This window comes from Coregonus lavaretus (genome assembly GCF_964263955.1).
Source record: "Coregonus lavaretus genome assembly, chromosome: 25".
Taxonomy (NCBI): domain Eukaryota; kingdom Metazoa; phylum Chordata; class Actinopteri; order Salmoniformes; family Salmonidae; genus Coregonus; species Coregonus lavaretus.
In genome coordinates this window covers 24,607,536-24,665,581 of record NC_140012.1, presented here as the reverse complement: position 1 = coordinate 24,665,581, position 58,046 = coordinate 24,607,536, and the positions used below count along the sequence as shown (strand labels likewise).

At 42.5% G+C, this 58,046-nt stretch overlaps 1 protein-coding gene across 1 annotated transcript; it reads right to left on the bottom strand.

The window, feature by feature from the left end:
• Positions 1–20,409: 20,409 nt before the first annotated feature.
• Positions 20,410–55,356, bottom strand: mrtfba (myocardin related transcription factor Ba; the record flags this gene model as incomplete). The annotated part of the gene is made up of 12 exons (XM_084142291.1): positions 20,410–26,747; positions 26,943–27,003; positions 31,350–31,496; positions 33,769–33,927; positions 34,113–35,235; positions 42,329–42,576; positions 42,898–43,038; positions 44,415–44,581; positions 44,848–45,085; positions 45,183–45,238; positions 45,340–45,405; positions 55,302–55,356. The coding sequence occupies 12 exons, from the start codon at positions 55,354–55,356 to the stop codon at positions 26,248–26,250; spliced, it is 2,961 nt and encodes a 986-aa protein (XP_083998417.1). The 3' UTR covers positions 20,410–26,247.
• Between the last annotated feature and the right edge of the window lie 2,690 nt (positions 55,357–58,046).

The following is a 58,046-nucleotide window of genomic DNA, read 5'->3' as shown; positions in this document are numbered from 1 at the left end:
TGACAGACTGGTAATGGGTAAGATTAGGTTCTGGGTTCCGAGATTCCTTTGTGTGAGTTTTTCTTCCTCACTACCACCTTATTAGAAAGAGCAACATTACACACCTTCTGTAGCAACGCTGAGCTGTACGTGTTGGATGAGATACAACTGATCCAACAGAGGAAAAGAATGACACATAAAGAAGAAGGTGTGGAGTTTGACAGAGAATAGATTAAAGGAGAGTAAGAGAGAGAGAGCGAAAGTGGCATTTGATTTGATAGAGGGTTGGATCAAGAAGGCAGCCATCCCTCCTAAACACAAACACCAGCTGTTTCCAACACACACACACACACACACACACACACACACACACACACAACGAGACACACACAAACACACCCGTCCTATCGTCATAGTAACGGTGAGGTCACTGAGTTTTGAGTGTGTCCTCAGCTCACCGCTGCCTGCCTTACACTCCTCAGCAGGAAATGAGAGAGAGAGCCTTTGATTCCTGTGTGCCCTGCCCTTCCAAACCCAGCAGTGTGTGTGTGAGGGATTCAAAGCATTGCCAACTTGGCACTGGGCCCCAGCCTGACTAACAGTACCCAGAGTATTCCGTCTTACACACACACACACACTCTGTTGTGTTTAGAGCACCACAGAACAGCACAGCCTGGTACAGTATGGTGCAGTGGAGGCAGCTGGCCAAAATACACTCACATGACAATGAGACCTGAAGACTTACATCAAAGCTTTAGCTCAGTGTGCTAACACGGTACTGAGTCACGCAGACCAGACCACCCAGGTTGGATACCTGTTTAGTTGGTTGCTATAGAAGAGTAGGCTATGGTGTAGACTTTCCATGACACAGCCAACCACATTACACAGGACAGTAGCAGTAGCACTGCTCACAGAAACTCAATACAGCATATCGAATGTTAGACTAAAACCTTATAGCAACTCTTATAGGAAAACTGCATATAATCTAATAATGACAAAGTCAAAGTTTCATGCATAGGCTTCTGTTATTCAGCAGGCACACCATTTGCAAGACCACCAATATTAGAAAGCAGCCTTCGAGTCCAACCACTCTAGTCAGGAATGCTGGACTTTAGTGTACGCTTTCACTGGAACTGGCAGCTGGCACTGGACCACACTGAGATAGCCGCTTCAGGAGCAAGTTGCCCATCACCACAGATCTAGGATCAGCCTACCCTCCCCTAATCCTAGGGTGGGAAACGCAAAACTGACCTTCGTGTCAAGGGGTAATTTCATCATATGCTGAGTAGGCCAGCCAGGCAGGAGAGAGAAAATGAGATAAGAGGAGAGCAGGGGAGAGAATCAATCAAATGTATTTTATAAAGCCATTTTTATATCAGTAGTTATACAGACACTCAGCCTTAAACCCCAAAGAGCAAGCAACGCAAATGTAGAAGCACAATGGATTGAAAAAACTCCCTAAAATGGCAGGAACCTAGGAAGAAACCTAGAGAGGACCCAGGCTCGAAGGGGTGGCCAGTCCTCTTCTGGCTGTTCCAGGTGGAGATTATAAGAGTACATGTCTATTAAGGCCAGATCGTTCTTCAAGATGTTCAAACGTTCATAGAATACCAGCAGGGTCAAATAATAATCACAGTGTTTATAGAGGGTGCAATCAGTCAGCACCTCAGGAGTAAATGTCAGTTGGCTTTTCATAACTGAGCATTTAGAGGTTGAGACAACAGGTGCGGTAGAGACAGAGAGAGACAGAGAGACTAAGACAGAGAGAGAGAGAGAGAGAGAGAGAGAGAGAGAGAGAGAGAGAGAGAGAGAGAGAGAGAGAGAGAAAGAATTGAGTAGAGGAGAGTAAAGGAGAGCAGGGGAGAGTAGAGGGCATGGTGGCATTGGGTGCATTGGTAACCTGGCCCCTGTGTCTCTCCGGGTGAGGTTGAGGACGATTGGTTCCTTAATAAATATGGAGTTAGCAGGAAGTGGGACAAAGGTAACACGCTGGGAGGGAGGGGCAGGAGGGAAGGAGGGAAAGAGAGAAATAAGACGAAATAAAGATTGTGAGTGTGTAAATAAAAGAGAGAGATAGACTGCACGAGAGAGGGAGAGAGAGAGAGATGAAGATAGATGGATCCATTAATATCCATTACAACTCTCCACTGGTCCATTCAAGTGTTTTATAGTGTTGATACTCAGCCATAGAGAAGGCTAGAGGGAGGCATCTCTACTCACCTCACTGCCCTCACACTCACAGCAATTCAGTTACAAACACTAGCCAGGATACCATTCAAATGTACTTATATACTCTCATGAACAGATATATAACTTATACACATAATAAGATAGTACAATATGTACAGTGTTTTATTGTCCATGTTTGTAAGAGAGAGGGACCTGTACATTTCACAGTGTAATGGCTATGTGCAATGTACTGTATGTAGCCTACCACATGTATGAGATGTTCCATTTATTCTATACAGCAGCTGTATCAGTAGCTACAGTCAGCAGTAGCCTGTACTAACTGGCCTTGACATGCACCCTGTGAACCTACAGTAGCATGACAATGCCCCATGCAGCTTCAGCCCTTCCATGGTCCACTTCCTAAGTGGGGCACAAAAGGCTGGTTTATTGTGCCTCTGTTCTGTGGCGTGTCAGTACTGCCTGAGTGAACACATTAGCACGCCTCTTCACACTGCAGATATAGGCTGGAAAGGGCTGGACATGGACACACACACACCGAACACACACGCACACACAGTGAAGGCCTAGACTTGTCTGAAGAAAATCAGCTTGGCTCCTAAGACCCTCACGAACTTCCACAGATGCACCATCGAGAGCATTCTGTCAGGCTGTATCACTGCCTGGTATAGCAACTGCATCACCCGCAGCCGCAGGGCTCCCCAGAGGGTGGTGCGGTCAGCCCAAAGCATTATCGGAGGCACACTGCCTGCCCTCCAGGACATCTACAGCACCCGGTGTCACAGGAAGGCCAAGAAGATCATCAAAGACCTTAGCCACCCGACCCACGGCCTGTTCACCCCGCTACTATCTAGAAGGCAGAGACAGTACAGGTGCATCAAAGCTGGGACCGAGAGACTGATAAACAGCTTCTATCTCTAGGCCATCAGACTGTTAAACAGTAATCACTAGCCGGCCACCGCCCGGTACCCTGCCCTGAACCTTAGAGACTGCTGCTCTATGTACATAGAGTCATTGAACACTGGTCACTTTAATAATGTTTACATACTGTTCTACCCACTTTATTCATATGTATATACTGTATTCTAGTCATGGCTCATCCTATATAACTACTGCTGTACACACCTTTTCTATTCACATACTGTCCATGCTGTCTATGCACACCATTATATACAGTTGAAGTCAGAAGTTTACATACACTTAGGTTGGAGTCATTAAAACTCGTTTTCCAACCACTCCACAAATTTCTTGTTAACAAACTATAGTTTTGGCAAGTCGGTTAGGACATCTACTTTGTGCATGACACAAGTAATTTTTCCAACAATTGTTTACAGACAGATTTTTTCACTGTATCACAATTCCAGTGGGTCAGAAGTGTACATACACTAAGTTGACTGTGCCTTTAAACAGCTTGGGAAATTCCAGAAAATTATGTGATGGCTTTAGAAGCTTCTGATAGGCTAATTGACATTATTTGAGTCAATTGGAGGTGTACCTGTGGATGTATTTCAAGGCCTACCTTCAAATTGAGTGCCTCTTTGCTTGACATCATGGGAAAATCAAAATAAATTAGCAAAGACCTCAGATAAAAATGTGTAGACTTCCACAAGTCTGGTTCATCCTTGGGAGCAATTTCCAAACGCCTGAAGGTACCACCTTCATCTGTACAAACAATAGTACGCCAGTATAAACACCATGGGACCACGCAGCTGTCATATCGCTCAGGAAGGAGACGCGTTCTGTCTCCTAGAGATGAACGTACTTTGGTGCGAAAAGTGCAAATCAATCCCAGAACAACAGCAAAGGACCTTGTGAAGATGCTGGAGGAAACAGGTACAAAAGTATCTATGTCCACAGTAAAACGAGTCCTATATCGACATAACCTGAAAGGCCGCTCTGCAAGGAAGAAGCCACTGCTCCAAAACCGCCTTAAAAAAGCCAGACTACAGTTTGCAACTGCACATGGGGACAAAGATCGTACTTTTTGGAGAAATGTCCTCTGGTCTGATTAAACAAAAATAGAACTGTTTGGCCATAATGACCATTGTTATGTTTGGAGGAAAAAGGTGGGCTTGCAAGCTGAAGAACACCATCCCAACCGTGAAGCACAGGGGTGGCAGCATCATGCTGTGGCGGTGCTTTGCTGCAGGAGGGACTGGTGCACTTCACAAAATAGATGACATCATGAGGAAGGAAAATTATGTGGATATATTGAAGCAACATCTCAAGACATCAGTCAGGAAGTTAAAGCTTGGTCGCAAATGGGTCTACCGAATGGACATGACCCCAAGCATACTTCCAAAGTTGTGGCAAAATGGCTTAAGGACAACAAAGTCAAGGTATTGGAGTGGCCATCACGAAGCCCTGACCTTAATCCTATAGAACATTTGTGGGCAGAACTGAAAAAGCGTGTGCAAGCAAGGAGGCCTACAAACCTGACTCAGTTACACCAGCTCTGTCAGGAGGAATGGGCAAATATTCACCCAACTTATTGTATTAAGGCTACCCGAAACGTTTGACCCAAGTTAAACAATTTAAAGGCAATGCTACCAAATACTAATTGAGTGTATGTAAACTTCTGACCCACTGGGAATGTGATGAAAGAAATAAAAGCTGAAATAAATCACACTCTACTGTTATTCTGACATTTCACATTCTTAAAATAAAGTGGTGATCCTAACTGACCTAAGACAGGGAATTTTTACTAGGATTAAATGTCAGGAATTGTGAAAAACTGAGTTTAAATGTATTTGGCTAAGGTGTATGTAAACTTCCGACTTCAACTGTATATATTTATATTCCGGACCCTGACATTGCTCATTCTGATATTGCTCGTTCTGATATTAAATTTCTTGATTTTTGTGTGTGTGTCTGTGGTGCAGTGGACTAATCCGACACCAAGTATGTCCTACTGTGATGATATGTGTCGTAGGGGAGACAGCTGCTCTTCTGTGTCCTGAATATGCTGCAGCAGGAGGGGAAAAGGAAAGAAAGAAAGAAAGAAAGAAAGAAAGAAAGAAAGAAAGAAAGAAAGAAAGAAAGAAAGAAAGAAAGAAAGAAAGAAAGAAAGAAAGAAAGAAAGAAAGAAAGAAAGAAAGAAAGAAAGAAAGAAAGAAAGAAAGAAAGAAAGAAAGAAAGAAAGAAAGAAAGAAAGAAAGAAAGAAAGAAAGAAGAAAGAAAGAAAGAAAGAAAGAAAGAAAGAAAGAAAGAAAGAAAGAAAGAAAGAAAGAAAGAAAGAAAGAAAGAAAGAAAGAAAGAAAGAAAGAAAGAAAGAAAGAAAGAAAGAAAGAAAGAAAGAAAGAAAGAAAGAAAGAAAGAAAGAAAGAAAGAAAGAAAGAAAGAAAGAAAGAAAGAAAGAAAGAAAGAAAGAAAGAAAGAAAGAAAGAAAGAAAGAAAGAAAGAAAGAAAGAAAGAAAGAAAGAAAGAAAGAAAGAAAGAAAGAAAGAAAGAAAGAAAGAAAGAAAGAAAGAAAGAAAGAAAGAAAGAAAGAAAGAAAGAAAGAAAGAAAGAAAGAAAGAAAGAAAGAAAGAAAGAAAGAAAGAAAGAAAGAAAGAAAGAAAGAAAGAAGAAAGAAAGAAAGAAAGAAAGAAAGAAAGAAAGAAAGAAAGAAAGAAAGAAAGAAAGAAAGAAAGAAAGAAAGAAAGAAAGAAAGAAAGAAAGAAAGAAAGAAAGAAAGAAAGAAAGAAAGAAAGAAAGAAAGAAAGAAAGAAAGAAAGAAAGAAAGAAAGAAAGAAAGAAAGAAAGAAAGAAAGAAAGAAAGAAAGAAAGAAAGAAAGAAAGAAAGAAAGAAAGGAAAGCAGAAGAGTGACTAGTGGCTGTGAGAGTCTCTTATGTTGTGTCAGTTCTTTCATTCTCATGGCATTACTCACATCCAGAGGCCAGCTGCTCAGTGCTACATGGGAAGTAGCCTCAATGTTTTAATTCAGACAAATATTGAGAACACACACACACACTGCGTACAGAGGAGTTTATTGATGAGAACTCAAAGGCTGAAGAGGAACAGAATTCTGTGGCGTAATCCAACCATGATGCAATCTTCCCGATGACTGTATTACATCATTACCATCTCCTTTGAGAGGGAATGACCCAATGCAACATCTGCAGTCTAATGGGTTAGAGTTGGGGTTATTAGTCGTCCTAACCCTAGCTTCATGTCCACATCCTAGCCTCAACCCTAACCCTAACTTCATGTCCAAATCCTGACTCAACACTAACCCTAACTTCATGTCCACATCCTAGCCTCAATTCTAACCCTAGCTTCATGTCCAAAACCTGACTCAACACTAACTCTACCCTCAACCCTAACCCTAGCTTCATGTCCACATCCCAGCTCAACCCTAACCTCAACACTAACCCTATCATACTGGTATACATTCTATTTATATACTGCTTGTGTACTATTTCTCCATGTGTTTAGTGTGTCCCTCCCTGGTGCGTGAGTAAAATCACTGGGGAAGCCAAGCCAAGCCAGTAAAAAAGCCATATTATAACCTGTTGTGATAATTGCGTTGTTTGCTCTATAACCCATTAGTTCATATGCCACCGTGATATAGCCTACAATAAGCCAAAGAAAACAAAAAGACAACAGACACATAGTGGCGGAATACATTAATCTACACGTTTGTTTCATCACAAAACCGGAAAGCAACATCTGTCCAGTGAAGTCCAGAAAGCAAATATTGCATGTAACAAACAGTTATATCACCTGCAGCATGGTCAAGCAAGTTAATTTTTGACAGTTTACTAAACAACTACTGATTTAGAACCACGGAGTTACCGCAAGTCAGCACAAAGACAACAGGAGCACTGCCTCCACTATTCCAGCACCATTTCAATGTAAACATTTACATATCATCAAATCAACAAAGCTATAGTGCCTTTGGAAAGTATTCAGACCCCTTGACTTTTTCCAGATTTTGTTACATTACAGCCTTATTCTAAAATGGATATAAAAATAATAATCCTCAGCAATCTACACACAAAACCCCATAATGACAAAGCAAAAACAGGTTTTTAGAAATGTTTGCAAATAAATAAATAAAATTAAACTGAAATGCCTTTTTTACATTAGTATTCAGACCCTTTGCTATGAGACTCGAAACTGAGCTCAGGTGCATCCTGTTTCCATTGATCATCCTTGAGATGTTTCTACAACTTGATTGGAGTCCACCTGTGGTAAATTCAATTGATTGGACATGATTTGGAAAGGCACACGCCTGTCTTTATAAAAGGTCACACAGTTGACAGTGCATGTCGGAGCAAAAACCAAGCCACAAGGTCAAAGGAATTGTCCGTAGAGCTCAGAGACAAGATTGTGACGAGGCACAGATCTGGGTAAGCGTACCAAAACATTTTCAGCATTGATGTTCTCCAAGAACACAGTGGCCTCCATCATTCTTCAATGGAAGAAGTTTGGAACCACCAAGACTCTTCCTAGAGCTGGCCGCCCGGCCAAACTGAGAAATCTGGGGAGAGGGCCTTGGTCAGGGAGGTGACCAAGAACCCAATGGTGACTCTGACAGAGCTCTAGAGTTCCTCTGTGGAGATGGGAGAACCTTCCAGAAGGACCACCATCTCTGCAGCACTCCACCAATCAGGCCTTTATGGTAGAGTGGCCAAATGGAAGCCTCTCCTCAGTAAAAGGCACATGACAGCCTGCTTGGAGTTTTGCAAAAGGCACCAAAAGACTCACAGACCATGAGAAACAAGATTCTCTGGTCTGATGAAACCAAGTTTGAACTCTTTGGCCTGAATGCCAAGTGTCACATCTGGAGGAAACCTGGCACCATCCCTACGGTGAAGCATGGTGGTGGCAGCATCATGCTGTGGGGATGTTTTTCAGCAGCAGGGACTGGGAGACTAGTCATGATCGAGGCAAAGATGAACGGAGCAAAGTACAGAGAGATCCTTGATGAAATCCTGCTCCAGAGCACTCAGGACCTCAGACTGGGGCCAAGGTTCACCTTTCAACAGGACAACGACCCTAAGCACACAGCCAAGACAACGCAGGAGTGGCTTCGGGACAAGTATCTGAATGTCCTTGAGTGGCCCAGCCAGAGCCCGGACTTGCACCCGATCTCTGGAGAGACCTGAAAATAGCTGTGCAGCGACGCTCCCCATCCAATCTGACAGAGCTTGAGAGGATCTGCAGAGAAGAATGGGAGAAACTCCCCAAATACAGGTGTGCCAAGATTGTAGCGTCATACCCAAGAAGACCAGAGGCTGTAATCGCTGCCAAAGGTGCTTCAAAGTACTGAGTAAAGGGTCTGAATACTTATGTAAATGTGATTTCAGTTGTGCAAAAATGTATAAAAACAAGTTTTTGCTTTGTCATTATGGGATATTGTGTGTTGATTGATGAGGGGAAAAAAACAATTGAATCCATTTTAGAATAAGGCTGTCACGTAACAAAATGTGGAACAATTCAAGGGGTCTGAATATTTTCCAAATGCGCTGTGTATATTCTTAGTTTAATACACTGAAAACATACGTAAAGACACCTAAAATAATGTTGTCCAATCAATGTTGCTAAATATCATGTGGCTGTCCATGGGACTGTTTTCTGTCTGTGTGTGTGTGCGTGCAAGTAAAAACAATTTGGGGGACTCCAATGCCGTTCTCCTCTCTTCCATGTCGGCAAAACAGTCTATGGCTCTGTACGCTTTTAGTTTTCGTTTTCGTTGGCTACCTAGCTAAAATGCTTGCTAGCCTAACTTCCTCGCATGGGCAACAATGAAACAGACATGTTCTTCTGACAATGATTATGTTTTTCTCAGGATGTGATTTGATTGGTGTGAAGCCGAATCCAAACTGGCCGCGCCAGGACAACCCACAGTTGAGCTCAGTCCAATGCTGATTGGCTAATTATTTCATTTAAACAATTATTAAGGGAGGCCAAATACTTTCTGGCATCAATCAAATGATACAGAAGCAACATGTCATACTCTTTTGTTCAAGACAGCATCAGATACATGGGCTACACATACTGAGACAGAGGGGCGCTGTTTCTTTCGCTCTGATGATTTCTCCGGTGAGATTCAGCCACTTGCGAATTGAGGAAAATTATGAAAACACACAGAGACTAAATACAAATTATTTTCTAATTGTATTTGTTATTGGTCACATTTTTGGGGAAGCCTGGATTCCCTTGGCATCCATGAATACATGCCACTGTCCATGGGTGGTAACACTGAGACAGCTGGCACCACTGACATGGATGCTCTCTGTCTGTCACTCGATCTGTGTCACATCTCACAGGAGAGTATAGCAAGCAGCAGTACATATCACCCATGAAGAGATGTTTTGTGTGTGTGTGCGCGTGTATGCATGCGTGTGTAATTGTTGGTAATGAATGGCGATTAGTAGACACCCTGTGGGAGGATACCTGAACTAGGATCCCTCATGACACCTGGGAGAGAGAAAGAGAATGGAGAGAGAATGAAGTCAGAGGAGGAGAGAGAATGGAGGAAGAATTGGAAAGAGAGGGAGAGTGAGCAAGAGAGAGAGGGAGGAATGAGGAGGATTAGTTGAGAGTAGGTGTGGGGGAGGAGAGAAAAGGAGGAAGTAGAGAAGTGGAACAGACCTCTTTGTCTGGTAGTTAATATTCCATCTCTGTATGATGCAGCAAGGCAGAGGGAAGGAGGCATGGTAACGCAGATATCTGTTCTACTGAAGACGTCATACCAGAGAACTCTTCAATATGACAGGCCGCAGGCTACATGGGCATCTATGAGAGGCTGCCCTCTAGTGGTGGCAATAATAACCACAGCATATACAGTCTCATAAGGCACCAACTCTACAGTCTTGGTCAAAAGTTTTGAGAATGACACAAATACTAATTTTCACAAAGTCTGCTGCCTCAGTTTTGATGATGGCAATTTGCATATACTTCAGAATGTCATGAAGAGTGATCAGATGAATTGCAATTAATTGCAAAGTCCCTCTTTGCCATGAAAATGAACTTAATCCCCAAAAAACATTTCCACTGCATTTCAGCCCTGCCACAAAAGGACCAGCTGCCATCATGTCAGTGATTATTTCGTTAACACAGGTGAGAGTGTTGACAAGGACAAGGCTGGAGATCACTCTGTCATGCTGATTGAGTTAGAATAACAGACTGGAAGCTTTAAAAGGAGGGTGGTGCTTGAAATCATTGTTCTTCCTCTGTTAACCATGGTTACCTGCAAGGAAACACGTGCCATCATCATTGCTTTGCACAAAAAGGGCTTCACAGGCAAGGATATTGCTGCTAGTAAGATTGCACCTAAATCAACCATTTATTGAATCATCAAGAACTTCAAGGAGAGAGGTTCAATTGTTGTGAAGAAGGCGTCAGGGCGCACAAGAAAGTCCAGCAAGCGTCAGGACCGTCTCCTAAAGTTGATTCAGCTGCGGGATCGGGGCACCACCAGTGCAGAGCTTGCTCAGGAATGGCAGCAGGCAGGTGTGAGTGCATCTGCACGCACAGTGAGGCAAAGACTTTTGGAGGATGGCCTGGTGTCAAGAAGGGCAGCAAAGAAGACACGTCTCTCCAGGAAAAACATCAGGGACAGACTGATATTCTGCAAAAGGTACAGGGATTGGACTGCTGAGGACTGGGGTAAAGTCATTTCCTCTGATGAATCCCCTTTCCGATTGTTTGGAGCATCCGGAAAACACCTTGTCCAGAGAAGACAAGATGAGCGCTACCATCAGTCCTGTGTCATGCCAACAGTAAAGCATCCTGAGACCATTCATGTGTGGGGTTGCTTCTCAGCCAAGGGAGTGGGCTCACTCAAAATTCTGCTTAAGAACACAGCCATGAATAAAGAATGGTACCAACACATCCTCCGAGAGCAACTTCTCCCAACCATCCAAGAACAGTTTGGTGACGACTAATGCCTTTTCCAGCATGATGGATAATTTAGTGGCTCGGGGAACAAAACATCGAAATGTTGGTTCCATGGCCAGGAAACTCCCCAGACCTTAATCCCATTGAGAACTTGTGGTCGATCCTCAAGAGGCGGGTGGACAAACAAAAACCCACAAATTCTGACAAACTCCAAGCATTGATTATGCAAGAATGGGCTGCCATCATTCAGGATGTGGCCCAGAAGTTAATTGACAGCATGCCAGGGCGGATTGCAGAGGTCTTGAAAAAGAAGGGTCAACACTGCAAATATTGACTCTTTGCATAAACTTAATGTAATTGTCAATAAAAGCCTTTGACACTTATGGAATGCTTGTAATTATACTTCAGTATACCATAGTAACATCTGACAAAAATATCTCATAACACTGAAGCAGCGAACTTTGTGAAGACCAATATTTGTGTCATTCTCAAAACTTTTGACCACGACTGTATACCACTATGAAAGAGGCTTCAATAAAAATAAATTTGGCCAACACGATAAGGTTACAGCAACTGCTATTCTTATCTGCATAAACTGATTACAGTTACAATGATTTATATGATTAAAGCAGCTGGTGATTGTGTTGCAATGTGATGTGAATGGGAGGTTGCGTACAGTAGTTATTATTGTGAATATAGGTCAAGATGGAATTAGCTCACTTCCTGTTCTATTCTGATAAAGTGGCTGCATGTTTTATTGACTTGATTATGATTATGGTGGCTGGCTGGGGTCAAACAGAGCCAGTCTCACTGGGTACAGTATGATGTTTATTGTTTACTCTACATTAGGGGTATTTGAGACCTAGGTTCAAATACATATCTATTTGAGTATTTGTTATTTAAAATACTTATTCTGTGTATTTGAGTATTTTCAAATACACAGCCCAAAACAAGCACTTTAATTTGAGTATTTGAATGGCTATTTGTAAAAACCAAAGTATTTTCAAACACTTTAAAATAACATTTTCAAATACCTGGGTTAAAGGTATGGGAGTGTACACTGAGTGTACAAAACATTAGGAACACCTGCTCTTTTCATGACAGACTGACCAGGTGAATCCAGTTGATTTTCTATGGGATTAAGGTCTGGAGACTGGCTAGGCCACTCCAGGACCTTAATGTGCTTCTTCTTGAGCCACTCCTTTGTTGCCTTGGCCGTGTGTTTCGGGTCATTGTCATGCTGGAATACCCATCCACTACCCATTTTCAATGCCCTGGCTGAGGGAAGGAGGTTTTCACCCAAGATTTGACGGTACATGGCCCCGTCCATCGTCCCTTTGATGTGGTGAAGTTGTCCTGACCCCTTAGCAGAAAAACACCCCCAAAGCATAATGTTTCCACCTCCATGTTTGACGGTGGGGATGGTGTTCTTGGGGTCATAGGCAGCATTCCTCCTCCTCCAAACACGGCGAGTTGAGTTGATGCCAAAGACCTTGATTTTGGACTCATCTGACCACAACACTTTCACCCAGTTCTCCTCTGAATCATTTAGATGTTCATTGGCAAACTTCAGACGGGCCTGTATATGTACTTTCTTGAGCAGGGGGACCTTGCGGGCGCTGTAGGATTTCAGTCCTTCATGGCGTAGTGTGTTACCAATTGTTTTCTTGGTGACTATGGTCCCAGCTGCCTTGAGATCATTGACAAGATCCTCCCGTGTAGTTCTGGGCTGATTCCTCACCGTTCTCATGATCATTGCAACTCCACGAGGTGAGATCTTGCATGGAGCCCCAGGCTGAGGGAGATTGACAGTTCTTTTGTGTTTCTTCCATTTGCGAATAATCGCACCAACTGTTGTCACCTTCTCACCAAACTGCTTGGCGATGGTCTTGTAGCCCATTCCAGCCTTGTGTAGGTCTAAAATCTTGTCCATGACAATAAGCTCTTTGGTCTTGGCCATGGTGGAGAGTTTGGAATCTGATTTATTGATTGCTTCTGTGGACAGGTGTCTTTTATACAGGTAACAAACTGAGATTAGGAGCACTCCCTTTAAGAGTGTGCTCCTAATCTCAGCTCATTACCTGTATAAAAGACACCTGTGAGCCAGAAATCTTTCTGATTGAGAGGGGGTAAAATACTTATTTCCCTCATTAAAATGCAAATCAATTTATAATGTGTTTTTCTGGATGTTTTTGTTGTTATTCTGTCTCTCACTGTTCAAATAAACCTACTATTAAAATTATAGACTGATCATTTCTTTGTCAGTGGGCAAACGTACAAAATCAGCAGGGGATCAAATACTTTTTTCCCCTCACTGTATACACACACACACACACACACACACACATATATATATATATATATATATCCATATCCACACACACACACTGTATATATAACCTTTTCTAAATGACAAAATATTACATCGTAGCTCAATCGTTTTGTTGGAGTGACTTAAAAAATGTAAATGAGAGATTAAATTGTAAATTCAGCAAGACTAGTGGCATCCAGGGAAAGCGTAAAATTTTGGGGGGGTGACATAAAGTGGTTTCTGTGACGACGCTTGTCTCATTTGGTTGTGTGCATGCAGCTATTCAAAACAGGTGCCCATGCACCATCTGCACTGGAACGGTTTGTTGTCATCAGGGGTACTAAAACATGCAAATGCATGAAAGCCTATGTTTAGCCCTTCATAAGCTGATAGGTGACGCCCCAGAGAAGTAAAAGAACCAGCTAACAGAGGTCAGTTCAATCTGTTAGTTAGAAGAACCTCAGGTCTTTTTCCATCTTGGAGCAGCCAAGCATTCTCTTCTTAAATCAATGGAGCAACAGTGAAACTTCTTTAAAGAATGGAAATGGAGGAGAGTTTTTCTACTCAGGACCCAGAGTTCCTTTCATCAGCTGGATCAGGGGTAGACTGGCAGCCTGACACAGAGCAGGTAGAGACAATCTCTGAAGACCCAGAGAAGCTCTCCATAGAAGCTGAGAGCATCTCCTCCGAGCCCAACCAGGTCTCCGCAGACCTGGGTAGGGTGTCCTCTGAGCTGGCCTTCATCACCTTCCGGAGGCAGCTGCTCCACAACCGGCGGATCATGCTGCTGAAGATGCAGCAGTTCAGAAACAAGAGAAAAGAAAGAGAAGGTGAGTGGTCTGGTCAAGGCAATCATAATAGTGGGGCTATGGGGGAATCAAACACAGACAGACAGACAGCACACACATGCATGTGTGCATACACAAAAATAATAACCATACAAGGAAACCGGGGTTGGTTGTCAGACTTTTTACTTGTGTATTTCTCAGGACCAGTATATCTTACAAGACAATTTTCAATATTAGGACAAAGACCAAGGTATTGGGTTTAAATGGGGACATATTTCATCCTCATATCTTATTCCAACATGGAGTTAAAAGCCATCAAACACACTCTGTCCACTTGTGACAACCAGCCCTGTTGTGGGGTTGGATTTCACACAGTATGTTGTTGGTTGTCACTAGTAGCTTATTCATTTGTAACAGGAAATTAAGCAATATATACTTAACAAAAATATAAACGCAACTTGTAAAGAGTTCGTCCGATGTTTCATGAGCTGAAATAAAAGATCCCAGAAATTTTCCAAACGCACAAAACCATTCTTTCTCTCAAATGTTGTGCACAAATATGTTTACATCCATGTTCTTGAGCATTTCTCCTTTGCCAAGATAATCCATCCACCTGACAGGTGTGGCATATCAAGAAGCTGATTAAACAGCATGATCATTACACAGGTGCACCTTGTGCTGGGGACAATAATAGGCCACTAAAATGTGCAGTTGTGTCACACAATACAATGCCACAGATGTCTCAAGTTGAGGGAGCATGCAATTGGCATAATGACTGCAGGAATGTCCACCAGAGCCGTTGCAAGATAATTGAATGTTCATTCCTCTACCATAAGCCACCTCCAATGTTGTTTTAGAGAAATAGGCAGTATGTCCAACCGGCCTCACAACCGCAGACCACGCAAGCCCAGGACCTCCACATCCGGCTTCTTCACCTGCGGGATCGTCAGAGACCAGCCACCCGAACAGCTGATGAAAGTATTTTTGTCTGTAATAATGCCCTTTCGTGGAGAAAAACTCATTCTGATTGGCTGGGCCTGGCTCCCCAGTGGGTGGGCCTATGCCTTCCCAGGCCCAACAATGGCAGCGCCCCTGCCCATTCATGTGAAATCCATAGATTAGGGCCTAATTTATTTATTTAAATTGACTGATTTCCTTATCTGAACTGTAACTCAGTAAAATCGTTAATTGTTGCATGTTGTGTTTATATTTTTGTTCAATATATACACACACACACACACACACACACACACACACACACACACACACACACACACACACACACACATGACCAAAAGTATGTGGACACCTGCTCTGTCAAACATGTCATTCCAAAATCATGGACATTAATATGAAGTTGGTCCCCCCTTTGCTGATATAACAGCCTCCACTCTTCTGGGAAGGCTTTCCACTAGATGTTGGAACATTGCTGCGGGGACTTGCTTCCATTCAGCCACAAGAGCATTAGTGAGGTCGAGCACTGGTGTTGGGCGATTAGCCCTGGCTCGCAGTCGGCGTTCCAATTCATCCCAAAGGTGTTCGATAGGTTTGAGGTCAGGGCTCTGTGCAGGCCAGTCTAGTTCTTCCACACAGACCTCATCAAACCATTTCTGTATGGACATCGCTTTGCGCACGGGGGCATTGTCATGCTGAAACAGGAAAGGGCCTTCCCCAAACTGTTGGCACAAAGTTGGAAGCACAGAATTGTCTAGAATGTCATTGTATGCTGTAGCATTAAGATTTCCCTTCACTGGAACTAAGGGGCCTAGCCCAAACCATGAAAAACAGCCCCAGACCATTATTCCTCCTCTACCAAACTTTACAGTTGGCACAATGTATTGGGGCAGGTAGCGTTCTCCTGGCATCCGCCAAACCCAGATTTGTCCGTCGGACTGCCAGATGGTGAAGCGTGATTCTTCACTCAAGAGATCGCGTTTCCACTGCTCCAGAGTCCAATGGCGGCGAGCTTTACACCACTCCAGCCGACACTTGGCATTGTGCATGGTGATCTTACGCTTGTGTGGCTGCTCAGCCATGGAAACCCATTTGATGAAGCTTCTGACGTACAGTACTTGTGCTGATGTTGCTTCCAGAGGCAGTTTGGAACTCGGTAGTGTGTTTTGCAACCGAGGACAGACGATTTTTACGTGCTAAGCGCTTCAGCACTCGGAGGTCCCATTCACATCGCTGCTGAGCCGTTGTTGCTCCTAGACGTTTCCACTTCACTTACAGTTGACCGGGGCAGCTCTAGCAGGGCAGAAATTTGATGAACTGACTTGTTGGGAAGGTGGCGTCCTATGACGGTGCCACGTTGAAAGTCACTGAGCTCTTCAGTAAGGCCATTCTACTGCCAATGTTTGTCTATGGAGATTGCATGGCTGTGTGCTCGATTTTATACACCTGTCAGCGACGGGTGTGGCTGAAATAGCCGAATCCACTTTTTGAAGGGGTGTCCACATATTTTGTATATATAGTGTACTGTATATATATATATATTGCTTTAACCTATGCGAAACACATACATTCTTCTCACCTCAGTGTTTTGTCATGCTGACATGAATTGACCAAGTGGATGAGTTCTTTCAAAGAAAAGTTTGTGGTCATAGGTGAAGAATAATAGTATAGAACAAGAAGGCCCACACACTGTTAAAGCTTCGAATTCACCGCTTTATTGACAATGTTTCGAACCAAAATGGATCTTCGTCAGGTCAAACAAACAAACAGTGCTCACATCCCAAAATATACACATTTCACCTCACGCCCATTGCAGACATGACGCATTCTTTCAAAGAATTCACACATTTTAACCTTAAAAATATTCGGCCTGGTCTCATAGACCAGACGTAACATAGTAAAGATAAATCCGGGCACTCAAATTAGTATGATATGTTACATTTGGTATGGTTACATAAGACAGAAGGTACTTTAGGCAAATATGAAAGTAGGGCGGTTGGTTGGTTGGTTAGAACGTCTAGCAACCCAAAGGTTGCGTGTTCGATTCTCATCACGGACAGCTTTAGCTCATTTGCAACTTTGCATTTTAGCTTACCTTAACCCTTTAACTAACCCCTGACCCTAACCTTAACCCTAACCCCTAGCCTAACTAACGTTAGCCACCTTGTAAACGTTTGCGACAACATATTGAAATTCGTAACATAAGTTTAGCAAATTTGTAACATATTGTACGAATTGAAATTCGTAACATATACAAAATTGATGATGGACATCCACTTAATTAATACATACCATACGAAACATAACATATCATACTAATTGGAGTGTCACGGATTTACATTTACTATGTTACGTGTACCCTTGAGTCCAGGTTGAAATACTAGACAGTGCCATTTCGATTGTGAGTAACTAGCACTGTGACAACCATCCCCTGGAGACAACCAATCCCAGTCTCCCCTACTTATTGAGGCATTGAAAAGCAGTGTTGGTTTCTTGTGTTCTGAAGCAATCCCAAAGCTTTTCAACCATATCTTCCTCTGTCTCCCAGCTCTGTCCCCTACAGTCTCTTTCCCAGAGGAGTCTGAGCCTAAAGAGCTGGAGGCCATAGAACAGGAGCTACATGATTTGGTGGAAAGAGAACAGGAGCTACTACAGATACAGACAGACAACACTGGGCCTGAACACAAGCCACTGTCAGGTAGACACCTGCTCACTATACCTGTCCTGTACACAGCAAATACATTTTGAAACAAGCTGCCTTATCCTAGATATTTTAAGCTTGATTGATTGTTTGTTTGAGCCTACAGTGCAGCAGAGATATTTGTCCTGTCCGTAAAAACTAATCTAACAACTATTGATTTTTGCTTTCCATTCATGTTTGGATAGAAGTCAATAGGATGCTTCATACCTTTATTTCCTCATCACTGAGCACACATTTGTTTTTACATGCCTTTCATCTTTACAGACTATACAGAGGAACTCATGGCCCCCTATAATGGAGTGTATGTCCTACCTTGTAACACACCAAAGGACATGACACAATATACACTACAGGCTACACCTCCTGCTGCGCCAGGTATGTGTGTGTGAGCATTGGTAGGATAAACATTTAGGTAGAGTAGATACATGAGATACTCCGATAATGTGTCAAGCTCTGACATAAGCTCTACAGTACTTGTCATTTCTCCATCTACAGTATGTCCAGATGAGCATAGATGGAGACGACAATGCCTGTTTTCTCCTCTCCTCCAGAAGCCATAGTGGAGGTGGAGAAACTCAATAGTGACCCAGCGATCGTCCAATGCCCTTTCTGCGAGCAGGTCATCACCACGGAAACGTATCGCAAAATAGGCGGGGCAGCCTATATGCTATGCTTTGTGTCCAGCATGTTAGGGTGAGTCCTGTCAGACAAGTTCTAGTATCAAACGTCACAGAGTAGGAGTGCTGATTTAGGAACTGCTGCCCCCTATTCATGTAGTCTTATTCATTGTGATCTAAAAAGGCAAAACTGATCCTAAGTCAGCACTCCTACTCTAAAACATCTGACCTTGGATCAAAGTCTAGGGGCAACTTTATCCTACACCCAGATAAGTAGAAACCAGATGTGTTCTTACTTTTGTCTGTCATAATTAAGTAATAAGGCCCGAGGTGCCTTATTGCTATTATAAACTGGTTACCAACATAATTAGAACAGTAAAAATAAATGTTTTGTCATATCCGTGGTATAGCTCGAACCACCCAGAGCTCGAACCACCCAGTTTACAATACTGTATAAACCCTCTCTGCCAGGTGTGTGGCTGGGTGCTGTCTCATCCCCTTCTGCTTGGACAACCTAAAGGACGTCAGACATCGATGCCCTGAGTGTCACAGCAACATCTACACAGCAGAACGGATGTGAGGACAGAATGGTACTTCTACAGATACTGTATCACTGGCTACAGTTTCTCTGGTGTTGGATAGAGAGGGACAGTGAATGGAGTGGTTGGATGGGCGTTATTTTACATTTTAGTCATTTAGCAGACGCTCTTATCCAGAGCGACTTACAGTTAGTGAGTGTATACATTATTTTTGTATATATATATTTTTTTCATACTGGCCCCCCGTGGGAATCGAACTCACAACCCTGGCGTTGCAAACGCCATGCTCTACCAACTGAGCTACATCCCTAGACTGGACTGTGGGACATGAGAAAGCGAAAGACTGGACAACGCACTAATGACACCTGGTGGCCGATGCCGTACAGTACTGCGTTATGATCACAGTTTGAGGGTGATTGGAGATTGACTGTTGTTGGGATGATAGTTTCTCTCTGTGAATAAATTGGAGGAAGATGCTTAAAATCACTGGGAATCTCTAGCAGTGTCCAGCTGTGACAGCATTTTGGTTCTATCAACAGTGCAGATACCAACAGAACCTGAGAAGACTTTCTGACCAAAATGATGGACTGGAATAGCACTCATACTGAAAGAAAATACCACATTCCTTTACATTCCTTGCTTCCTTATCTTTAGAACATATTTTTGTGTATTCTTAAGAGAGAAAATGTTTATACTCACCAGATACCTTATAAGAACGAGATCATTGAAGCTTAAGCAATGCATTGGTCATGCAAATGTCAAAGGGAAAGCAGGTGATGCACTGATGGTAAGCCATTTACCACAAAACAACCTAGGACTCTACAACACATGCAAACATTTACCAGAAAGCAACAATGGCCTGTATATTCTACTTCCCTCTTTCTTTACAGTGGCAAAGGTCAACGTAACTGAATTAACCTGGCAAATGCTGTGGACTCAATTTTCTATTTTCCTTTCAAGTGTTTTGATTGATCATGTGGAACTACATAACATCAAATCTAAATGTAATAATGCCTCAAATGTGTACTACTTTTACATAGTACAATTATACAATGGAGTATGATGCTGTGTTTGTTTTGACAGATTAACATAATTTCAAAGATATTCACAGTAAAACTTTACTTTCACAATAATCTCAGCAACCCAGGACCAAACCCCACGTGAGCGTAATCTCAGCAACCCAGGACCAAACCCCACGTGAGCGTAATCTCAGCAACCCAGGACCAAACCCCACGTGAGCGTAATCTCAGCAACCCAGGACCAAACCCCACGTGAGCGTAATCTCAGCAACCCAGGACCAAACCCCACGTGAGCGTAATCTCAGCAACCCAGGACCAAACCCCACGTGAGCGTAATCTCAGCAACCCAGGACCAAACCCCACGTGAGCGTAATCTCAGCAACCCAGGACCAAACCCCACGTGAGCGTAATCTCAGCAACCCAGGACCAAACCCCACGTGAACGCTGGTCTCCAGCTGCAGATGTTAGGAGAGACTTTCACAATGCACCACATTTTATTGACACAAAGCCATACAGTACATATATACATATTTTTTTGTATTATTTACAAAATAGATATTATGGATGTGCTACACATTTATAAAAATATGCATGACATATATATATATAAATGTGTACACAATGTGCAAAACATATGTATGGCGTACAGACGATGACAGAGACTTGACAGTGTGTGTGGGGAGGTTGAGTGGCAGATGTCTTACTACACTGAACAAAAATATAAACGCAACATATAAAGTGTTGGTCCCATGATTCATGAGCTGAAATAAAATATCCCAGAAATATTCCATACGCACAAAAAGCTTATCTCTTTCATTTTGTGTTAGTGAGCATTTCTCCTTTGCTTGATAATGAATCCATCTGTCAGGTGTGGCATATCAAGAAGCTGATTAAAAAGCATGTTTACACAGGTGCATCTTGTGCTGGGGGACAATAAAAGGCCACTCTGAAATTTGCAGTCAAGTTTTGAGGGAGTGTGCAATTGGCATGCTGACTGCAGGAATGTCCACCAGGGCTGTTGTCAGAGAATGGAATGTTAATTTCTCTGCCATAAGCCACCTAAATGTTGTTTTAGAGAATTTGGCAGTATGTCCAACCGGCCTCACAAGCGCAGACCACGTGTAACCACGCCAGCACAGGACCTTCACATCCAGCCAACCAGACAGCTGATGAAATTGTGGATCTGCACAACCAAAGAATTTCTGAACAAACTGTCATAAATCGTCTCAGGGAAGCTCATCTGCGTGCTCGTCGTCCTCACCAGAGTCTTGACCTGACTGCAGTTCGGCGTCGTAAAAGACTTCAGTGGGCAAATGCTCACCCTCGATGGCCACTGGCACGCTGGAGAAGTGTGCTTTTCACGGAGGAATCCCGGTTTCAACTGTACCCTGTTTGGCGTCAACGGTATCTGTGTGCAATTTGAATGCACACAGATACCGTGACTAGATCCTGAGGCCCATTGTCGTGCCATTCATCCGCCGCCATCACCTTATGTTTCAGCATGATAATGCATGGCCCCATGTCGGAAAGATCTGTACACAATTCCTGGAAGCTGAAAATGTCCCAGTTCCTCCATGGCCTGCATCCTCAGACATGTCACCCTTTGAGCATGTTTGGGATGCTCTGGATCGACGTGTATGACAGCGTGTTCCAGTTCCCGCCAATATCCAGCAACTTTGCACAGCCATTGAAGAAGAGTGGGACAACATTCCACAGGCCACAATCAACAGCCTGATCAACTCTATGTGAAGGAGATGTGTCGCGCTGCCTGAGGCAAATGGTGGTCACACCAGATACTGACTGGTTTTCTGATCCATACTTTAATTTTTTTTAAGTATATGTGACCAACAGATGCATATCTGTATTCCCAGTCATGTGAAATCCATAGATTAGGGACTAATTTATTTATTTCAATTGACTGATTTCCTTATATGAACTGTTACTCAGTAAAATCTTTGAAAATGTTGCATGTTACGTTTATACTTTAGTTCAGTGTAGTTACATTTCAGACAAAGAACCAGGGTTGAGCGTGAGACAGTACCGTACAGAAGTCACTGAATTAGGTAGGCCCAAATCAATATTATTTGCTTGCAATGATCAACATGATGAAGTGCTGAAGTTGAATCTGCTGTACTGTGACATCTTGTTATAAGGTACTGACAATACAAATGCACCAGTCCTGTAAGTGTAAGGCTATGGTCTTATTGCTTCACTAACATCCTATTAACAGTAGCTGTACACAGGTTTGACATGATTCAGAATCAAAATGTTTTAGAATCCAACTGTCACATTTACAGCATAGCCATGTATATTGATGCATTTGGCCATATATTTCTGGCATGAGTGGTAAAAAACATATACAGTAATCTTCCTCTTGCGTATATATAGAAAAGACGATTGATTTTGTAACACAACAATTTGATAAATACAATTTTTAGTGTCAACAATAGATATTCACCAATGTTTCACTGCCTTTTTTGGTAACAATTGAAAAACAAATAATTCCTTGATAGCCCTAAACCACAGTTACAAGCATTTGGTTCCTAATGATACAGTATTTGGCAATATTACCTGCCTATAGGTTTTCCTTAGTGTTTGACTTGTTGGATAAGAATGATTGTTCAAACATAAAAATAAAGCCATGATATTCTATAAAGTATGACCGTATTAGTTCTATACAATATTGATCAGAATAATATTTGGATTGAGATGCTGAATATTACAAACTCGTTTGACATGATATGCCAGGTAGAACTACACAATGCACATTTAAAAAGGTATTATACAGTTGAAGTCGGAAGTTTACATACACCTTAGCCAAATACATTGAAACTCAGTTTTTCACAATTCCTGACATTTAATCCTAGTAAAAATTCCCTGTCTTAGGTCAGTTAGGATCACCACTTTATTTTAAGAATGTGAAATGTCAGAATAATAGTAGAGAGAATGATTTATTTCAGCTTTTCTTTCTTTTATCACATTCCCAGTGGTTCAGAAGTGTCACGCCCTGGCTCTGGGGACACTGTTATGTTGAGCCAGGGTGTGTAGATCTATGTTCCCTATTTCTATGTTGGCCTGAGTGACTCCCAATCAGAGGCAACGAGTGTCAGCTGTTTGCTGGTTGTCTCTGATTGGGAGCCATATTTAAACTGTCGGTTTTTCCTTTGTTTTTGTGGGTTCTTGTTTCAAGTTGGTTGTGTTTGACCGTGTACTGTCACGTTACCGTCTTTGTTGTTTTGATCGCGTTTCGCTCTATAAAAGAGTATGTTTGCCTGCAACGCTGCGCCTTGGTCCTCATCTGTTCCTGACGATCGTGACAAGAAGTTTACATACACTCAATTAGTATTTGGTAGCATTGCCTTTAAATTGTTTAACTTGGGTCAAACGTTTCGGGTAGCCTTCCACAAGCTTCCCACAATAAGTTGGGTGAATTTTGGCCCATTCCTCCTGACAGAGCTGGTGTAACGGAGTCAAATGTTCTATAGGATTGAGGTCAGGGCTTCGTGATGGTCACTCCAACACCTTGACTTTGTTGTCCTTAAGCCATTTTGCAACAACTTTGGAAGTATGCTTGGGGTCATTGTCCATTTGGAAGACCCATTTGCGACCAAGCTTTAACTTCCTGACTGATGTCTTGAGATGTTGTTTCAATATATCCACATAATTTTCCTTCCTCATGATGCCATCTATTTTGTGAAGTGCACCAGTCCCTCCTGCAGCAAAGCACCCCCACAGCATGATGCTGCCACCCCGTGCTTAACGGTTGGAATGGTGTTCTTCAGCTTGCAAGCCCCCCATTTTTCCTCCAAACATAACGAAGGTCATTATGGCAAACAGTTATATTTGTGTTTCATCAGACAAGAGGACATTTCTCCAAAAAGTACGATCTTTGTCCCCATGTGAAGTTGCAAACCGTAGTCCGGCTTTTTTATGGCGGTTTTGGAGCAGTGGCTTCTTCCTTGCTGAGCGGCCATTCAGGTTATGTCGATATAGGACTTGTTTTACTGTGTATATAGTTACTTTTGTACCTGTTTTCTCCAGCATCTTCACAAGGCCCTTTGCTGTTGTTCTGGGATTGATTTGCACATTTCGCACCAAAGTACGTTCATCTCTAGGAGACAGAACGCGTCTCCTTCCTGAGCGGTATGATAGCTGCGTGGTCCCATGGTGTTTATACTTGCGTACTATTGTTTGTACAGATGAACGTGGTACCTTCGGGCGTTTGGAAATTGCTCCCAAGGGTGAACCAGACTTGTATAGGCCTTGAAATACATCCACAGGTACACCTCCGATTGACTCAAATGATGTCAATTAGCCTATCAGAAGCTTCTAAAGCCATGACATCATTTTCTGGAATTTTCCAAGTTGTTTAAAGGCACAGTCAACTTAATCTATGTAAACTTCTGACCCACTGGAATTGTGATACAGTGTATTATAAGTGAAATAATCTGTCTGTAAACAATAGTTGGAAAAATTACTTGTGTCATGCACAAAGTAGATGTCCTAACCGGCTTGCCAAAACTATAGTTTGTTAACAAGACATTTGTGGAGTGGTTCAAAAACTTGTTTTAATGACTTCAACCTAAGTGTATGCAAACATCCGACTTCAACTGTACCTATAATCATCATCTTCACCATCAAATTCATCCACCAAATGGAATGGCAATACCAGCATCTACATTTAGTCCCTCTTAGTTTAACTCTGTTGGTCACACCACTGTGGGTGTTTACTGTGCGTTTTGACCACATAACACAAACCAAACAGGACAGATGGAACAGTCATACAAAGCTTTTCTGTGAGACAATCCTTTTGAAAACTCAGCCTGTAAAAGTTGATCATTTGTCTTATAAAAATAAAGATGACTCAAAGTAACAGACAAATATAGCCCGATATCACACATTAAAACCTGCATTCAACAAGACAGAGACACACAGAAAGGACACACACAGACACACGTACTAACAGACACATGCATACTTTCTCACAGAGAAAGAACCACAGATATACAGTGACAGACACACAGAGACAAATGCAGAGAATTGACAGACAGATTTCAGGACAGACAGTATAGCACCTCTTTCCGCCAGAGGTCATGCAGCCACATTAAAACATGTCAAACACCATAGCATACAGTTAGTACAAAACAACTGGCACTCAGGCTATCATGCCAACTCCTTGTCACTCAATGTCATGTCAAACATGTTTGGCTTGACAATGAGCACAAACAGACTTGGGACCAGGCTAGCATACAGTAAGTATACACACATTAACCTCTATGTAGTGTACCTGTGTGATACCATATTTGTTCCCTTGCCACAGATACGTCAGTTGTCTTTCAGAAGATAAAGCTGCCAACAATGTAAAGTCTCCATTTTCATTCAGATGGATCAACTTGGGACTTACTTGAACTGAAAGTACACAAAGATAACCAACACGTGGATCGACATCATTTCAATAAACGGTTCATTAAAATCTTTATCCGTGATTCAGATTTCCTTGTGTGAGGTGCAGGTGTAAGGCCCGCCTCCTTAGTGCATAGCTCAGAGTGGGAGGAGTCCACCCCTCCTCATCCAATAGGAGTGAGTCTTTGTTCTCAGCGTCAGTTCAGTTAATTGCTTAAATAGTCAAACTGACCATAGTGTCTGTTTTGTTCAGGAAAAAACAGTCTCATCCAATACAATATGTAGCTATGTCCCAATACCAAATATAGCTATGTCGCAACAAAACAAAAACAGCCTTGTACTCTGTCAGTTTTACTTCTGTCAGTTATGCTGTTTGTCGTGGCTTATGCACAACAGATCTGTAATAAACAAACCACATTCTCATACTGACTGTATGGCACAGCAGCATGCAATGGCTGTAGATCCAGACCCTGTAGTATGACTGATGTGAAACGCATGCTAAGTTAACACATCCTCGTGTTCACTGCAAGGAAAGCGGAACACCATAAGACTGACTACCATGTGTCGTATAGGGAAAGCTTTGCCCAACCCAATAAAAACTCCAGCAGGGCTGAGGGAACACCTAACCTTGTTCTGGTTCCAATAACTGTCATTTACAGGATATTTACATACCGTCTGCCTCCTTGTTCATTTGGCTCTGGTCCCAGTACTCTATTATGAAACATCCAATGCCCCCATCACCAGCTGGCTAATCTTATAATATGGCATAGAAAAAATACAATTATTTGTTAAAACTTTCAACTACACAAGGAGGACTAACCTTACTTACAAGGTCTGCATTTGTTACCTTGAGTCCCTCTATCCCTACATCACTCCTCCTCTTCCTTCCTCACTCCATCCATCTCCTTGTCCTTCTCCCTCAGTCCCAGTGCAGCTGCAGGTCGTGTGTATCCAGGAAGTCTGAAGGAATCTCCAGGGGCGTGAGCCCCCCCGCGGGGTCGGGCGGCATGCTTAGGTCCAGCCACTCCATGTTGTCCAGGACTGTGTCGGACAGGCCCATGTTGAGGGAGGAAAGGGGAGATGTGGAGTCGCAGAAGGACAGCGCCGAGGTGTCCATGGGGGAGTAGGGTTGATCCAGGAGCTGGGACTGCAGCTCCTCGATCAGACCTAGAGTGCGGGGGTCCGTGGTTGGGGACGGGTAGTTCAGAGTCCCCTCCAGGAAAGCCTCCAGCTGGTTGTCGGAGGCCAGGCTGGGGAGGGGCAGGGGGTCGAAGGGAGGGATGTGAGGGGGAGCTACCTGGATCTGTGGAGGGGGTCTGGACAGGGCGGTGTTGACAGGGAGGGTAGAGATGTTGGCTGTGACAGGGACAGTCTTAGTACTTAGAGAAGGCAGGTCCTGCTGGATGAACGGAGTGATCTCTGGAGGAGAGAAGAGGCAGGAATAGGATAGCAAAGATTATTCACCTGTATTATAACACAGGCTGAAAAGAAACTCCAACCTTATCATTGCTTGCAGATATGAAAAAGACCAGATCGTCGTAACTCAGTCAGTCCCTTCAGGGTTAGGACAAGGAGCTAAAGGTGTAAACGTTTCTTTATGCTATGAGTTCTCACCTCCACTCTGAATCAGGATGTCAAACAGGTCATCCATCTGCTGGCTGGTTGCCATGGAAACCTGAGAAAGAGCCAATAAGAGGGTGGAGATGCATAACCAATAACATGACAGTCTCTCGGGTGTGACCAATAGCATTACAGTCCTTCAGGACTTGGGAGAGCGCACATCATACATTTGTGAATGTGTGTGTTACTGTGTGTGTCTGTCTGTGTGTGTCGGTGTGTGTGTCTGTCTGTCTGTCTGTGTGTGTGTGTGTGTGTCTGTCTGTCTATGGTCACTAGGGTTGAATATTTTCCAGGATATAAAAAATGTTTAATCCCGAGAATAAATACCTTTTCTCCCAGGTAACCTGGTATTTCCAGCCAAAACCAGAAGTGTCATTCAAAAGCAATATAGAACATATAAATAGGCCTATGTCTGCATTTGATTAGAGCTTTGATTGAAAATTCAAACCTTATGCAACCTGAGCCTGATTAAATACATTTAATGAGCCCAAGCCCCCAAAAAAACAAATGATTGTGCCGTTATCCAATACATAGCTACTGCACATTACGCACGACAGAAAAACATAAAAGCACATAGATGTAGCTAGCTATATGCTCTCTCGGGTAAATAAATGAAACAAGACTAATCTTTTTGAGTGTGAACTGTATTACTGTACTGTATTGTATTATCCTGTATTATATGGAATGGAATTACGCACATTGTTCAAACCATTATGAAGCAGAAGAGAACATGCAATTCTGGTGCAGCACATGCGGCCTATGAAGTCACATGTATAGGCTAGCAAATTTGATTTACAATTTTCATAATATTTCCACAAATATTATTAGCCTACCTCCTCTTTGTCTCTTTAGTGTTGCTTCATTCCTTCATCGCTTTCAACAGTTAAATTAAATAAAGTTTAATTGTCCTTATCTTAATCATTCTAATGACATCCTTGAATAATATAGGACTAGAATTAGATGTAGAAGGCTTTCACTTCTTTTCACGAAGACTGAATGGTTATGGGTCTGAATATATAACTGCTATAGCCTACCGCCATCACACGTTCGCTCTTCTTTCAAACTACCAGTGAGTTCTATTAGCTGCTGTATTTAACATTCAGCAAACAAGAGCTTGCGTCCCTCTTCGAATAGTCTATTGGTATAAGAAATTCAAAAAAAATTATTGTCTAGCTTTTCCTGCATGGGACTCCAAGAGCTAAGGAGCCTTTTTTACAGAGAGGCCAGCGGATCACAGGTCCATGTAAATTAGTAGCTTATTATGCATAACCCATCATTAATTACCTAAATATACGGCTAATCCTGCATTGAATGTATTACCTGAAAGAGGTAGGCTAGGACATATATATATATATATATATATATATATACACACAGTGAGGAGAACAAGTATTTGATACACTGCCGATTTTGCAGGTTTTCTTACTTACAAAGCATGTAGAGGTCTGTAATTTTTATCATAGGTACACTTCAACTGTGAGCGACAGAATCTAAAACAAAAATCCAGAAAATCACATTGTATGATTTTTAAATAATTAATTTGTATTTTATTGCGTGACATACAGTGGGGAAAAAAAGTATTTAGTCAGCCACCAATTGTGCAAGTTCTCCCACTTAAAAAGATGAGAGAGGCCTGTAAATTTCATCATAGGTACACGTCAACTATGAAAGACAAATTAAGATTTTTTTTCTCCAGAAAATCACATTGTAGGATTTTTAATGAATTTATTTGCAAATTATGGTGGAAAATAAGGAATTTGGTCACCTACAAACAAGCAAGATTTCTGGCTCTCACAGACCTGTAACTTCTTCTTTAAGAGGCTCCTCTGTCCTCCACTCGTTACCTGTATTAATGGCACCTGTTTGAACTTGTTATCAGTATAAAAGACACCTGTCCACAACCTCAAACAGTCACACTCCAAACTCCACTACAGCCAAGACCAAAGAGCTGTCAAAGGACACCAGAAACAAAATTGTAGACCTGCACCAGTGGCCTAGCCAGTCTCCAGATCTCAACCCCATAGAAAATCTTTGGAGGGAGTTGAAAGTCTGTGTTGCCCAGCGACAGCCCCAAAACATCACTGCTCTAGAGGAGATCTGCATGGAGGAATGGGCCAAAATACCAGCAACAGTGTGTGAAAACCTTGTGAAGACTTACAGAAAACGTTTGACCTGTGTGATTGCCAACAAAGGGTATATAACAAAGTATTGAGAAACTTTTGTTATTGACCAAATACTTATTTTCCACCATAATTTGCAAATAAATTCATTAAAAATCCTACAATGTGATTTTCTGGATTTTTTTTCTCATTTTGTCTGTCATAGTTGACGTGTACCTATGATGAAAATTACAGGCCTCTCTCATCTTTTTAAGTGGGAGAACTTGCACAATTGGTGGCTGACTAAATACTTTTTTCCCCCACTGTAAGTCTTTGATCACCTACCAACCAGTAAGAATTCCGGCTCTCACAGACCTGTTAGTTTTTCTTTAAGAAGCCCTCCTGTTCTCCACTCATTACCTTTATTAACTGCCCCTGTTTGAACTCATTACCTGTATAAAAGACACCTGTCCACACACTCAATCAAACAGACTCCAACCTCTCCACAATGGCCAAGACCAGAGAGCTGTGTAAGGACATCAGGGATAAAATTGTAGACCTGCACAAGGCTGGGATGGGCTACAGGACAATAGGCAAGCAGCTTGGTGAGAAGGCAACAACTGTTGGCGCAATTATTAGAAAATGGAAGAAGTTCAAGATGGCGGTCAATCACCCTCGGTCTGGGGCTCCATGCAAGATCTCACCTCGTGGGGCATCAATGATCATGAGGAAGGTGAGGGATCAGCCCAGAACTACACGGCAGGACCTGGTCAATGACCTGAAGAGAGCTGGGACCACAGTCTCAAAGAAAACCATTAGTAACACACTACGCCGTCATGGATTAAAATCCTGCAGCACACGCAAGGTCCCCCTGCTCAAGCCAGCGCATGTCCAGGCCCGTCTGAAGTTTGCCAATGACCATCTGGATGATCCAGAGGAGGAATGGGAGAAGGTCATGTGGTCTGATGAGACCAAAATATAGCTTTTTGGTCTAAACTCCACTCGCCGTGTTTGGAGGAAGAAGAAGGATGAGTACAACCCCAAGAACACCATCCCAACCGTGAAGCATGGAGGTGAAAACATAATTCTTTGGGGATGCTTTTCTGCAAAGGGGACAGGACGACTGCACCGCATTGAGGGGAGGATGGATGGGGCCATGTATCGCGAGATCTTGGCCAACAACCTCCTTCCCTCAGTAAGAGCATTGAAGATGGGTCGTGGCTGGGCCTTCCAGCATGACAACGACCCGAAACACACAGCCAGGGCAACTAAGGAGTGGCTCCGTAAGAAGCATCTCAAGGTCCTGGAGTGGCCTAGCCAGTCTCCAGATCTGAACCCAATAGAAAATCTTTGGAGGGAGCTGAAAGTCCATATTGCCCAGCGACAGCCCCGAAACCTGAAGGATCTGGAGAAGGTCTGTATGGAGGAGTGGGCCAAAATCCCTGCTGCAGTGTGTGCAAACCTGGTCAAGACTTACAGGAAACGTATGATCTCTGTAATTGCAAACAAAGGTTTCTGTACCAAATATTAAGTTCTGCTTTTCTGATGTATCAAATACTTATGTCATGCAATAAAATGCAAATTAATTACTTAAAAATCATACAATGTGATTTTCTGGATTTTTGTTTTAGATTCCGTCTCTCACAGTTGAAGTGTACCTATGATAAAAATTACAGACCTCTACATGCTTTGTAAGTAGGAAAACCTGCTAAATCAGCAGTGTATCAAATACTTGTTCTCCCCACTGTATATAGGCCTATATATCAATCTTGAACAGGATTATCTATTTTGGATGCAATTTAAATGGAGTTGATGTAGAGAGAGAAAGACTTCGAGAGAGTGTTCGCTTGTACACTGACTAAAAGCAACGATATAGGAGTGTTTTAAAACTCTGCAGCTACAATAAAAAATTTAGTTGACCCCCGAAAGCCAGATGGAGATGTGTCAATTAGATGGGCATTCTGTCTTTATATAACTGTAGCATAGGCTATATGCTGCAGCAAATGAAGGTCTACCTGTCACAATTAAAAAAGTTACCATGATGAGATGATAGGTCTATACTGAGATGGGCGGTCTGTCCCCACCCTAAGATTTGATGATTCATCATGCATTGACCAGAGAGAAGGCCGTAGAGAATCCAGATGTAGACATCGCATATAATTTAACAGTTCCATTTCACGTCATGCTGTTCATATAAATAATTTATTATAATTTACCGGTTTCTCACAGTTATTTATCCCTGGAAAAGGGAGTGGTTTTGGGCGGTAAATCATGGATATTGCCATTCAACCCTAGTGTTCACCTGTGTGAGGTTGTTGGCTTGCTGCAGGTTGCGGGTCTGTTTAAGTGCATCCTCATAGCGGGGGGGCTCCCTGGTCTTGGGGGGCTGGGTAACGAGGGAGGAGGGGTGGAGGATGAAGGCAGGCTGGGATGGAGATGGAGAGGGGGACTGGAGGAATTGAGAGAAGAGGAAAATATTTAACAAACACAACCTACCTTGTCTGTAACAAAGACTTATACAGTGCATTTGGAAAGTATTCAGACCCCTTGATGTTTTCCACATTTTGTTATGTTACAGCCTTATTCTAAAATGGATTATTTATTTTTTATTCCCCCCCACATCAATCTACACACAATACCCCATAATGACTAAGCAAAAACAGGTTTTTCAAGTTTTTGCTAATTTATTAAAAATAAAAAACGTAAATATATTACATTTACATAAGTATTCTGACCCTTTAACTCAGTACTTTGTTGAAACACCTTTGGCAGCGATTACAGCATCAAGTCTTCTTGGGGACGCTACAAGTTCTGTCAGGTTGGATGGGGAGCGTTGCTGCACAGCTATTTTCAGGTCTCTCCAGAGATGTTCGATCGGGTTCAAGTCTGGGCTCTGGCTGGGCCACTCAAGGACATTCAGAGACTTGTCCTGAAGCCACTCCTGCGTTGTCTTGGTTATGTGCTTAGGGTCATTGTCCTGTTGGAAGGTGAACCTTGGCCCCAGTCTGAGGTCCGGAGCGCTCTGGATCAGGTTTTCATCAAGGATCTCTCTGTACTTTGCTCCGTTCATCTTTGCCTTCATCCAGACCAGTCTCCCAGTCCCTGCCGCTGAAAAACATCCCCACAGCATGCTGCCACCACCATGCTTCACCGTAGGGATGGTGGCAGGTTTCCTCCAGATGTGACGCTTGGCATTCAGGCCAAAGAGTTCAATCTTGGTTTCATCAGACCAGAAAATCTTGTTTCTCATGGTCTGAGAGTCTTTAGGTGCCTTTTCGGCAAACTCCAAGAGGGTGTGTGGCTTCCGTCTGGCCACTCTACCATAAAGGCCTGATTGGTGGAGTGCTGCAGAGATGGTTGTCCTTCTGGAAGGTTCTCCCATGTCCACAGAGGAACTCTAAAGATCTGTCAGAGTGACCATTGGGTTTTTGGTAACCTCCCTGACCAAGGCCCTTCTCCCCAGATTGCTCAGTTTGGCCGGGAGGCCAGCTCTAGGAAGAGTCTTGTTGTTTCCAAACGTATTCCATTTAAGAATGATGGAGGCCACTGTGTTCTTGAGGACCTTCAATGCTGCAGAAATGTTTTGTACCCTTCCCCAGATCTGTGCCTCGACACAATCCTGTCTCGGAGCTCTACGGACAATTCCTTCGACCTCATGGCTTGGTTATTGCTCTGACATGCACTGTCAACTGTGGAACCTTATATAGACAGGTGTGTGCCTTTCCAAATCATGTTCAATCATTTGAATTTACCATTGGTGGCCTCCAATCAAGTTGTAGAAACATCTCAAGGATGATCAATGGAAACAGGATGCACCTGAGCTCAATTTCGACTCTCATAGCAAAGGGTCTGAATACTTATGTACTTATGCCATATCTTTCTAATTGTGAAGGAGCACAGTTAGAAAGATATGGCATATAGAAGCAAACCGGATGGACATCATGAAAATGATCGGAGAGGCTGAGAGTAGAAGAAGTTCAGGAGAAAGAACAAACAAAATGTAATTATTGTAAAATTGACTGTGTCCATAAAATGTAGATAGTAAGTATAAGCTGGAAGTAGAGGCCTAAGCATTGTTGTTCACTAGTTTACTCCAAGTAGGGAAAGAGTGGCGGGGTTGGAAAGTAAAAGGGGAATATATATATAAAAAAATTTAAGGATATGTATGTATGTATGTGTGTGTATATGTGTATGTATGTGTGTGTATATATGTATGTGTGTGTATATGTGTATATATATATATATATATATATATATATATATATATATATATATATATATAAATAAACATGGGGGATTGGAAGTGATGCAGACAATTACATTGATGGAAGTTACAATCTATCTGCAATATTAAGCTGATCTACCCCCCCCCCCCCCCAAAAAAAAATAGGTATTTCTGTTTTTAATTATTAATACATTTGCAAAAATTTCTAAATACCTGTTTTTGCTTTTTCATTATTGGGTATTGTGTGTAGACTGCTGAGGACTTTGTTTAAAAAAAAAAAGATTTTAGAATAAGGCTGTAACATACCAAAATGTGGAAAAGGTCAAGGGGTCTGAATACTTTCCGAAGGCACTGCATACCCAATGTAAGATTTGAAAGGATTTGAAAGAGAAAAAAAAAAAACTGGAACTGGAAAGATAGGTTTACAATATGTATTTTTTCATCACATTTAGGTTAGAGGATGATGTTTTCCTAATAATAAATAGAGAAAGCGTACCTTGTTGACAGGCCCATTGGAGAGGTTGTGGCTTGGTGAAGCCTCCCGGGGTGAGAGCCTGTTATCTGGGGAGCTGCTCAGGAAACACTGGGGAGGCATGTTGGTCCTAGTGTGGTTCTCCACCATCCCAGAGCCAGGGACGTTACAAACTGTAACAGTCTGTAGAACAGACACAGAAGGGGGTTAAAATACTGGAGCATAGTTTAACGAAACCAATTAACTAGCCTGCTAATATTACAGCACTTGCTAAGTCTAGAGGTCTTAGGCCTAGTTAACTGGTCTGTAACCTGATTTAAGACGATCTATGTGAGAGATCAGTGTATGAGCACCGTGACTTGACTCACCTGCAAAATGTGGTTGTGATTAGTTATCTGCTGAGTGGAGGCTGTCTCCATCTTGGTGGTCTGCAGCTGGGAGATGGAGGCCTGCATCAGACCTGGGGCTTGATTTGACAACGTAGCCTGGAGGACAGGAAGGAGGATCTGAGTAGAGCCATCCTGGGCCGTGAGTAGGGTCTGGGAAACAGACTGGCCTAGAACCTGGGACACTGCACCCTGGTGGCTGAAGAAGAACTGGGGCAGGCTGGGGGCCGAATGGGGGTGGGTGCTGGTGTTACAAATTACATCTTCTACCTTCACCACAGTGGGGAGAGTCTGGGGGGCCAGGGTTGAGTTAACCATGGCTGAGCAGTTAGGAAGGACCCTGCCTCCCATTTTGACCGCGTTTGAGGTCTGGATCATGGGGACGGTGTCTGAGGAGGGTCCCTGGAGAGGCTGGGTCTTCTTCTCCACATCCAGCTGCATCTTGAGCTCCTCCACCAGCCTCTGCTCCTGCTCCAGCTTCCTCATCAGCTCCTCGATCTGACGTTCCTTTTCATGGAGCCGCCGGTCCTTCTCCTCCGGGACACGACCAGGGACAACATCCAGCCCAAGGGGGGACATCCCCGCGCCTGTCCGACAGAGGCTCACCCTCTGGGGGTCGCAAAGGAGCTTGGATACCCTTGGCATCACGCTGTCGTCTCTGAAGGTGGCGAGGTCTGTGGGGATTGGGGACACTGGGGGTGTGGCGCTCATGCTCTCTGGTGCCACCTGGTGGGCAGGTAGGAGAAGTGCGGGGGATGAGCCTACCTCTACAGGAACTGAGGAGGGGAGGGTGTTAGGGCCGGGGGTTGGGACTGTGGTAGGGGCCGGGGTGCTGGGGCTCTCCTGGTAGGGCTTCAGCCTCTCGATGAGTTCAGTCTTGGTCCCTGAGACAGGGAGGCTTCGCAATTTCAGCTCCAGTTTCAACTCGGCCACCTTCATGTCCTCCAGGTTGGGAGGCAGGTGGCCAGGCTTGCGGTTGGACAGGCTGTTGTTGGGACGAACAGGGGTGGGATGAGGGACAGTGACAGAGGGGGCGGGAGGCAGGGATACCACTATAGAGGTTGGCAGGCCGCTCACACCGCTGTTCTGACCCTCAGCTACAGGCCTGGAAGAGGAGAGGGAGGTGAATGGAGAGAGAAACAAGGGGAAGGAGGGAGAGTAAAGAGGGTGGAGTGAGAGGGGAAATGTGGGGGAAAGAGGTGGAGAGAGCGGGAGAAGGGAAATGTGTTAGCAATATGAAAGGAACTAAGGAGCTTCCTCTGCCCTGCACCTTAGTACAGTCAGTCAATAGAACAATGCAGAGTTCCAACAATAACTGAAATACACAGTTCTAATGGGCCCTGGATCAACTCCCACTAACACAGAAATTATAGAAAAGGCCAAAACAGCATCCTGCAGGTTATTCATATCATTACAGAGGATTTGTTATTGGAAACTAGCTAATTGTCCGTTTGCCATTTAGGCCATTGGAAACAACAGTTGGGTTGCTTTTTAGGTACTTTCCAGCTAACATAATGTTCTCTTGTAAACCATTGTTTGAACAACAGGTAGACAGATGTCGTCATTACGTCAGAGGTTATTAACCTAGTAATGGGCAAATTAGAGGTCTTCCAAAATGGATCCATGGCTTTCCCACCCGACCGATATGCATAAATACATATATTTTTTTTAAACGAGGACAGTCAGACACGTGGCACAAAAAGGCCCATGGAAAAACAGACCTATGGAAAAACAGACCTGTGGAAAAACAGACCTGTGGAAAAACAGACCTGTGGAAAAACAGACCTGTGGAAAAACAGACCTGTGGAAAAACAGACCTGTGGAAAAACAGACCTGTGGAAAAACAGACCCGTGCTGGTTTGGATCCGAGAGATCCGTTCAGATCCGAGAGGGAGAAAGAAACCTCCAACTGGGTGCTGCAGCGCAATCAATAAACAAGTGATATTGGCCAAATAATCCACAGTTAAGTGTCCTTAACTGCCTATAAGAAATTACAAAAAAACTATTAGTTGCGTTTCGATGTGAAGTATATTCAAAACTTTATAGCCTATTGTTTTATTGGTTTTACTTTCCTAAAACAATAATTGTCCACCTCAGGGTTCAGCGCTAAATACATCAGGGCATTACATGCATACAGGCCTAGGCGTCCACTGTTTGATATTAACATTTAAAAAATACATATATACAGTGAGGGAAAAAAGTATTTGATCCCCTGCTGATTTTGTACGTTTGCCCACTGACAAAGAAATTATCAGCCTAATTTTAATGGTAGGTTTATTTGAACAGTGAGAGACAGAATAACAACAAAATAATCCAGAAAAACGCATGTCAAAAATGTTATGAATTGATTTACATTTTAATGAGGGAAATAAGTATTTTACCCCCTCTCAATCAGAAAGATTTCTGGCTCCCAGGTGTCTTTTATACAGGTAATGAGCTGAGATTAGGAACACACTCTTAAAGGGAGTGCTCCTAATCTCAGCTTGTTACCTGTATAAAAAGACACCTGTCCACAGAAGCAATCAATCAGATTCCAAACTCTCCACCATGGCCAAGACCAAAGAGCTCTCCAAGGATGTCAGGGACAAGATTGTAGACCTACACAAGGCTGGAATGGGCTACAAGACCATCGCCAAGCAGCTTGGTGAGAAGGTGACAACAGTTGGTGCGATTATTCGCAAATGGAAGAAACACAAAATAACTGTCAAATCTCCCTCGGCCTGGGGCTCCATGCAAGATCTCACCTTGTGGAGTTGCAATGATCATGAGAACGGTGAGGAATCAGCCCAGAACTACACGGGAGGATCTTGTCAATGATCTCAAGGCAGCTGGGACCATAGTCACCAAGAAAACAATTGGTAACACACTACGCTGTGAAAGACTGAAATCCTGCAGCACCCGCAAGGTCCCCCTGCTCAAGAAAGCACATATACAGGCCCGTCTGAAGTTTGCCAATGAACATCTGAATGATTCAGAGGAGAACTGGGTGAAAGTGTTGTGGTCAGATGAGACCAAAATCGAGGTCTTTGGCATCAACTCAACTCGCCGTGTTTGGAGGAGGAGGAATGCTGCCTATGACCCCAAGAACACCATCCCCACCGTCAAACATGGAGGTGGAAACATTATGCTTTGGGGGTGTTTTTCAGCTAAGGGGACAGGACAACTTCACCGCATCAAAAGGGACGATGGACGGGGCCATGTACCGTCAAATCTTGGGTGAAAACCTCCTTCTCTCAGCCAGGGCATTGAAAATGGAGGGAGCTGAAGGTTCGAGTTGCCAAACGTCAGCCTCGAAACCTTAATGACTTGGAGAAGATCTGCAAAGAGGAGTGGGACAAAATCCCTCCTGAGATGTGTGCAAACCTGGTGGCCAACTACAAGAAACGTCTGACCTCTGTGATTGCCAAGAAGGGTTTTGCCACCAAGTACTAAGTCATGTTTTGCAGAGGGGTCTAATACTTTTTTCCCTTATTAAAATGCAAATCAATTTATAATTTTTTGTTTGTTATTATTCTGTCTCTCACTGTTCAAATAAACCTACCATTAAAATTCTAGACTTATCATGTCTTTGTCAGTGGGCAAACGTACAAAATCAGCAGGGGATCAAATACTTTTTTCCCTCACTGTAAAGGAAGGGAAGCTTAGGCCTAGCCCTGGAGAGACGGAGAGAAAGATAGAGATATGCCGGCGCCATGTTTCCGACACCGACATGCATTTCTTTATAGGCTACCTGTCAGATGGCTACTACTGCTATACAGATATAGGCGTACAGAAGGAGGCTAATTTGTAAATGTTCTATCTGAATATTTTCTATAGAGATAAGCATTATATTGTTAGATTAAAGGAGTAACTCCGGTAGGCCTAAAACATTCTTCCTCACCTCAAGTTCAACTGTCGGAGTCAGTTGGAGCGCTGGTGCGCACTGCCTTCATAGGCCTGCAGTAGCTAAGCCTAATAATAGCATACCACACCAAACCTTCACAAAAGTAGGGCTGTCCCCCTAAAAAAAAGTAGCCCTGTAGCTCAGTTGGTAGAGCATGGCGCTTGCAACGCCAGGGTTGTGGGTTCGTTTCCCACGGGGGTGCCAGTATGAAAATGTATGCACTCACTAACTGTAAGTTGCTCTGGATAAGAGCGTCTGCTAAATGACTAAAATGTCCTGACCCTCTTCCTGACCCTCTTCCTCCCACTGCTGCTGGCCTTAGCAGATTCTACCTTTACACTCCTGAAGTTGCCGGGAACAGGCTACACCAGCGGTTGGCAACCTTTTCCATTTGGAGTACCAATTTATCTTACCATTTCTACTGATCTGCGTGCCAGTTATGATTTTAATATGCACATTTTCATGGAACAGTTTCATTTAATTTATAATAGTCTTGTATCTCAAAATCATTGTCTGTGGTAATCTACATTCTATCTAAATCTAAATGAAAATTATACAAATCTAAAAGTAACTTTTATTGCCACTGCCTATACTCAACAAAAATATAAACGTAACATGTAAGGTGATGGTCCCATGTTTCATGAGCTGAAATAAAAGATCCCAGAAATGTTCCATACGCACAAAAAGCATATTTCTCTCAAATGTTGTGCACACATTTGTTTACATCCCTGTTAGTGAGCATTTCTCCTTTGCCAAGATAATCCATCCACCTGACAGGTGGCATATCAAGAAGCTGATTAAACAGCATGATCATTACATAGGTGCACCTTGTGCTGGGGACAATAAAAGGCCACTAAAAATGTGCAGTTTTGTCACACAACACAATACCACAGATGTCCCAAGTTGAGGGAGCGCGCAATTGGCATGCTGACTGCAGGAATGTCCACCAGAGCTGTTGCCAGATAATTTAATGTTCATTTATCTACCATAAGTCGCCTCTAACTTCGTTTTAGAGAATTTGGCAGCACATCAAACCGGCCTCACAACCGCAGACCCAGGACCTCCACATCCGGCTTCTTCACCTGTGGGGTCGTTTGAGACCAGCCACCCGGACAGCTGATGAAACTGAGGAGTATTTCTGTCTATAATAAAGCCCTTTTGTGAGGAAAAACTCATTCTGATTGGCTGGGCCTGGCTCCCCAGTGGGTGGGCCTGGCTTCCAAGTGGGTGGGTCTATGCCCTCCCAGGCCCACCCAAGGCTGCACCCCTGCCCAGTCATGTGAAATCCATAGATTAGGGCCTAATGAATTTATTTAAATTGACTGATTTCCTTATAGGAACTGTAACTCAGTAAAATCGTTGAAATTTGTTGCATGTTGGGTTTATATTTTTGTTCAGTATATGTAAAAAATAGCCTACATAAAGCCAACAAATAAAAACATTGCAGCCTGCAGGTAGAAAATATCCTCATAAAAATAAATATCCTATAAATCACATTGGCAACGCATGGCCTGTCTGCAACAAACTTGATAAGAAGTAAATCAGGTATTTTATATTTTATGACGTTTCCAATGGATCAGAGCTTTACATTTTCCCCCTTTCATGCCGAGTGGTTATCAAAAGGGAGAGAGCTGGAAATATTTGTTTAATACTTTGAGGAACTATTGTCATTCTCAATTGATTCTAAAAACAGACTTTGTTTACTTGCAGTTTGAGGTGAAGAAAAAATTACTTTGAGAAGCTCCACAGCTCATTAGTGGTGGTGAGTTAAGACAATCAGAAATACTAAATCAGACATCCCCAAATTGCCACATTTATAGGCCTACATTTGCTTGCAGGCCAGGTAGACTAGTCCTACTTCTATGCGTAATCAGGTGCGTGTCCTTACTCAACATTGACAGGAGCGTTTCAAACAAAAGACGATTAATAAATTGACAAAATTCTGCAAACAACGTGTCCACTCCAACAATGAGACCAGTAAACGACTGTAATAATAATATATTGAATGTATTAACAGAAATGACCATAACCAAACATTGCAAATTAGAAACTATGGGAATTAACGGTAAATGTAGGCTACTACTGGCGATATATGTAATGGGGAATTGATAGACACAGCAAACAATGCACACAATGAAGTTATGAAACAATGAATTCAAACAAAATGGTGGGAGAGAGCGCATTTTGGAGAGAGACGTGCCTTGTGCATGTGAGCTACACTCCCCTTATTCTTGGAGCGTGGCACCCCCACGTCCTCCTCAATGGATTAGTCCACTGAGACAGGCGCAAATCAGACAGGTGCCATGAAAATGTATAGGGAAAATGCGAACAGGTTCTTATATTGCGGCATTAAATTACATTTTGCATCTCGCCCTCTTTGGTTTTTCATTTTCATGGTGTGAGTACGAGTAGCCCTATAGTAGGCCTACCAGTAATTATATTATATTGAGGCAAACAACATTACAGTTGGAACTTTGGCCAAAGAAAATGTCTCAACAGAATGAAACATAACACTTGTTGCATATTTAAAGAACTGGTTTAAAGCTTCACAAAAGTTTTGAACAGGCTTATATTGCAGCAATTACCAACAAAGGCGAGTGCCTACCGTAGGCCTACCCAACAAATGACAGCAATAGGCTAATGCTATTTATTTTACAACAGGCCTACTTTAAACTTATCTTAAACTAAATACGGAGCACAAAATTAAAAAAGACAGCTCCAATTTAATTTAGCCACCAACATTTTTAAAGAACTGGTCTAAATTCTTTAAAAAAATCAAATTAATATTTAATATATAAACAACTGGTTTAGAATCTTAAATAGGCAGACAATAATAATGATATACAATAATAATAATGATCAAACAAATGATGAATACAAAAAATAAATACATAAAAGTTAGAAAATTACATGAAACCTGAATAGCGAGTTGCACACAGTCCATTTGGCCGCGGCAACATTCTTCTCATCTTTGTCCACTACAATATTAAAACTTGTCACTGAGGAAATTCCCCGTTGTCGGCTTCTTTTCATTATACTCCTTCTTATCTAACTTAAATTTTACTTAAATGAAAAAGAACTCCATCTTCGCAATCAACAGTAGCCTAGGCCAGTGGTTCCCAACCAGGACTCATGAGACCATAGGCTTACTGGTAAAATGCACATGAGGGGGTACTTCAGGGGTACTTCAGTTGGTGGTAGAGTAACTGAAAAAATTTGGAACCACTGGCCAAGGCCAAGGCTCCTTTCACTCGCTTTCTCTCTCTCCTCAGTGAGCAGCTGGAAACAGTTTCAAATGGACATAAGCTATACATTTTATTGAGTTGCAATTGGCTGACACAAATAACAAGCTTGCGCAGTTCTCATCACTTCACACACATTATTAAACAGAGGACGGGTCCAATCAGCTCCAGTCGGTAAATCAATTTTAATTGCACATACCCGAGACCCGTGGCAATTATATCAGACCCGACCCTGATCCGATACAAAAGTCTGAATTTAGGACCCGGACCTAGGGTCGAGGCGGTATCCAGATTTTCATACAGTCATATTGTTTCTGTACCGAATGTGCACACAAGGTGAACTATTTCCAAAAAATGTATGCACAAAACAATTTAGGCAACAGGGATCTTGATCCAGGAGGGGATTGAATGTCTCCGCTGTTACCAAGAAGCTTAATCTTCAAATCTAGCCACTTAGCTAGCAATTTAGCAAACCAAATGCATAGCTGGAGCCCTGAGCTGGATATAATTTATTTGACACTGATTTCTTATAGTTATACTTAATTTAAAGGAAAATTCCACCCAAAAACTATCTTTTAGTATTTGTTTCATTAGTCCATTGTTGACATAGTCACAACATTTTTCGCTTCTCAGCAATCAAGTTCAAGATACTGTATGTAACTTTCAAAATACAGACATCATCACCATATGATGCAAAACACAGCATCATATGATGCAAATGCATCATACGGGGATGATTTCTGTATTTTGAAAGTTACATACAGTATATCTTGATAACTTCATTGCTGACATGCAAAACATTTTGGGACTGTCAACAATGGACTAATGAAACGGTTTAAACAGTATATCGCCCAAGCCTACCCGGACCTGCTCGGGTCCCAGGTCGGATCTCAGAATTTAGAGTCTGTTGAGCCTCTGGGGCAAATCCTAACTTCAATTTAAATCACATTTTCACTTAGTCTCCCATTGACAAAGTGGAGATTGGACTTAAGTGGAAGTTATGATTTGACCCTAGGAGTGTTAGAAGTGATTATTATATATTTCTTTGCCCTGATATGACAGTAATATCCTACTTTAAAGGTGCTGGGAGGATGGTGTGGTAGTTGTAGTGCTGCTGTTGTTGGTTAAGGATCTGCAGCTGGAGGAAGAGTTGCTGCTGGTGAAGGATCTTGGTGTAGGATGAGTCCATGGGGGCTTCGCTGGCCTCCTGTTTCTGGTCCGGGGGGACATACTGGTGGTACTTTAACTTCTTGACCCGGGGCTTGGGCTCCTTGCCCTTCTTACTGCGATTCCTCTCCCCCGGCTGCTTGGGCTGGCTCTGCTGTGGGATGACAGAGGAGGAGAAATGCACATGATTGAAAACTACAGTCAGTCTGCCTTACAGACTTGTTTGAATGAACAGGGACAGGTCTGACAATCTGTGTTTAGAAGTGACTCAATAACTGTTTTTTTCAATGACTGGAAGATGACTGAATCCAGATTTGAGTACAGAAAGACATATCGTTTTTTCTAAACACCTTTATTTATTCAGCGATTTGGATTCAATGCTAGTTCAAAGACTGAACTTTTGTTTCAAATGTGAAGTTTGATGTTTAGAAAGTCTACTTCCCTAAACAGTAGACAGAACAATGTGTCTGCTTACTTTCACTAGGGTGGGCCCTGGCTTTGAAGAAACGACAGTGATGATTGGCTGAGATGTGGGTGCTGGGTGACTGACTGGCAGCTCATTGGTGGAGAGAGCTTTTAGGAAGTCTGCCGTTGCCTGGGTGACAACAGGGAAGGGCTGGGACAGAAAGAAAAGACAGATGAACACATTTCAGTAATAACTGTAAGCCTATGTTTCATGTTAATAATTTCAATTTCTCTGAACATTTACCTAAATTATTAATTGTTACAATCATTCAGGGGTAGACAAAGAATGAGAGGTATGATTAGGGTTGCAAAGCTACCGGTAATTTACCAAAGTTACTATGTTAATTTATACTTGAATAACTTTTTAAAAAATGTATTCATATAAGTATTCCTTTTTTATATCTGTGTCCATATTGTCCATGAGTTTCTAGTCCAGTGTTTCCCAACTCCAGTCCTCAAGCACCCTCAACAGCACACATTTTTGTTGTATCCCCGGACAAACCCACCTGATTCAACTCATTGAGAGCTTGATGATTCGTTGACAAGTTGAATCAGGTGTGCTTGTCCGCGGCTACAATAAACGTGTACTATTGGAGGGTATCCGAGGACTGGAGTTGGGATACACTGCTCTAGTGGATAGACCATATGGTTCAAGAGTAATGAAAAAAGCATCTAAAATCAACAATAGCATTATTTTAAATTAACTGAAACTCTTTCAACTATTGACTTTTTTCACAACTGCCACCAGTTTAAAACAAAGACATATTGACATTGTAAAATAAATACATTTGTAAAGAAATATAAAATATATTTAATGCTGAAACCATCATATTAAACATCAATTGTATTCACTAAGTTGATGGTTTATATTTAAGATAATGTTTTACAGCTTTGTCATTAAATTGTTTATTTTAAAATAATCTTATTTGATTATTTTACATGTGATAATACCACAGAGGACCATAGATAATTACAGACACCTGTGATAATATGAAGTACCCAAAAAGGCCACTAGATGTAATCTTATAAAATTCCCCCCAAAAACTTGAAGACTACCAAAATTCTGGTAGTTTACTGGTAAACTCCGAACGTTTCCAGTAATATACCCTCCCTTTGTAACACTAGGTATGATGAAGCATATTTACTGTCCTTCAAAAGGACATTCAGTCTCCCGAGTGGCGCAGTGGTCTAAGGCACTGCATCGCAGTGCTAGCTGTGCCACTAGAGATCCTGGTTCAAATCCAGGCTCTGTCGTAGCCGGCCGTGACCGGGAGACCATGGGGTGGCGCACAATTGGCCCAGTGTCGTCCAGGGTAGGGGAGGGAATGGCCGGCAGGGATGTAGCTCAGTTGGTAGAGCGTGGTGTTTGCAACGCCAGGGTTGTGGGTTCGATTCCCACGGGGGGCCAGTATGAAAAAATAATAATGTATGCACTCACTAACTGTAACTCGCTCTGGATAAGAGTGTCTGCTAAATGACTAAAATGTTTTTAAAAAAAAGTGGATAAAGAATCTCCCTAATCCCTACCTGTGTGATTGTGGGCAGCGGTGGTGGGCAGGGGGTCTCCAGGGCCCGAGGTTCCCCAGGGGAGGGTGCGGAGGCCTGGGACTCGTGGCTGGCCGGCTGCTCTGGAGACAGGGCTTCCCCGCTGTCCTCCTCAAATCTGTACGCGTCCAGCGCTTTGGGGTAGTTTACTGAGGGACCAACACAGTCAACTTTAATACATCACATCAAGTTTAGAAAGGGGTAAAGGTCAACAAACAGGCCTCAAAATTCGGTGATTTAGGCCCGTATTCACCAAGTGTATCAGAGTAGGAGTGCTGATCTAGGATCAGGTTCCGGCTGTCCATCTAATCGTATTTATTATGATCTAAAAAACAAAACTGATCCTAATTCAGCACTCCTACACTCAGACTCTTGATACGGCGCCAGATCGCTATCTCGCTCTACCAGGCCTTACCAATGATGGCCTCCTTGACGCTGGGTTCTACAGGCAGAATGTTCTTTTCTACCAGTTCCATGGGGCCGGGGCGCTGGGCCAACTTCTCATTCAGGTCGTCAGCCAGCCTGGCCCTCTTCAGCTTCATCTGGGTGGCCTGCAGGGAGGGCTCTGCCCCAGTCTCCTTGAGGATGTGCATTCTGACCAGCTCAGATCGCTCTGGTCGGCTGCGGATCTTGTGTTTCAGGAAGTTTTCCGTCTGGGAAAGGGAAAGCGGGGACAGGCCATTTTCAAGAAATTTCAATACAAGAATACAGAATATATTGGGGAATGTTTTTGCAAGGCTGAGCTCTTACCCTGGCTCTCTCCAGGCTGCGTATCTGCTCATGGAATGCCGCTGGGCTCTTTAGAGCTGCATGGAGACAAACACATTATTCAGCTTCTCAACAGACACCTCTAACTCTAACACATAACTCAATTATGACTACATGAAGTGGCAGTGCCCATACTCACGAGGCATGATGCCCTGGTCTACCAGCTGCTCACGGGTACGTCTCTGCTGTAGCCTCAGCTGAAGGACTGTTGAGACAGACAGAGAAAAAGAGAGAGCGAGGGAGCGAGAAAGGCAGACTTCAGTAAACACAACCAGAAACTGCCTGCATCTAAGGGTCTGAAGTCATCATGAGTAACTGAGGCATCTGAGGTTTCACAAGAGGATGTGGCTCTGTTAGACCACGGGAGTAAGGCCTCCCACGGCCACCACAACCCCTACTCACTTCCTTTCCCACCAGCAGTGTGACAACATAACACTGACCAATGGAATGTCCGTCAAATCATTAACAAGCCCTGGTTGGTTTCACTTTAATCCCTTATCTGAACAATAATTTAATTCCTTAAAACTGTTTCATTCTTTGGTTCTTTCAGCTGCAGCCAAGGCTAATCAAATCCGGCACAAACTAATTTAAATAATCAAAAGCATTGGAAAATTGTACAGAAACAGAAATCAGGGGGAATTGTGATTTTATCTCAAATGGCTAAACAAGAAAAACATGATTTCAAACAGCTAAATCAGATAGCCTAAATGTACTTGACTACATTGATTACTAGGCTTGGGCGGTATCTAGATTTTCATGTTGTCATACCATCCTTCTCTCATCCTGGAATTTATGGTATTACCGGCATAGCACACAAGGGGGCGGTAAAAACACAAGAAAAGCCCATTGGGCCTCTATTACCAGAATGCTAACAAAATTAGCACAAACAAACAGCGAAATCACATAGACGCTGTTAGCTAAATGCGAACAAGTGAAAACGAACATAAACTAATTGAAAAGACAGGCAAATCCAGCTCATAAAGTCATAGAAGCATAGCTAATAGCTACCGAATGTCATTTTCAATGAGTGTGGACATTTACATGCGAAAGTGAATGAGATAAATTGTGCAAATGAACAAAGTTGTGATGTGCTTCTCTTCCTTCAGAAAAGCATGTGTGTACACCGCACAGATGGGGAAAAAAAGCACTAATAGGAAGCACAGGGAAGAAATGGCAGCAGTACAGATAATTCATCCAGAGCTCTTTGACTTCTGGCAGAATGCCATTATAGGATATCTGATGGCCAACATTTAGTAGTGAATTGCATACAAGTGTAACATCATCATGTGCACCGCACAACAGAGATTCGCCGATAGATATAGAACGCTATGGACTCACCAACTCGCTTTCTCCTGTTGTGCTATTTACAAACAAACACATGACTGCCTCAACTGTTCTGAGGTAAGCTTCATAATGTAAAATAATGCGGTGAAATGAAGAATGCAATCTGCTTAAACTCCTAACTTACTGCACAAGTTGACTGCAGGTATTAACTTAAAAAGTAGCTACAAATAAGAACATCTATTGAAAAACTTCAAAGAAATCGTTTTGACAGTATTTTTATATTTAACCTTTATTTTGACAGGGAAGACATTGAGACCTAGGTCTCTTTTCCAAATGTGCCCTGTATAATACAATATAAAAATACACAAAATATATACAGAGAATTCGGAAAGTATTCAGACCCCTTGACTTTTTCCACGTTTTGTTACGTTACAGCTTTATTCTAAAATGGATTAATTTGGGGGTTTTCTCATCAATCTAAACACAATACCCCTTAATGACAAAGCGAAAACAGGTTTAAGAAATTTTAGCTAATTGATTAAAAATTAAAAACAGAAACCTTATTTACGTAAGTATTCAGACCCTTTGCTATGAGACTCGAAATTGAGCTCAGGTGCATCCTGTTTCCATTGATCATCCTTGAGATGTTTATACAACTTGGAGTCTACCAGTGCTAAATTCAATTGATTGGACATGATATGGAAAGGCACAAACCTGTCTAGATAAGGTCCCACAGTTGACAGTGCATGTCAGAGCAAAAACCAAGCCATGAGGTCAAAGGAGTTATCAGTAGAGCTCCAAGACAGGATTGTGTAGAGGCACAGATCTGGGGAAGGGTACCAAAAAACTTCTGCATTATTGAAGGTCTCCAAGAACACAGTGGCCTGCATCACTCTTAAACAGAATAATTTTGGAAACACCAAGACCAACCAAACTGAGCAATCGGGGAGAAGGGCCTTGGTCAGGGAGGTGACCAGGAACCCAATGGTCACTCTGACAGAGCTCCAGAGTTATTCTGTGGAGATGGGAGAACCTTCCAGAAGGACAACCATCTCTGCAGCACTCCACCAATCAGGCCTTTAGGGTAGAGTGGTCAGATGGAAGCCCCTCAGTAAAAGGCACATGACAGCCCGCTTGGAGTTTCCTCTCAGACCATGAGAAACAAGATTCTCTGGTCTGATGAAACCAAGATTGAACTCTTTGGCCTGAATGCCAAGCATCACGTCTGGAGGAAACCAGGAACCATCCCTACGGTGATGCATGGTGATGGCAGCATCATGCTGTGGAGATGTTTTTCAGCGGCAGGGACTGGGAGACTAGTCAGGATCGACGGAAATATGAACGGAGCAAAGTACAGAGAGATCCTTAATGAAAACCTGCTCCAGAGCGCTCAGGACTTCAGACTGGGGCGAAGGTTCACCTTCCAGCAGGACAACGACCATATGCACACAGCCTCTGAATGTCCTTGAGTGGCCCAGCCAGAGCCCGGACCTGAACCCGATCGAACATCTCTGGAGAGACCTGAAAATAGCTGTGCAGCGACGCTCCCCATCCAACCTGACAGAGCTTGAGAGGATCTGCAGAGAAGAATGGGAGAAACTACCCAAATACAGGTGTGCCAAGCTTGTAGCGTCATACCCAAGAAGACTCGAGGCTGTAATCGCTGCCAAAGGTGCTTCAACAAAGTACTGAGCAAATGGTCTGAATACTTATGTAAATGTATATATTTCAGTTTTCTCTGGAGCAGTGGAAACGTGTTCTCTGGAGTGATGAATCACGTTTCATCATCTGGCAGTGCGACGGATGAATCTGGGTGCATAGTGCCAACTGTAAAGTTTGGTGGAGGAGGAATAATGGTCTGTGGCTGTTTTTCATGGTTCGGGCTAGGCCACTTAGTTCCAGTGAAGGGAAATCTTAAAGCTACAGCATACAATGACATTCTAGACGATTCTGTGCTTCCAACTTTGTGCCAACAGTTGGGGGAAGGCCCTTTCCTGTTTCAGCATGACAATGTCCCCGTGCACAAAGCAAGGTCCATACAGAAATGGTTTGTCGAGATTGGTGTGCAAGAACTTGACTGGCCTGCACAGAGCCCTGACCTTAACCCCATCGAACACCTTTGGGATTAATTGGAACACTGACTGCGACCCAGGCCTAATCGCCCAACATCAGTGCCCGACCTCACTAATACTCTTGTGGCTGAATGGAAGCTAGTCCCCGCAGCAATGTTCCAACATCTAGTGGAAAGCCTTCCCAGAAGAGTGGAGGCTGTTATAGCCAAACTAATGCCCATAATTTTGGAATGCGCAAATAGCCTACAGCTGTGTCTGTCCAGAGCACACTGCAGCGGGAAACTGAGGGCCCAGAATATTTTATACAACGTTGTAAGTTTGCTAGCGCAAGCTTCGGGCTGGACCAAGTTGATAGTTGATACAATGTTTCAAGTTCCTTGCAAACAGGTCATGCTTAGCCAATGTGTTTTATAGGATATTTTCTACCTGCAGGCTGTAATGTTTTTATTTGTTGGCTTTATATATGCTATTTTTACATAGTTGGCAATGGAAGTTAATTTTAGATTTGAATCTATATTTAGATTTAAATAGAATTTTGACCACATTTCAATGATTTTGAGAAATAATTTTTTTAATAACTGAAATGAAATGTGCATATGTAAATCATAACTGGCACGCACATAGGTAGAAATGGTAAGATAAATTGGCACACAAAAGGTTTCCGACCCCTGGGTTAGCCTATCACTGGCAACTTCAGGAGCATAACGGCAGAATCTGCGAAGGCCAGCAGAAGTCGGAGGAGGGGGGTCTGGAACGGGATTTTTTCATTCTGAATAAGGTCACCTTGATCTCTGGCTCACTCTTGAGTAATTTGTGTGTCTTAATTATTTAAATCACCGTATGTTCAAAGATTCAGACAAGCTTAATAGACTACATACAGTGCCTTGCAAAAGTATTCATCCACCTTGGCATTTTTCCTATTTTGTTGCATTACAACATGTAATTTAAATGGATTTTTATTTGGATTTCATGTAATGGACATACACAAAATAGGGGAAGTGAAAAAAATACCTTGTTTACAAAGATTTCTTAAAAAATAAATAACGGAAAAGTGGTGCGTGAATATGTATTCACCCCTTTGCTATGAAGCCCCTAAATAAGATCTGGTGCAACAAATGACCTTCAGAAGTCACATATTTAGTTAAATAAAGTCCACCTATGCGCAATCTAAGTGTGCACAGGTGTTACATTTTTTAAAGGCAATGCTACCAAATAAAAAATTGAGTGCATGTAAACTTCTGACCCACTGGGAATGTGATGAAAGAAATAAAAGCTGAAATAAATCATTATCTCTACTATTATTCTGACATTTCACATTCTTAAAATAAAGTGGTGATCCTAACTGACCTAAGATAGGTAATTTTTACTAGGATTAAATGTCAGGAATTGTGAAAAACTGAGTTTAAATGTATTTGGCTAAGGTGTATGTAAACTTCCGACTTCAACTGGTCAGAATTGAAGGAATGATGGATGGCGCTAAATACAGGGAAATTCTTGAGGGAAACCTATTTCAGTCTTCCAGAGATTTGAGACTGGGACGGAGGTTCACCTTCCAGCAGGACAATGACCCTAAGCATACTGCTAAAGCAACACTCGAGTGGTTTAAGGGGAAACATTTAAAATGTATTGGAATGGCCTAGTCAAAGCTCAGACCTCAATCCAATTGAGAATATGTGGTATGACTTAAAGATTGCTGTACACCAGCGGAACCCATCCAACTTGAAGGAGCTGGAGTAGTTTTGCCTTGAAGAATGGGGGGGGTGAAAAGTAGTTTTTTTGTCTTATTTCTTGTTTGTTTCACCCAAAAAAATATTTTGGATCTTCAAAGTGGTAGGCATGTTGTGTAAATCAAATGATACAAACCCCCCCAAAAATCAATTTGAATTCCAGGTTGTAAGGCAACAAAATAGGAAAAATGCCAAGGGGGTTGAATACTTTCCCAAGCCACTGTATATTTAAATTTCATTAAAGCACATACTGTGCATTCGTGAAGTATTCAAACCCCTTGACTTTTTGCACATTTTGTTACGCTACAGCCTTATTCTAAAATGGATTCAATTGCTTTTTCTCCTCATCAATCTACACACCCCATAATGACAAAGCAAAAACAGGTTTTTTTTTAAATTCTTGTACATTTATAAAAAATTAATAAATGGAAATATATACATTTACATAAGTATTCAGACCCGTTACTCAGTACTTTGTTGAAGCACCTTTGGCAGCGATTACAGCCTCGAGTCTTCTTGGGTATGACGCTACAAGCTTAGCACACCTGTATTTGGGTAGTTTCTCCCATTCTTCTCTGCAGATCCTCTCAAGCTCTGTCAGGTTGGATGGGGAGCGTCGCTGCACAGCTATTTACAGGTCTCTCCAGAGATGTTCGATCGAGTTCAAGTCCGGGCTCTGGCTGGGCCACTCAAGGACATTCAGAGACTTGTCTCGAAACAACTCCTGCGTTGTCTTGGCTGTGTGCTTAGGGTCGTTGTCCTGATGGAAGGTGAACCTTCACCCCAGTGTGAGGTCCTGAGCACTCTGGAGCAGGTTTTCATCAAGGATCTCTTTGTACTTGATCCTGAGTAGTCTCCCAGTCCCTGCCGCTGAAAAACATTCCCACAGCATGATGCTGCCACCACCATGCTTCACCGTAGGAATGGTCCCAGGTTTCCTCCAGACGTGACGCTTGGCATTCAGGCCAAAGAGTTCAATCTTGGTTTCATCAGACCAGAAAACTTTGACAAACTCCAAGCGGGCTGTCATGTGCCTTTTACTGAGGAGTGGCTTCCATCTGGCCACTCTACCATAAAGGCCTGATTGGTGGAGTGCTGCAGAGATGGTTGTCCTTCTGGAAGGTTCTCCCATCTCCACAGAATAACTCTGGAGCTCAGTCAGAGTGACCATTGGGTTCTTGGTCACCTCCCTGACCAAGGCCCTCAGTTTGGCTGGGCGGCCAGCTCTACGAAGAGTCTTGGTGGTTCCAAACTTATTCCATTTAAGAATGATGGAGGCCACTGTGTTCTTGGGGACCTTCAATGCTGCAGAAATGTTTTGGTACCCTTCCCCAGATCTGTGCCTCGACACAATACTGTCTCGGAGCTCTAAGGACAATTGTTTCGACCTCATGGCTTGGTTTTTGCTCTAACATGCACTGTCAACTGTGGAACCTCATATAGACAGGTGTGTGCCTTTCCAAATCATGTTCAATCATTTGAATTTACCACAGGTGGATTCCAATCAAGTTGTAGAAACATCTCAAGGATGATCGATGGAAACAGGATGCACCTGAGCTCAATTTCGAGTCTCATAGCAAAGGGTCTGAATACTTATGTAAATAAGGTATTTCTGTTTTTAACTTTTAATAAATGTGCAAACATTTCAAAAAACCTGTCTTTGCTTTGTCATTATGGGGTATTGTATGTAGATTGATGAGGAATTTTTTTATTTAATCAATTTTAGAATAAGGCTGTAACGTAACAAAATGTGGAAAAAGGGAAGGGGTCTGAATACTTTCCGAATGCACTGTAGGGTAGGGTGTGTCTATATATGGGAAAAAACACGTTTGAAAATAAATTGGTCGAAAAAACAGACAACTTTTGGTCAACCAAGATTTTTTTTGTCGGGGACAGTCCTTATATGCGCAAACACGTTCCATTGGAGAACCATCTGAGTGAACATGTAATTAAATTTTAAACATTCTTACGAGAGTTTAAAAACAACATTAATTTAATTTTTCCGACATTAAGTACAAGTTTTAAATCAGCAAAGGATTACTGCATAGCTATGAAATCTGACTGTAGTTTTGACACAGCCAGATCAACAGTCAGGGCAATAGCATCATCCGCATATAGATTAATTTATCAATTTTTAACAGATTTACCAATGGTGTTTATATAAATAGTGAAGAGAACAGGTCCCAAAATCGACCCGTACACATTTATGCACTTAAAGAAATTCAGACTTTACCCCATCAATCACGATGGCCTGAGTTCTGTCACTAAATAATCTTGAAATCATGAACAGGCGTCAGAGCTCAGGCCTATAGAGGACAACTTATTCAATAGAATAGCATGATCAACAGTATCAAAAGCTTTTCACAAGTCAACAAACAAACAAAGCAGCACATTTCATTTTAGAGTCTAAAGCATTGACAAAATCATTAACAACTGAAGTGGTTGATGTAATAGTGCTATGCCAAGGCCTAAACCCTGATTGGTTTACATTCAAAATACATTTCTCTGATAAAAATGAGCAAAGTTGTACATTTACCAACAATTCGAGAATCTTAGCTAGACATGGAAGCCTTGAATGGGGCAATAATTATTAAGATCACTACTATCCCCGCACTTATGGAGTGGCAGCACAAGAGCTGATTTCCATACTTTTTGAATATTTCCTGATAACAATGGTAAATAACAAATGTGGGTTATTGAGCCAACAATGATGGGCGCTGCGCACTTAAGCAGACCAGGATCCAATTGGTCAGCCCCTGTGGATTTCTTGTCTATTGCTAGCAAAGCATCCAGGACTTATATTTCTGCAAATAACCTAAAAGAAAAGCTGAGACTATCATTTCTCTGATCATTAAGCAAGTTTCCCTTATCAGCATCCAGCCCAATATCATTGTGAACTGGCATTGAAGTTCTTTCAAATAAATAAAATGGTGATTAAATGCATCAATGATGGCAATGAGGCCAGTGTCTAAATTAATTTGGCAGAGAGGAGGAAGTAGAACCCTTCAGGTATTTGACAGTTTTCCTTTATTTAGCCAGGTTCCCATTACAATTTGAAGGACCCATTACATAATAATCATTAGCCTTTCTGATTTCTTTTACACAATCATTTGATTCCTCAGTTTCTTAAAAGCTAGCCAGTCTGGGCCTAAGCCCATGTTCCTGACCTTGACCCAAGCATCATCTCTTTTATGAATGACTTCTGATAATTCCGGAGTGTACCAGGCATTCAATCTACCTTTAACCCTTAATTTTTTGAAGGGAGCATGATTATCCCCAATAGTATTGAAGACATCTGCAAAGAGGCTCAAAGCTATATCAGGTTCAGGGATAGCTGAAATACAATCAAGGTCACTAAAATAAAGATAGTGTAAAAAAGGCAATTCACAGATTTTTTTTTAGTTCTTCTTTGTGATGACACGAGGCTTCGATTTTTGTATTCTCACATGTATAACACAAACAACTGGGCAATGGTCACTTAAGAGACATTTCTCTGGCGTATTCGTCAAAATAAGATCAATCAGAGTTGACTTTGAAGGATCTTTAGGGTTATGCCGTGTAGGCTAGGTCACCAGCTGGGTTAGGTTTAGATCATTACACGTTTTTTAGATTGTCCAAAGCCTGCATTTCCCAATCATAATTCAGGACACCCAGAATAATAACTTCTGATTTAGTAAAATAAGACAAACTAGTTAACTCTGCGAGTGCACAAAGGTTAGCCGAGGGAGGACAGCTGACTCCTATAACAGTTATGGACACATTTTCTCAGCTTAAAAGATAGTAACTCAAATTTTTTGGCAAGGCAAATTGATTTGACCAAAGAGATAACCTTCAATATTAATATCAGAGTCCAGAATGTCCCCAGAGATCCAGGTTTCAGTCAATACCAGCATGTCCAGATTTGTCTGCATAGCCAAGATCTGAATGAAATCTAGTTTAGGAAGTAAGCTCCTAATGTTCAGATGCATCAACCCAATCCTTTACGATTTTTAAAGTCACATGGAAACTCCAACTCAAACAAGCTACATTCAATAGGTGGTTGCGGGCCCTGTCTGATGGTTGATATTGATATAGTTGGTATGGCTATAAGATTGCACAGAACTGCACCATTTGGTCAATCCCTATTAGTAATAGAGGAAGGAGAAGAAATTACTTGAATAACTTTTCCAAGGTTAGCACCATAGGGCCTAAGGCCGCAGCCAATGTCAATATGAGGAACTCCCAGAGTAACCAATGATGGAATGTTAGAAACGGACTTACATGGGCTTCGGTTGCTATCATGCAACAGCCCAAGCCCTCTATGTGATTTGAAAACCAAGGGGGTATTCAAGTTTATGGAATTCACATTTGAACTAAAAGCACTGCGTGAGCAGACCACAGTGGGCTCCTCTTTTGAGCTAACAATAGCAGATCTAAGAGGAGTTCAAACAAATGGGTACAACATTACAACTGACAACACCACTGGCAACACCCCTGGCAGTATTGAAAAACCATCCTGTGTTGTTTTCCAAATACCCCGGCATACGTTATATACGGTATGCCACCCAAGCTTATTGATTACCATAATAGCTCTGTGTTTCCTTCCTGTTACAATAACGACAACATTATTGCAACCAGGAAACCAAATTGATTACCCAGACAAAAACAACAGTCTACTAGATGAAAACAGAACATGCATTTTGAGTTGTACCATTTAGTGGCTAAAACCTCTCTATGTGACACATCCATCACATTGCATTAACAGTATGCTCAGTAGCCTGTGACCTCTGAGTCATTCTGAGCAGACAGAAACCTCATCCGACCCTGACAAAATACCTCCAATCCACTCCCCTCATTGAATCGCCAGTCTAACACAATACTGTCTGTAACTGATGATACAATACAATGATAACATCTCTGTGGCCCACGCAGAAATTAAACTCATAACTATGGTGTTGCAAGCACCATGTGCCAACCAACTGATAAACAAGCAACGGTGACAGACAGGCAGTGCAGCGAATGCTGAAAGAGAAAATCACCTGATCCGAACCTGTCCCTGCAGAGTGAGTGGGTCTCCACATCCAGGCAAGCCATAGTCAATATCAGCTGAGGAGGCTCTGGAAGGTCTGCACGCGACTGAATAACTACTGTCCCATATGTTTATCTGTCAGTCAGTCTGTCAGTCGACACAGAGAGCTACAGGAGAGATGAACCTCCAGACTCCAAGTCTGCCTGGATGTCCATGCCTCGATATTCTCTCAAAGCTCTACTCTACTACTACTACTACTCCTCTCCTCTCTCTTTATCTTTGTGTCGCTCACAATTTTTCTCTTGTAGGCAGATCAACCACTGCCCCCTCTCTTGCGCTCTTTGCACACTCTCTTAGACTCTGTTTGTATCGAAGCTTCAGTCGATGGATTGTGCCTGTCCTCATCAGTAGCAACCGACCCACCAGTGAGAAACAAGAGGCAGGACAGGAGGTGGACCAGTTCAAGTTAACACCTTACAGCGTCTTTTAGGAGAAAAGAAAGTCACAAAAACACTAGCTGAGTGACACTGGGGTCTGTTTAGTTTAGCTGATTCACATTTCCATGTGGTAACCACACTGACCCCTGGGGAACACCCTGACCAGACTGTGCCAGTCATAGTGATATGTAAACACTGTTTTATGTAGGGCTGAGTTAACATACAGGAGATAAAACACACACCCAAAAGGCAGGTTTACACACACAGAAACAGAACACACATACGTGCATGCACACATCAATACACGCGCACACACACCGGCAGCAAGTTTACATGCAAAAACAGACATACAGACTAGTGATGGGGGGGTAAAAAATCTAGTTACATATCGCAATATTATTTTTGGACAATATTATACTGATATTTAACTCCAAGTATCGATTTGTAAAAATAACTGTTGGTAGCGTTAGTCGGCTGTACCTGCGCAAAAACGTTTCATCCTATAGCTTGGCCTCAATCTTCTTTTAAATAGTGAGCCAACGTGTTTTCATCACTTTTATTTCCATGACTGATCCAAAATAGTTATCATGCTCTCTCATCTCTCTGCAACAGACATATAGTGAGCACTACGTTTGGAAGATCAAATCGCAGTATTGTATCGCAATAGATATAGAATCGCGAATCGTGTGAGTCGCAATACATATCGTATCGACACCTAAGTATTGTGATAATATCATATTCCTGCGGTCCCTGGCAATTCCCAGCCCTAACACAGACACACACACAGTCTAAGCAGTGTTTCCTAAGCTGTGGGTTGGCTCATTGAACTCAGTCCAGGTCAACTCAGAGGGTGAGAGATTCTGGCCAGGATTCCAAGGAGTCTGACATGCTTGACACTTTCACCACTCCCCTGTGATTCAACTTTCAACAGTATGTAGTTTCCCAGTTGCTCAATGTCTGAAGTGCATGGGATGTGTGGGTATATATATTTATTAAAGGTCTAAATGAAAAGTTACATGCAACCAAAAAATGCCTTGAAATAAAACTTTTTTTTTTTACCCCCGTTTTTGGAAGTACATACCGGCCGTAAAGTAGTAATGAAGATAATCCTCATCGTCTCATCTTTCAAAATACATAGAGTCCTCTTAATTTAAAACCATTTACCACTCAGATAACAAAACATTTGCAAAAGTTGCCCAATTAGGGGGAGGGATGGGGTCAACATCTTGTTGCGTGCAGTGCTCAAGTTCAGAATGGCTGTCAGTCAAAATCCATACAACGCTGTGAAGCGCAGAGACTGAGCTCAGATGTAATATATAGCATGTTACTGTACAGCCACTGCGTTCCAATTTACACGCTTATCAGTGCCCAAATCTGCAATTTTCAACCCATATACAGGTACGAGTGTAAAGGGTTAAAAGACCAAATCACAGTTGTAAACAAAGACAATGTAAACATGACTATGGCAGGTTCACTTGAGTTCCATCTTGTGAGAAGGCCTTTTCAAACATAGCACTGTTCAAGTGACTGACCAATCAACCACATCTATCACAGTGGAGCAAAACAAAATGATCATTGATCATTATGTATGAGAAACAGACTTCCTATGTAGGGTGACCAATATAAAATCAGTCTGACTGATATCCTTAAGCCATCTAAGCTGTCATTAGGAGCTGGCAAACAGAATGGCATTTCTTAAGCCCTGTTCAACCCAGTAATCATGTGTTCATTCATCAGTGCCATAGCCAGACCCATAGAGCTGCCAGAACAACAACTGTGCAGTGTGAGTAATGGTTAGCCTGCATGATAGAAAGCTGATTCCTTATAATGACTGACTATTACCACAGAGTCTGTTTCAATGTCTTTCAGCTGAGAACATGCAGCGAGTACAGATGGTCACAACTCAAAACCAAAAGCGACAATTTGTCAATCACAATAGTGTGTGCTTGCGTGTGTGTTTCTCCTCCCCACTCACCGTTCTTGCGTTCGTTGAGGGGGGGCAGGTTGTTGCTGGGCTGTAGGGTCAGCTCCTCCAGCTCATGGGTGACCGCCTCACTCTGAGGACTGGGCACCAGCAGACCCAACATCCCATAATCCCCCTCTGCTCCCAGCAGCCCCTGGGGCTCCATCTCCACAGGGGTGGAATCAGGGAGCTCCCTGGTAACCAGCAGGGGCGGTTACCGTCCTGGTGTGATGTCACGATCTCTGCATGGGAAGAGAAAATATGTTTGTTTTGTTTTTTCACATGACACAAACAAAGAACAGAACAGGGACGTGTTCAAAAAGGCTGAATCAACTTTTACTACGCATAAATTAGT